The 65,291-nt window shown below is 36.7% G+C and overlaps 1 protein-coding gene across 1 annotated transcript; it reads right to left on the bottom strand.

The window, feature by feature from the left end:
• Nucleotides 1-284: 284 nt before the first annotated feature.
• On the bottom strand, nucleotides 285-55,934 carry LOC123760326 (transcriptional regulator ATRX). Its single transcript, XM_045745919.2, has 34 exons — nucleotides 55,784-55,934; nucleotides 52,662-52,802; nucleotides 51,887-52,021; nucleotides 49,388-49,501; nucleotides 45,117-45,873; nucleotides 43,472-43,663; nucleotides 42,280-42,398; nucleotides 39,705-39,839; nucleotides 37,588-37,757; nucleotides 31,561-34,587; nucleotides 30,833-31,200; nucleotides 30,163-30,281; nucleotides 28,978-29,105; nucleotides 28,035-28,130; nucleotides 27,348-27,450; nucleotides 25,227-25,355; nucleotides 24,047-24,184; nucleotides 22,285-22,401; nucleotides 21,957-22,120; nucleotides 20,641-20,804; nucleotides 18,559-18,696; nucleotides 17,999-18,174; nucleotides 16,303-16,527; nucleotides 14,918-15,083; nucleotides 13,212-13,392; nucleotides 12,209-12,427; nucleotides 10,630-10,807; nucleotides 9,577-9,747; nucleotides 8,186-8,342; nucleotides 7,633-7,766; nucleotides 6,511-6,621; nucleotides 4,955-5,140; nucleotides 3,855-3,989; nucleotides 285-2,547 (listed from the first exon to the last, which is right to left on the bottom strand). The coding sequence occupies exons 2-34, from the start codon at nucleotides 52,785-52,787 to the stop codon at nucleotides 2,512-2,514; spliced, it is 8,514 nt and encodes a 2,837-aa protein (XP_045601875.2). The 5' UTR covers nucleotides 52,788-52,802; nucleotides 55,784-55,934; the 3' UTR covers nucleotides 285-2,511.
• Nucleotides 55,935-65,291: the final 9,357 nt, after the last annotated feature.

Below are 65,291 nucleotides of genomic sequence, written 5' to 3' on the forward strand. Positions count from 1 at the left end.
CTAGGTAAGCAACCGAGGAATTCTTGCTTGGAAAAAATGGGGCTACACTGTTCAAAGTTCAACTCCTAAGCATTTCATGTTTCAGTTCAATATGATGTGGTACTCAATATACTGAACAGGAACTCTTCAGAAGAAATATTAAACAAAATACTGTACACGTGACAAAACCATAATTAGGTACAGTACTTACATGGAATTAAGCCCTTTACAAACAATTGCAAAAATTTTCAACGATACACAGGAAAGAATTTTTTTTAAAGGAATGAACAAATAAATGTATACTCTACTAAAGAAGTCCATTTATTACTGTCAATATCATTACAGTGTACATCAATATACCAACAGGAATGCTACAAATTCCACAACAGGCTGTCCTTGATAGGAAAATAAATAGCCACTCTACACCATATCCAATTTTGATACATCTATTGATTTCTAATCTTCTAAGCATGCAGTTATTGTTCTACAAGTATTAAATGATACTGGGTTTATGATACGCAATTATGTTTCAGAACCCTCTTGTATAAGCTCTTGTAATTAAACCCATTAATGCAGTGGTCCTCAACCAATTTTGGACTCAGCCATATTTTTTGAATACTCAAGAGACCTGTGACCCTTGCCACACTTTCGTAATTAAAAAAAAAAAAGTATTTGAATATTCTTTTAACCCAACAGTTGAGAACCACCGCATTAATAAACGGACTACTGTACTTTGTTGGGGAAATATTTAAATTTCATGGACTTTTAATTTCACGACTGGTATTGTATTTGTACTTTACCACATTCAATGATTCTAAATTATAAGGTGTTTTTTGTGAAGTCAAAAACACTAAAAACCAATAAAAATATAACCCCAACATTAAAAAAAAAATAAAGCTTAAAATACATCACTAGTAAGATGCTAATGGAAGATATACCGAGAGGAATTCCTAACCTCTGTCGTGTTCAGAATATATGTCTTTCAATCCATGAGACTTGTAGTTCAATCTGAAAGATAAACCTTTAAATCTGCCAGACAAACTTGAAAACATGGGTTAATAAGTGGGAAAAATATCAGAGCTTAAGGAGAGTTAAGAACATAGACTGGTCTGGTTATTATGAAGGTACACATTTATTATTAATTATATAGAAGAACTTTCATTCAAGTTTCGATACATTTCGTAACACAATTACCTGGTAATTTTGAATAAACTAAACAAGAAAATTATTTTGCATTTCAGTTAGCAAAATATAAAAATTGTAGTTGCAAACTTATTAATTTTGAAAATTAAAATATTAAGCTCTATATATTTCAAATTTTTTTTTATTTATGAATAATATTTAAGGCAATAAATTATTTCTAATTATACAATACCTTCATACAGTTCATATTTCAACAGCATACCTGCTTATGCTGGATATTATCCATATGGAAATATCATTAATAAATTATAAAAGAACTATAAAAATATTACAGGTTTATTATATCATCTTACCAGAGAATTATACTTGCTGTGAAATTACAAAACTATTAAAGCAGTTTCTTTTTCATGGTCGTCTAAACTTAGATATATTAATTTGATACATAGAGGCATTTATACCATATCCACTGAGGCCTTGCCCAAGAGCAAATGGATAACCGATTTTTGTAGATATCATGTGTATATGACCAGAAAAAACTTTTATTTACAGTAATGATGTATTTTTGTCTTCATAAAAAGATGAATTGGTTGTAGAAGTGAGAAGAAGTGTTAGGTTCACTGGAACCTTAGGACTGAACTTTGTATGATAAGTGGTAGCCATCCACACACTGTGAATGCGCGAGTCTCATCATGTGTGATAAGGTACTGTACTGTTAAGTACTGTTAAGCCCGTGGACACAAGGGGGCGAATGGATATGGCATCAGTAAATTTGTTATAAACGCCTGTATATATAATAACATAAAAAGTATACCATGATTTGACAGCAAGCCACAAAAATTACATTCTCTTATTAAAGTTTACTCCCCAAGGAGAAACTTTACAAAACTTTATAAAATCATAATTTGAAGTGTAGTTTACAAAATAAATGTAGAACTACTGTGCTTAATAAATGCATACATACTGTACTTACATGGTATGGTATGCTATCATTCATGATCATCAACCATTAAGCTTTACTAAGTGCTAAAGCATCATTAGCAATGCTCAATATATTTGCCGAGGAATTCTTGAAGTTGGTCAAGGCTCTTAAATAAATGTAACACTTGCCACATGTTTGCACTAATCAACAAGATTATAAGGAAAGTATGACAATCACCTCAGTAAGCATATATAACATGTCGGCCAGAGAAACATACATATATTGGACAAATTTAAGGCTGAAAATAAAAAATATAAAGCCTCTTGGTTAATATTGAAAATACAGTAATCAAATCTTCTAATGCACTGCATGAAAAATCACCACCGACGATCTGAGATTCCCAAAAACCAACAGTTCTTTGTACACACTCAGGAACATAATGATATTGTGCTAAACTAGAAATATGCATCTCAGTCAAGCATAATGACATCATTTGATCCCGGTTTCTGAAAAGAGAGAAAAAAAAGAATTAAACACCAACTCATGAAAGATGGAAATAATGAAGTTTAGGTTAAAAATAAAATAAAATTATCAGAGTAATGATAGGGGATAAAATCTAAGACAAGGACTAGGGAAAAGAAATACTGTATGGTAAACAAAGTTTGGGCACCACCCTGGAACCAATGAATAAAACAAAAGAGCAATGCAGATGGGAGATTTATTTTCATGCACTAAATTAAAAGTAAAGAACAAAAGATATATTGCATAAATACCACTAACTGTACACTATATAAAAAATAAAAAAATAAAATAGAACTACTGTGCTGAGGGGAATGGTGCCCAACTACTTAGACGGTCGGGGATTGAACGCTGACCTGCATGAAGCGAGACCGTCGCTCTACTGTCCAGCCCAATAAATGCATACTCTATGAATGAGTATATAAATGAACGTATATACGTATCTGAATGAATATACGTACCTATTGACACGTATGAGGCAGCTCTTATTTATATCCTCATACGGGGTGAACAGTTTTGAAATGAAATGAGTTTGAGTGAAATGAGAAATGAGCGAGTTTGGGTGGATATAAATAGGAGCTGCCTTGCCTTCTGTAGTTCCTGTATTATTACATTCAAATTATGAGTGGTTGACTTGGAATACTTCATTACAACCATATAGAGATGTTAAAACCATATGGACATAATCAGCATACATATCATGTAATTACAGGTACTGTATAATGGAATTTGATACCATGACAATTATCACATTGATGCAGTAATATTTACGACAATAACTGCATTTGCATATTAATAATCATGAAATTGCAGATTTTTTTGTTGGTCAAGGTAAACACCATTACATGCACATAGAGCTATTATATCCATATTATCATCATTGGTATAAAACCAAAACAATAATAGCTTCAACCAACGTATGATGATGCCTCATGCCCCAAAAAGCAAAAGGACTCTTGACCTCAACAGGTGGGGCAATGAAAACAGCAAGAGTTACCCATTGGATAACTCTTGCTAACTCTTGGATAACTCTTATTTGTTATATACTATAATAAATAAGCATTTGAATAGTTAAAAGTAAAAATAATTGTCAGCATATGAAATTCCACGACTGCATGAATACCGTTTTCTTCACAAGTGTTGTTTCCTTCTCAGTTTCAACGATTGCAAGTCCTTCCGATTAACAAACCATTAATGTGAAAAACATCGACAGGAAATTGTGTAATTTGTTGACTTCAAACATTTAATGCACTTGACCTAAATAAAAAAAATTAAAGCAAAAAACAACTTAAACCTTTTCTGGAGGTTTTTGCTGAGGCGGCACCATAACTGGTCTAATTTGTGATGTTGCAGGCCTCGTCACGTAATTAGCTGTAGCCGAGCTAACTCCTGCACTAGACGGCTGGCCACGAATCAGCCCAGCAGACATCTGGACATGAAAAGGGAGAATTAGAGAATGTATATGTTCATCATAATGAATTATTAATTGTACAAAGTTATATATCCATAATCTCCAGGTGAGGAATTAAACATGTTCTTTCTACAGATTTTAAGCAGATTCAAAAGAGCATGGAGGATGGGGAGGGGATGGTGGAAGAACTGAATGATTTCTATGTGAGAGCTTATGAGAATTTATTTAGGTGAGTTAGTGGTTAGGAGCTTAAATTTGAGTGATAAGGATGAGTGACAACCATAAATGTAAAACATCCTATATGATCTAGGACTTTCCAACAATCACTTTCTTAGTTGTCATATTTGCACTTTAATGAAAAAACTCTTGAAATACACAAGCAATGAGGACAGAGCTTATCAGGAACCAACCAAAGTACTGGAGACAAATCAAAGGAGCAGGGACCAACCGAAAGATCTGAGACAATCCAAAAATAGATCGACCACCTTAAACATTGCTCAAGATGATAACTGCTCTACCTGGGCATATTTTCTTTTTGTCTGCAAATTACCTAATCAATGAGTATGAAAGTAATGTTCATTTTATTTTTACAAGTATATAGACCACACACGTGTGTATAGTATTTACGTTAAAAAATAAATGGGAAACGTTGAAATGTCCATAAACACCAGTATATTCAGCTATAATGCACAATCACATTTTTGTATCTATACTCTAGAACAATCATTTGCAAAAATTTGTAGTTGTAACCCCAAAAATAATTTACAAAACATGGAGAGTTTATACAATTCAGTAGTCGCTGAAAAGGTCCACGAAAGGCCTGGAACGTTTATGTCAGTCGTGCAGCGAGGGGCCAGAATGTTACTGTTAATACAGTCATTCTATTACCTCTTAAACCTTTAAATATTTGTTCTCAAATTAATCTAGAACTAGTAATATGATGAACTACACATATACAGCTACAAAACTATACACACACTCACCAGACTAGCCATAGACACCTGATCTCTTTGTGGAGTGATCTGTGACATGTGGTTAATGACTTGGTTCTCTCTCTGAATATTCTCTTCCAGCATTCTCAACTGCTGCTCAAGCATGGGAAGCATTTCAGGATGGTTCCCAAATGGCAGAAGTTTCCTTTGCTCTGGTGCAATCATTGGGTTCTTCAGCTGGGGATAAACATTTAAACAATTTGCACAATTAATCTCACTGTACCCAGAACACTGGCCTTACAAATATAAGTATGTTAAACAATGAAATTAATGTAACAACAAACTTAGTGACTTAATACTAGCCGAGCACATATTTCCTATGTAATTTATAATTGTATTTTTAAAAAATTTCCAAGTTCGGAAGGTTCAACTACAAAATGTAGGTGGTTCTGGTTACAGGCTAAACAAAAATACTTTGGGGCTGATTATTGGGTTAACTTAAAGCTTAAAAATATTATTCTAATACCTTCTTACCACCTACCGATGTGTTTTCCTAAGATAAATTATCAGAAGGAAGTAACACACCAAATGTATTAATACAACATGATGATTATCAACCATATACAGTATAGTCTGAATAGTTATGAAACGATACAAAACTACACATACAATGAACAGTGTGATGCACTATTGCACAGTATACCACTGTTACAAGTAAATAAAGTAGATATGGTTCAATCTGATGAGTGACTGATCAAGGTTATCTCGAGATGATTTCGGGGCTTTAGTGTCCCCGCGGCCCGGTCTTCGACCAGGCCTCCACCCCCAGGAAGCAGCCAGTGACAGCTGACTAACACCCAGGTACCTATTTTACTGCTAGGTAACAGGGGCATAGGGTGAAAGAAACTCTGCCCACTCTTTCTCGCCAGCGCCCGGGATCGAACCCGGAACCACAGGATCACAAGTCCAGTGTGCTGCCCTCTCGGCCGACTGGCTCCCTAGGTATCATGAAGGCGTATCTCAGAATAAGAAAAGGCAGAATTGTTGCAATTGTTGCAAGGCAGATGATGAAATGATTCTCGGGGCCACTGATGAATACACCAGTCAAAATGAGTTTAAAGAATGTAATTACTAGAAGCTCATGTGAGCTTTAGTTAAAAGAAATCAGTTACCTCTTAGCATTTCATTTTTATCGTTTAGTCAAAAAGTCTTATAATAATGGTGAGTGGCCAACTAATATATAGTCATTTCCTATGAAATCATAAAGCCATCACATTAACTAAATACAAGTAACTGGAAAGAATTTACAAGATAAGTTATATTATTAAAATGGATATGGTTGACGATTTGTGACACTGCATTTTTGGTGAGAACATTCAAATCTCAAAAAAGGTTACAGGTTTCTTCCATTTTAGTTTGTTAGTTTTTCCATCTGATTTTGATTAAATTTTCACACAAAGCAAAACTCAGCAGGCTTAAAATTTGGATTTATATTTTGTAAATACAAACATAAAATGTTGTAAAAATTTGTAAAATTTGTTTGGACCCAGTAAGTTCAACACCTTTCATAATACACAAGACACCATAATAATTTACAATTTACTCACATTGTAAACCATGCCTTGAACTCGTTGATAGTGGTTGAGGTGAATCTTTTGAATCTGTTTAGTTGCCAGCACTACACTCTCACACATCTCTTGTTGAGTTAGGTTGGGGTTCTGTCAAAGAAAACAAAAATTTAACAAATATATCTCAAATTACAGACAATTTTAACTACATGCATCCTGATCACAGCCCATCGAGGTAGGTATCCACGATCTCTTAAGCCAGGCTATCTCACAATACAAAAAAAATGTGAATATTCTAAACATAACTCTCTCTCTCTCCCTCTGTACATGAATATATTTAAATATGGACATAAATGTGGGAAGGAGAGAATGTGGTTGGAGGGGTGGAAAACACCTAGGCTCTGCCCGAGTGTTTTCTTACCACTCTGAATTCATAGCTCATTTTCTTATCTTTTGTGGCTATCATGTGGCATTAATTAGACCTTCTAAATTTTCTTCTTGTGATTACCAGGTGCGAGTTTTATGATATTGGTATATTGGTATATATATATGATATTCCTGTGTTAAGTCTGGTGTTACATCCATTCACAGTCCTGTAATTCTGGTCTCCTTTACCATCTCCCAAACAATTTTTGTTTTTATTTAATCTTGATAGCTGTTTGTCCGCCCATTCCTACAGGCTGTCAAGGTCTTCCTGTCACATTATGCAGTCTGTGTAAGTCTTCACCATATTTAAAGTTATGCATTACATAAAAAATTGACATGTATGATCCTGTCTCTTCCAAAAGATCATTTACATAAATCAAGAACAGCAGTGGTTTAAGTACCGAGCCTCGCAAACACAGCTTACCACTTCCCACAGATTATCACTTTATTATCAGATCTATTATCTGATATTATTATTATCAGATTTATTATCAGATTATCACAGCTTACCACTTCCCACAATTATCTCAAGATAACCTCCCTTTATCCCAACTGATCCTTTATCATTATAACCTTGTTTCCTATTTTTCAGATGCTCTCTAACCCAGTAAAATATCTTTCTAATTATCCCAGTCTGCTTTCCACATTATACTGTGGAAATACTTTCCACCGTCCACATAATCTGTTAGGTAATGTGTGCAAGAACATTTATCCATTTAAACCATGTACATTTACCTGAGCTTTAATAGTGTTAACAACTCCTTCAAAGCTGAATGATGATAGAGAGAGTGATGGCAAACTGCTGGCATTGGCCATCATGGTAGGATTGCCTACCACCGGCATCACACTGTTTCGTTGTTGTTGAACCACTGAAAATAAAGTAATTTAATATTACAGTACAATATTCTTATTTCATGTGATGAGCTGCAATTGTAATATGTAACATTGTAACAATTGTAATATGTGAGAACCCTCACTGGTGGTCATCTGTGATGCCATGGAGGGTTCTGAATGGCTTTCAGTTTGTGTGAAATGACATCTGGCTGCCATTCTGGGCAGAACTGAGCATTTTCCAATGATTCATTAGCTTATATAATGTCCTTGCAAAGATGTTTATAAATTCCTGTGCACCAGTGCCAGTATGTCATCTGGCTTGACTTCAGTACAGTATCTCCAAATCCTAAAGTAAAAAGATATATTATTGGAATGGACACAACTGTTACTGCATATCTTGCAATATGTAGCAAAGTGGCTAAAGCATACATTAACATTATAATTATTTACTTACTAAAGCCTTTCTTCTCATTTTCGTAGTCTTCCCAAGCTGCCGTACGCTCTTCTTCCGTTAGTTCTTCACTTGTTTGGTTTTCCAAGAGCGAGTCCTGTTCATGATAATCTACGATCCAGTTCTTGTGTCGTTTCAGCATTTCAGCTAGAAGTCGATCCTAAAAAGAAGTTAATAAGCTATAAAGCATATTGCCAATATATGGCTGCAGATCAGGGATCCACACCTGCCCGGACATCAGCAAACAAAGGCAGGCTTGTACAGTGGTGTTCAATGTTATGAGGAATAAATGAGGATCAAACAACCTGGAACTGGAAAAAATGTAAAGAATAAAAGTTTGATGTATTAAAATGAGAGACAAATATAAAAAATCTTAAGGAGTATAATACAATAATTTGTATAAAAGCAGAGAAAAAAACTGAGAGAAAAAAAGAACCATACTGTTAATGCACGAAAAGTGGTAGGAGAAAATGAATGAGTTCTTGGTGTCACAGTTCAAGGTGTTTGTGTGAAATTAAGTTTGATAGAGCAAAGGTGGCAATTGTGCTTGCATATATTGTGAGTTGAATAGAAGTGGGTTTTGAGCCCTGAGTGACACAATAGGTGTAAATGTTCCAGGAATAAGTAATGTCTCTAGACCAGGGTTCCAGGAACCTTCTTACAAATTACCCCAAATCTATTTGTCTTAAAATTATATTATCACCAGGTTCCAATAGTTTTGAATATAAAAAATTATTGTCATTTTCTAAAATTCTCACAACTCACTACAGGGTGATTTACAAAGTAGTAGATGAGTAATTCGCAATGAGCTTGTAAAAAGAAGCATGTTAAAACATCTATGTGATATAAAAGCAATACAGAGGAATATCTGGAGGTTTGTCTTATCACACGACAGAACTATGTTATAAGGTAAAATTGACTGGTAAATGGGTGACCAAACCTTACAGGAATCCAAGAGGTGAAATAATCAAAGTTGAGAAGTTAAACAAGAGTTGGTCAATATGTACAAGAGAGACGTTAACAGTAATCTTTGAACAAGAAATTATAAACTAATAAACCTTAATGATATCAGATGTATACTAGGAATGTTTTGTTAATAGTCCCAAACAAGTATGCTGACTTGCAGAAACAACGACAAGAATGGCAGTATACTGCTTGGTGGGACAAAGAAGAGCCATAACAGTTGATGATAAAGGCAAAGAAAACAAAAGTACAGTTATGAATTGATTTTATACAGCAGTTTTGAATACTTTACAAAATTATGTAGTTTACCTTGCCGTGAAAAAAAGAAATATGTAGGAGTGTATGATGACAATTTTCTAATGTGTCAACGTAAAAGTTTTCCCTTGATACATTATAAAATCAGTGAACCGAAACTGGAATAAGGTTCTTACCTCTGGCACATTCGGTATGTCGCGCTTATCAGCATCGGCTGGGGTAAACTCGTACAGCTGCGCCAGTTCATCCATCTTGAAATAACGTTTGATCTGATGTTCATCCACTACTCGTAAAGCTGTTGACATTTTAGTTACTTGTCTGGAGTAGATTTTCTCTTCCATTGTCCCCTTTAATCAAAAGATATACAAAATCTTTTAGAAATTCTACTGCATAATAATCTTATTTTCTTTACGAAAATAATCTTATAAGTAAAATACACACACACACACGTACGTTATATAACAAAGACAGGACACCAAAATTTCCTAGATGGTCCTAACAAATTGGGCTCAGTATAAATTGTTCGGTGGAACATGCAATGTTCGATTAAAGTGAGGAGTGATCATCCAAGTTGTCACCGAGACAAAGAGCTGGGTGGTGGCTGTGTAAGCCCTATTCATGATCCACATAATTAAAGAATAAATTACTGTACAGCACAGTACTTAAAAATTTTTAATCAAATTTAAATACAACATGTTACAAATTATATTATAAAATAATAATAAATTAAAATATATACACAGAACAGCCAAAAGTGAATCTATTATTACAATGCAACATGTTAATAATGTTCATTACCAAAAGGAATTCCAGTTTCAATTTAAATATTAATTAAATACCAAAAACTTAAAATTACTGTATTAAAATATGACAAACTATTATAGAAGTATTACTGGCAGTCTATAATAACTCAAAACTATACACAAAATAAACAAAAAATTTTAAATGCTTCTAAGCCATGAGTCTATACCATGTGTTCAAACCCAAGCACTGGTTGGTTGGCTTGGTCAGAGATGTTATTGTCAATTGTCACATTATCCGCACTGTAATTTGCCTTATTTAATAACAAGATGTCTTACTAGAGCAATCATAAAGCTGAAGATTGTATTAATAAGTGGAAATCCATTTCCTTAGGAGTGAAAATTAATGATAAACGTGAGTGGTGTAAGCTGATTTCTGGCAATTGCCTATATTATAATAATACAACATTTTTAACTTGTACCATTTACCTGTGCCACAAAACGATAAACATAACATGGCTTTTTCTGTCCAAAGCGATATATTCTGAAGATTGACTGGGTGTCGTGGGATGGATTCCAGGAAGAATCAAAGATAATCACTCTGTTAGCAGCAACTAGATTGATGCCGAGACCTCCTGCTCGAGTTGATATGAGGAATAGACGACATCTGAAAAAGAAATTGGACATCAAACTTATAACAATCATTACCACTTTTCACTTCCATGGCATAAAGAGGGACTCTGTCTTCAATAGGGAGAGGACGGGTCCCCTGACTAATAATGAACAGGAATAAAATACACATAAAGCTTTGTTTATTTATTTTAATCCCACTTACTGAAGATATATATTATTTATTAATTTATATATACAAGAATTCTAACATTCTTGTAAAGTCACTAGCACGCATAGCGTTTCGGGCTGCAAAATACACACACACACAAAAGTTTAAAACAAAATTTATAAATATTGAATCAACATTACATAAAACTCAAAGGACTTGCAAGAAATATTTGAAAGACAAATACCAAATAAAACTAAAAAGTACCCCAACCAACATATGACCACAAAACTTACCCCTCCCACCCCCAACTAGCAATGAACGTTAACCGAAGGTCAGGTGCCAGCCAGCCCTTTACTCTCAAGCCTGAACAAACCCCTAAATCCTATAAACATTAAAAAAAGAAAGAGGTCTAGAAAAATAGGAGCAACAGGGGGCATAATATTTATCGCACTAAGACTGGAGTTACGAGGAGAGACTGAAGGGGTTAAACATGCCAAAACTAGAAAATAAAAGACAAAGAGGAGATATGATCACCACTTACAAAATACTAACAGGAATCGACCAAATTCGCAAAGAGGAATTCCTGAAACAACAACTTCACGAACAAGAGGACACAGATTCAAGCTAAGGAAACATAGATGCCGAAATAATATTAGAACGTTTTCTTTTGTAAACAGAGTGGTAGACGGTTGGAACAAGCTAAGTGAGAAGGTAGTGGAGACTAAATACACTTTTGTTCTCTAGAGTATTAATTTGATAACATTTTGAGACCAAATGTTGTTGTTATAACCCAAGAAATAACTGAGAAAAGATGAAATGATTGTAAACATTTTTATTCATTGCCAAGTGAGATCTGCCAAGCACCCAATGTTTACACTCAGGAATACTCAGTGGAGCATAAAAATAAACTTTTGCTAAGCCTGGAGATACTGACTGATCTAATAAATGGGGATCATGCTGAATAAGTGAACTCTGAAAACATTTTCCCAGGTTTACAACAATAAAATTTGTAGCAAGTTCTCTTCACATCTCTGATGTTTTTGTTATAGCAAGTTCCAGATTTTGTTTTTTAAACTGTTCTTTGCATAAATTTAATTGTAGATATACCAGTGGCACAAACCTCAATATTTAAAGTTCAAAATTAACACACTGAAGCATTCGAGATTTTTAATGTTAGGGATACCTAATTATCTGTCAGCAAGCAAAGCAAATCAAATAAAAGTACACTAGCATTTTTAATTGGTTAATGTTTTATGATCAAGGGATCATGTACAATATATTTCTTACCTCTCATTAGTGGGATTGTTAAAGACTTTGCACATATTCTTTCGAGTGTCAGCAGAAGAGGAGCCATCAAGACGCAGGTAATCCCGCTCTTTTTTCCACTGCTTAAATGGTAGAGGTAAGGGATCCTCAGGCTGTGGCAAGTCTAGTGTCCCTTCATCTATCAACTGCAGGAATTCTTCAATCATATCCAAGGCCAATAACGACTGACTGAAAACCAGCCTGGTGAATGGAAAGAAAATATATATTGGTGAATTTAGCTTTAATTTAAACAGTGTCATTATAAGCACATATGTTGTTTAATTTATGGCAATACAGTATGTATGCAAATAAATAAGAAACAGACTAGCAAAAAAGCATAACTAAAATGTCAATTGTAGCACGTGTGGTAAACTAATTCCTATATAACTTTGTGGGAGAATTATAGGATCAAACTGAATTAAAAACATGAGACCAGATTATAGTGTTCATGTACAGATGCAACCAATAAACAGATCCATCACCAAGAGAATGGGCACCACCTGTGGATTAGTGGTCAGTACAGTCAAGTCACAGATGAAAGGTCTTGGGCTCAATTCTTGCAGCAGGATAGAAGTATCTGGCAACATTTCCTGTCACCTGATGCATCTGGTCATCTAGCAGTTTGAGGGTTAACACTTATTTCACACATTGCCCTAGACCATCTTGTCTATTAATTAATAATTTGTTGCGGCTGTCTCTTGTTTTCGCACCAGTGTGGTAAATATAGTCATCATATACTTTTATACACCACTACCAAGGAGTATGATTATCAATTGTGCCAAATTGAAAAAAATCACTTTACAGGAAAGGCAAATTGAGAAAATATAGGAACATAGTGCTTTTATATCATGTAAAGGAATACACACACACACCTACACCCACACAAAAACAAAAAATAAATATAATGACAATTGTCATATATGCCATGTAATGAAGGAAAAACCAGAATAAAGTGATCATGCAAACAAAAAGTACCTAAGCTTACACTTTATCACCAATGGAAGAGCACTCTCGTAGGATATCGAGCAGAAGTATAAGTTTACCACTATGCTCTAGTTTGTCTAAAAAGTCAGCTTCGTCTTCATCTTTGGAAATATTGTCATCAATTACTTTTTTCCACCAATCAACACGCACTTTACCACTCTCAGTTAACCCAGGAATGGGACCTGCAAATGAAATAAATACAAAAAATTTAGAGATAATTCTTGAACATGGTCTCTAGAAGAGCTGATGCACCCACTAGGGTGCTAGTCTACCAACTGAGTTGTCCTCCTACCCAAATCCTCTTGTTACTTGGGCTGACACAAGGGGACAGCTGGGGGTGACTGATAGCGATTGCTTAAATAGTTCATAGTGATTCTTGGCAATTCAGTGTTGTCAAAAAACATTTAGAGGCAGTTTGTCCCCACACCCCTTGAGTGACAAAGTCATCTAGATCCACGGGACATTCAATGTCCCATGGATCTAGTATCAGCAGTATCAGTTTAATGGCAAATAGAAGCTATCAGAAGAGCCCTGCTTAGAAATAATGTGCAATTTTGCTAAACATTTCATACTAAAAGCAAAATAAATAACAATTACCTAAGTTGAAAAAATGATTGGCTTTGAACTTTGAACAATCATTTCAATAGCAAAATCATTCTGATTTGTTATGGTTTATACTATGAAAAGGTACTGATGTATATGACCACACTATGTTATTAATATAATACACCTAATTATACTGGTGAAATTCCTCTACAAATGAATGATATAACAGCATTGCAGTAGCCAACCACCAAACATGATATGCACCCTAACTTTGGCCACCAATAAATTTGTTACTACTGTGTCAGATTTGATTCTGCACTGATCTGGCCTTGTTTAAATCCACAACAGGCACAGAGAAAATATTTGGTTAAGTTTTGGAGACTTTATAATTAAAAATCTATTAATATTCTGTATACACATACAGCATACAAATATATAGTACTATCTACACTCACTAATCCGAATCACATGGGGCCCACCCCCATTCATATTAGCCGAATTTCATATCGGCATTGTCCAAAAATTAACATTGAGCATTGACAATTTTCTGTACAGCAACCCAGTTACTCCTACAGTTTATCCATGCACTCCTGTCATTTACCCTGGCATTTTTATCATTTACCTGCTTACCTCTGCTGTTTACTCAAAATGTTGAGCATGAATTTATTCCAGTTACCTGAAGATTAGAGCTATCAAGAGTACTTACTTGTATACATTGTTGCTGCTTATCAGTTATTTTTTAATCAAAAGTAAATTTTGCCTCTTTTTATGGCACCTTAAAATACAGTACCAGTACCAATAAATGTCATAAGTGACTGAGGGCAAGACTTTAGCTAATTAAAATGTAAAAATGCATAGCAAGGGGAAATGGCTCATCATACATTCACTAGCAATTTAAATTATTATTTAATATATTTTAGACTCAATATTTAGAACTAAGGAAGTCTATTTGGGTAAGTGAAAATTATAATACAGAAGTGATATAAATTGTAATCTTCATTTTAAAGTGTAAATTTACTTTTAAAGTTAGAATATGACTGCTTGTAAAATCAAGACTAGTCACAGATAGCATTAGTCCCATATTTTATCGTAACATTCCGTAGATAATATTTATAAAATATAATGCCTTAACAAGTGGCCCTACATGAACTAACATATTACCAGGTTTTTCAAACTCCTCTACTTTTAATTCTTCCTCCTCAGACTCCTCATTCTTCTTCTTCTCTTTCTTCTTCTTTTTCTTTCTTGATCTTTCATCTTCTGAAGAATCAGAGGTGGTCGTGTCATCACAAATGAAATCATCCAATTCTTCTTCTTCATCATTAAACTGAAAGGAAACAAATACCTGTATAGTAAAATTGAGCAAAAACCAAAGACAGTTACATGAACAAAATTTGGTTGGTAAAAAAAAGTATGGCAGAGAAAATTTGGAGTGTTATTATGGTTCCCAAGTGGGAGAGATAACGATGTAGAAAGTGAAGAGGCACTACAGCAGCATCTTAAATAAACCAACAATAACTGGTATATGGTCCAGTTCCAAATCTAATGTTTGTTCATGGCATTATGTGGACCATGACTGTCTCGGTCTCGGGTTTTGTCCTGCATTATTCTTGAAAAGTATATTTATTACCTAGTGTTACAATCAACTTCTATTTGACTAATGAGCAAAAGGAACAATCTGTACAATGAGATTATTGTTCCCGAGGAGGGAAGGGCATTGTAAGTGAAGAGGGACTTCATTTTCTTCATATCACAACCTGTATGATTTTGTTTATTATATTTTATTTTATAATACTGATTGTGATCTAAATTATATAAATCTTTAACCTTTTCATAGTACAGTAGTGAAAAAAGTAAGCAAGTAGAATTTCTCAGCCAATTTTACTCTACTTTACCTACACCATTGCCTTTCTACACTTAGTCTATAAAATTGGTGCCAGAAATAAAGGAATTAAACAATGAAGACACAGGTGCAATGGACTAGAACAGTATTTCATGAAGAGAAAAAGGAATGAGGTGAAAGGTATCCACAAAGATGAGTACAAGACAAAAGTACTTAAATGCAGAGGAGGGTGGTAAACAAATACTGTAGAGTGAACTGTAAATGAAGGTGAAGGCTATCCTTCTTTTGCACGTTAAGAGCAGATATCTATTAACATTCAACAGCCGAGCAATGACAACAAGTAAATTGAATATATATCATTGTACAGCTATCTTGAGGTTATCTTGAGATGATGTCGGGGCTTTAGTGTCCCCGCGGCCCGGTCCTCGACCAGGCCTCCACCCCCAGGAAGCAGCCCGTGACAGCTGACTAACACCCAGGTACCTATTTTACTGCTAGGTAACAGGGGCATAGGGTGAAAGAAACTCTGCCCATAGTTTCTCGCCGGTGTCTGGGATCGAACCCAGTACCACAGGATCACAAATCCAGCGTGCTGTCCGCTCGGCTGACCGGCTCCCCCAGCTGTATCCTTAATTTTATTAATTTATTTATGCTGTTGGTATTTGAGCTGTGATTAACTTCTTTAACTAGGGATGTAACTTACCAATGCTCTTCTGACAGCCAACTCTAAGACCTTAGGGTGAGTCCAGACTCTGGAGAGACAATTGAAGTCCACAAACAAGCCTGATCCTTGACGTTTGGGACCACCTTGTGCCAGATTATCCAGATAATATTGGTATAGCTTGCATTGGATCTCTGACAGCTGAACTGATATAACAAATTCAAACTTTGGAGGCAGGAATGGCTTCAAGACTGTGTAATCAAAACGCTGAAAAGATAATATTTTGTAAAATGTAATTATTGAACACATCTTTTATAAATAAACTTATTACAAGAAAGTAAATAAGCTTTAAAGGTCAAACACACAGTAAATATTCTGTACATAGCTTTTACACCTTTTCTTACCCCTAAACAAAAAAAAATGCACGAATACACTCCAGCTTAGTTACTTATGCCCCAGATACTGGCTTGGTTCTACATGGTGAGTTTTATTTACTTTACTGATGTACCAATTCTATATCATATCTGAATTTTAAGTTGAGGATAGAAGTGACCTCTGAAACTACTATTTTCAGCACATTACCTGGTTACCTTGTTAGCAGGTATACCATTATATACTACATTCCATTTAGTATATATACTACATTCCATTTAGTTTAAACAAAATTTTTGTACATTTCCTTGACTCTTGAGGTTATCTTGAGATGATTTCGGGGCTTTAGTGTCCCCGCGGTCCGGCCCTCGACCAGATCTCCACCCCCAGGAAGCAGCCCGTGACAGCTGACTAACACCCCAGGTACCTATTTTACTGCTAGGTAACAGGGGCATAGGGTAAGAAACTCTGCCCATCGTTTCTCGCCGGCGCCCGGGATCGAACCCGGGACTCATTTGTTGCTGTGATTTTTCCATTTAAAAACTATATCCTTGTCCACCTTTTCTATCCCTCTCATCCAAGGCACTTTTCATCACTTCTGTATGTCAATAAAATCCAGGAATTTTTTATCTCGCCTCATCTATGTTGGTATACAGTAGAAAATCAAAATATTGTTATTACTTTATAAGTGGTGATCATATCGCCTCTTTTTCTTCTATCTTCTAGTTTGGTATATTTAACACCTCTGGCCTCTCTTCATAACTCTTATTTTTCAGTTCTGGAAGCCATTTTGTACAGGCCTTTGCACCTTTTCCAGTTTATGTGCTTGAGATATAGGCACCATATGACTGCTGCTTATTTCAATTTTGGTATCACAAAAGTCATGAACAGTTTCTTTAATATTTCACCATCCATGTACAGTATTTAAAAGCAATCCTGAAATTTGTAAGTGTGGTGTAAGCTGACCCCTCACACTGCCCTTTATGTGGTTAACTGGTTAGAGTTTACTGTCTGGAACCAACCCCAGATTTCTTTCTTTGTCAGAGTTCTTTTAATACATTTTCACATAATTTGAAGGTTGTGTGAGGCCCTATTAATCTGTACTTGATGATAAATTGTAACTCCCTTTAGTGTAATATATTACATAACCTCACATCAAGTAATCTGTAATAGTGAACTTTATTCTATACACATTTGTGAGTAGTAAATCACCTGTTTAAATTGTCCTTAATATTTATGGGCCGTGGCATAAAAGCTATACTCAGTGATTCTGAAGTCATTCTTTTAATACATTTTTTGTTTACAAAAGTTAAACTGGTGTAAGGTTATTATTATAATTAACAATGTTTCCTTAATCTCCACTCACCTGTACACACCCTTCTAATAGGTTATGAAGAATGTGAGCTCTTCTCTTCATCCTCCGGACATCTCGAGGCATGGCATCAACACACTGGCCTTGCTCAATAGGATTAACGAAACGATTCATAAATTCTTTTTTCGTGCCAAGAAGATTTGGTTTAACGAACTGGATCATGCAGTGATCTGGAATTATTACAAATACAGGTACATGTATTTCTCAGGCAGAAAATATCAAGAGCAGTTAGTAACAGGACTAATTTTTTTAATGTATAATGGAAATTAATAGACAAAGTAACAATTTATTGTATTGAACAATTTCACTGTATTGTTAGAACAGCAGACATGAGACAAGAAAGAAAGAATTTGGTGAATAAATTAATTACAAGGCGGAAATAAAGTAGAATGGAAAATTGGTGAGAAATATTCAGTACTGTACATATAGTGGGATTAAAGAAGAAGAAGAAGAAATATAAGGCAACAAGACAAATAATATAAATTAACACAAATAGGAGCCTGACTTATATAAGAGCCTGGTTATTAATTAATTGAGTTTAAGACAACACTTACATTCCTTAAGATTATTTTGGAGAGGAGTACCAGTGAGCACAATACGTCTTTTTGTATTAATCTGAGTGATTGCCTTTGAGAGTGCAGTAGCCTCATTTTTCAGTATATGACCTTCATCACAAACCATCAAGTCCGGACCTGTCAATAAGCAGAATAATGAGAAATTTTATACAACACATAATGGTGACCAAATTCCTACCATGGTATATCTCATGAGCCACAATCATATATAATGCTGTTAAATGTTAATAACAAAATCAATTTACTTATTAAATTTCCACAAGGTAGCCACAAAATTCAACATTTTCAGACATTCCAAAGATAATTAATTACATGCAAGAAAATATAGCATTAAATGAAATGAAACACTAATTTCTGAGTGAGCCAGAAATATTCTCAAGAACAGTGAACATAGACACAAATGTCAACAACAGGATCACCAAGACCAGTGCTGCCTTTGGAAGATTCCCTGAGAATGTCTGGGAACGGAGGGATCAACCTTACCACCAAACTGAAGGTCTACCGTGCAGTGGTACTCACCACCCTTCTCAATGCCAGCGTGACCTGGACTGTCTATAGCAGACATGCCAAACACCTCAATCACTTTCACTCGAGTGTCTCCGCAGATTCCCCCGCACCAGGTGGCATGACAAAATCCCGAAAACAGAGGTCCTGGAAAGGGCCAGTATTCCCAGCACCTACGCTCTCCTACAGACAACTCAGGCCACATTGGGAAGGCCATGTTGTCAGAATGCCTGACAGCTGATTGCCAAAACAATTGATGTATGGAGAATTATGTCAGAGCTAGCATTCAATTGGAAGGCAGAAGAAACGATATAAGGACTGCCTCAAGGTCACCCTCAAATACCTGGACATCAACCACAGCACTTGGGAGATGCTTGCTCAGGACCGTCCAACTTGGAGAAGCAAAGCCATCACAGGGGCCTGTGCAGCAGAGAACAGACAGGCTGCAGAGGCCCAGAGGAAACATGCTGTGCACAAAGCTAGAGCAACCTCCACTTCTATAGCAGCACTCACCCACATATGTACCATGTGTGGCACCTTCCAGACCCAGATTGGTCTCATCATCCATCTTCTGACACACAGACACCGACCTTTGACCTGATATATTAACACTTTCTGCGAACTGGGGACAGAAACTGCACCCATAAATAACATCATGGATGTCTGGCACCAACACATGTTGCATCCACAATTATAATATTTGTTAAAATTCCATTTATTGTTCGATTATTATTCTGACAAGCTTTAAAATGCGCGCCTTTAATGACAATTGAGATCAAAACACTGGAAAGGGGATACACATCTTAGTGTGGGTGCACACTCCCGGGAAATGCCAGGCTCACCTTGGGGTGGGCCTGGGAAATGTGCATGCTGGGCAGCGCAAAGTGTTAAAAGTCATGGTCATATTTGACTCAAAGGACCAACATCACCACCTTGACAGAGTCAAGTGAACTTTTTGAATTTGTTAAATCTTGCCCTTTTTTGGTGGAACTGTAATTATTTGTTTAAATTTAGGTTAGTGGCGAAACCTGGACAAAGAGGACATTTTATTGCATGCATTCATTCAATAAAATTTCATGGAAACATTTTTTTACCCCTATTAATACACACGGTTCAAAGCCCTTAAGAATGAGCCACCAATAGTTATTCTAGGCTAGACTGAAGGTTTCCACCGACTTCAAAGAGCCAGGACCAGGATTTATTAAGCATTTACCTTTCCCCTTTCCATTACTTGATCCAAGGTTATTATTGTTATGCACAATCCCATTGTGCTTCAGAGTTCATAATTGTTTAATAAAGCAAACTAAGCCGCCAAGATTGAGGAAAGAAGTACAGTTTTCGTAAGCAGAAATATAAATGTTTCATGTATACTGACCCAGAATGTTATCTTGCAATACCATGTATGTGCCAGACCTTCAGATTTAGCCTAATGAGATAGCTCAGAAATGGTCTAAAGTCTTAGAATGTAGATAAGGAAAGTGTAGAATCCCTCAGTAAAACACACAGTTTTGCCCTACTTGAATGCCTAATTACAAGGTAAATAAAGATGAAACATACCTGGATTTATTAGTGTTTTCTGGAAGATCTCTTTCATCTTGCCTTTATACCGCTTGCATTTGCTATTTGAGAGATTTCGAAACATGTCATAGCCTATAATGCACACGCCTCCTTCCCGCCACCAGTCATCAAGGCGATATGCTCGACCCCATAAATCTTTGGCTCTGGAAAAGTATATACCGTATTAAAAATACAAAAATCAGTTGATACTATTATGTGAAAAACCTTCCACATAGTGATGCTATATTTTTCAGCACTTTCATTACCATTTACTTTCATGCCTGGGACAATTACTGTTTACCTTTATACCTGGGAATACTATGAAGCATTTAATTTTATAATACAAAAATAATTGTATTATATGAGATGTTTTAAGAGAATAAATGAAAAAATAGAGCATAGTGAGTTATGAAAAGACCTTTTCTGGGTGGTCCATAATAACTACCCCTAGTTTATGGTATTGAAGTATAAAGGCTCCTGTGACTTACTCCCCCCACTGGAAGCACTATTCCATACATCTGACCTCTGTAAAGGATCAGGGAGCATGTGAAAAAGATCAGCCCACTATTGAGAAAAACTGCTCTACCCTGGACACTGCCCAGTGATGTGGAGAATATTCCAGTTAACAAATGACACTCCCCAGAAATCTTAAGACATGTCCCTGGTGATCCTGGGATGTACCCAGTGATAAGGGGAATTAATTCAGTGATTTAGAGCATAATTCCTCGGTACCTGGGAAATTTGCCAACACCCCAGTGGACTGTCAAGACATCCAGAGGAGCACAGTAGTTACTGCACTTTCAGCTGCCGACTATGTTGGCACTTTATTTCGAGAGAGAGTAATTAATGGCCACGTGGAAGGTACCAATTACATCTTTAGAGAGGAATTATTGGCCACATAGAAGTTGAAGGTATGACAGTGAGTGAAACTCTTAATTGCTCCTTTTAGGCAGTTTCATCAAGTTTACAGCTTTTTTTTAACATTCCTGCCTTAATCTGTCCCATGACCCCATCCATATACTTATTCATCAACCATCACATAACCCTGCCACACACCTATAATAATAATATCAAACCAGTCACGTATCACACCATTAACTCTTACACATGAATTATTTCATACATAAACACATTTCCCAGTACTGTATTTAAAAAGAGCTCTGCCAACTTCTAAGCCTCCCACTCACCCAAAGTCCTTCCCTATTTACTTAAAGAAAAAAAGCGATAAAATTAACTCGCTTGCAAATCCAGATATCATCAGTAATATTAAAACATGGCAAACCAGACAGACAGAACTAAAGAAGCCCGATACTTACGAAGCAAGCTCAACGACATCAAATGGTAACATCTTCCCCTTGAGCCAATTGGAGAATTCACTGACCCAGTTATAAACAGTGTTGACTGGACAGCACACCATAACTCTCTGAATATGCCTGTTGGTCTTCTTACTTAACAGCAACGTGTGGACAAAGGTGATTACCTAAAGAAACAAATGTTACCAAATAATTATAAATTTCATAAAGTTGTGAAAAATATATACTGAATATATACAAATATATGCATACATAAAATAATCATAAGTATTTGTGTTAATTAAACTAGTATTTAATCCAAGGCAACTCATCAGTATAATGACTAACTTACTTGTAGAGTTTTGCCCAGACCCATACAATGGGCAAGAATGCAGCCACTGCCAGTATTTTCTTTCAGCATTTCTAGACTCTCAATAGTTGCATCCCACATGAACTTTATTCCTTTGAACTGCATGGAAAACCAACATTTAAAATTAAAACAAAAACAGCCAATAAATTAGATCATATAACTACAACATGAACTTTGTTTATTTTATTTCAACCACTTTCCACTCCAATTTGAGGAAAAATACTTCCTAGTATTTCTTTTCTGGAGGAGCCCCTTGGTCGTTCCTTGAAGTGATCTTGCCATGATTGCTCTTATCTATTAGGTCATGTCGGTTGCAGAAGTTTTATTTGGCCTACCGGGTACCACAACCAGAACCTGGCCCCCTCACAGAGGTGATGAAAGCAGGTGACACTTCACCTTCAACACCACTGTAGTGCTCCAATGGCCATCAATAGCAGTGGGTCCCTGTGCTTCTAAGTGCAGGCAGTCTTTGAACTTTATCCTATGGGGGCCATTTGCTTGTGTTATTGTTCATTTTTCTGTATTTTCTTCACTTGCATATTTCTATCCAGCATCTTGTGTGGAATTTGCTTGTTTTGTGATTCAAGCTACATGTGTTCAGGGTTTAGCACTACCCCTGCACTGATAGTTACTTTAGTGAATTCCAGTGTTCACCCTTTCCAAACCAGGTCACTAGGGTGCAGGCCACCAGGGTGAAGTGACTTACCTCAAGTAATATAAGAGTTTTTGACCTCTTTGTTTAGGCCTGTGGTCAGGGGGGCATTCAATTCACTTGGAGTGTACTGGGGTTTGGGAATTTGTTCATTCTGCATGCTGAATGAATGCTCTACAGGGCATGCTGCATAGCTGCCCTGTGCAGCTCGATAAATTTATTCATACTGCATTCAGTGTCTGTTCTTCTGGCATGTGTCCCCAGTGCTTAGGGGGGGGGGGGGTGTCCTGTTTAGCTAGTTCTCTTCAAGCCCTGAAAATTTCCCTGTGGGTGTAGAGTGTGGCTCATTTTGATTTTGACTCATCTAGTCCATATTCACTATCTTAAGAGTTTGTAGGGTGCTTGTCAGTCCTGTTACTGGCCAGCCGTCATTCTTTGCCACTGCCAAGCTGCCTGTTGGGTCTATGACCCCAAGTCCTGCACCTTAAGCGTGTTTCTAGTCTTGCTTCTCAATCAGTCATGTCACTTCCATTATTTGATATTATGTTTATGGTGCTTAATTAATTTACTCAGGTGTAGTGGTTGTATTATCCCAAACCCATGTCTTTTCCGTCTGCATTCCTTGAGTATGTGTTGAAATACAATTGCTCTTGGAATTACATCTGTTCGGCATTATTGGAAAGCTCAGATGTGTTTCAATAAAAGTGGTTCATTTTAAATCTTGTTAAATTTTTTAGAAAAAATTTACCCAAAAATTTATAATACAGTATTAACACTTTTGTAGCATCTGTTACAATATTTTTTGGAAATTTCAACAAAATCAAATGGAAACCTTTCATGTATTGTTGTTGAAAGAAATGACTAGATATCTGCCTAGTTCTTACAAATAAATCTTAAAATGTTCCTGAAAACATAGGCTTTCTTGTGGTCATGAAAAACACGAATTTACACAATTTTAACAGTTTGTCTAATAAGTTTGTGATCACACTATGGCATCCCTATACATAAACAAAGTTCAACATACACGATCAGTAGCCATTTATTTATTTGTAATACTTTGTAGTTTACACACACTCAAGTAACAATACTAACCTGATGAGGTTTTAAGAACTTAACCAGCTTCTCATGAACAGACACAAGTTCTGCCTTAGTTTCTGGGTCAAAGTCCAAGACTAATTTACCCAACTCCTTTTGATCAGATTCTACATCAATCTCAAATATCTGGTTGTACTGTAAAAGACAAGAAATATTATATCATAATGAATCCCTTAAAAACAAACATTTATATCAGTAACAAATCAGTAAGTAAACATCATGCATACAAAATAGGCAGAATTTTGGGCATCTAAAAATATTTATCAGTCCACCTAACATTAAATTATGGATTAAATTGCCATAAAACACTTTACACTATGAATACAATACGTGCAATTAATTCTTATTTTCAAAGAGGTATGTAAATTATTCCAAGCTTAGCAGTTACCAAACTTGGCCATAAATGAAATCAGGATCTCTCATGATATACTGCATAAATGAAAGCAAAATATGAATAAATAATAGATTTGTTAGCAGTTTTTGTTTGTTTGTTTACACTTCCAGACTTGTAATCATACACATCCTTTATGGTGTGAAAGTAGGACAGACTCATTTAGATTAGATTAGATTAGGATACTTGTTGTTACATTTTGCCAGGAAGTGCAAAGATTTCCTAATTACAATGGAACCCCTTTAACCAGACATCCATCTAGTTACTATAATTGAGAGGAAGAACTGAAAATTTGTCCATATTCATATCCACATTCTGGATCCAAGAATCCAGAAAAAAAAATGGCAGATACATGATTTTGTCCATACTTTTGGATATAATCTTCCCCCTTTCATATAATAAAAATAACTAAAATAATGAGGTTATTTTGTTCTTAACAGCAAGGGTGGAAATTTTGATGATAACCACAGTTTAAAAGATAAAGACTGTACATCTGCATGAGCGAACTTAACTCCTTAATTTTGAGAGAGAAAATAACGGCATTTTGTAGTTACGGTCTATGCATTGGTGCAAAAATAATGCCTCTATTCTTTTAATACCAATGTCTGGAGACCAGCAACCATCCAGAAAAAAGGATGACTTTACACTAGATGAAAGCATACATACGTATGTATCAATACAATGAATCAAGGTTGATAATACCCATCAGTTTACAAAATTAGACAAGAAACAAACAAAAATATTAAATATTAATAAAGGATACAACAAAGTTGTAACATCCTGTACCTGCTTCTGGCGTTCTTTAATACGTTTACGTCGCTCTTCTTCTTCCTGTGTGGCATTCTTGGTGGTCTCCAAAAGGTCTTCATCTCGAATCACACGTCGAATCTTCTTATGCTTGCTAGGAGACTCTTCCTGTTAAAACATATTATCTACCTTAATGGTTTAAGTTTTAAACAATACTTGGTTTACGTATTTTCATTACAGAACCGATTGTTTTATATACAGCAAATGGTTGTAACAACAGTTTCCATGCAGTTTCATTAAAAAAAACTTTGTCTATTCTTATAGCTGTACTTCATGACACACTTTACAATGGAGGATACATACCCATCACTCTAACCTTTGTATACCACTTCTGTATATTTTCTTATCATTCCCAAACAATTTTCTCACCAGGGAATTATTCAGAGAGTTTATTTGACCTGCTTTAGATTAGTGTGCTGGCATGGAAACCCAACCATATGAAGCACAAGATCTTCATGCTCAGATTTTACAATCTGTTTCTATAAATAAAGCCAGAACATTTCTAGATAGGCTAATTGAAATCAACCAAATAATACTAGGAGAGAGGAAGACAAGAGGGTGACATTTCACAACACATACAATAGGAGGGGGATAGTTGAGGTGGACACAGTCTATTCTTTATAAATAAAATGTAACGAGGGAAGGTACAGATAGAAGTCAGATGCAAACAAGTCAAAGACAAGGTATTCACATATAGTGCGGGTTGTAAGCAAGCGGAATAAATTGGAAGCCAAGGTAGTGTAAATCACCTCAATTCACAAGGTATAATAAAGAACTAAAAAACTAAGACTAATCACACCAGGTACCTCATTGCTAAGGAGCAGAATACATGAATTAGATTCTATTCCTTTTAGATGCAAAAGAACATACAAACCATCACTAAAACTTTCTTAACTCATTTCTGTCATCAAACATACATTATTAAGTCAGTACTATTTCTCATTCAAATTTGTACTCTTATAGGTTAAGAGTCATCACCACCGCAACCCTTTTTCCAATTAAACAGAATTGAAAGGAATTAACCATGAGGAAAAGAAGAGCAATACAGACTGAAGATTAGAGATAATAATGAGTAATAAAGAACACCCATTTAAAGAAAAATATCTTAAACAATACATAGCATTACAGAGAACCAATACCGCTGAGGACACCAGCAAATGTGTAGCCTACTGGTTAAAAGCAGCATACTTACAGGCAACCAAAAATGCCACCCAGAAGCATACAAACACAAAGAGGGAGTGGTGCCCCCAGAAGCCTCAAGGAAGATGAGGGGAACCTTTCCCCCTCCACCACCATCACAGAGAACAGAAGACTGTGCGGGAGAGCCCTTCCAAATGTCCTATACTAGGAGAGGAGACAATAGGGAAGAAAGCGATGGGGGAAAGCCAGACAAGTGATGCTGACGAACCTCAACCCCACTGATCAGTGGGGGCAAGAAACAGTGACCTGGAGAAAGAAAATGGAGGATAGCCCTAAAACAGGTAAGAACATCAACAACCCTCCCCAACTCAGTCACAGAGTTGCCTGTCAAAGTGGAGAAAGGACATAGGACACCAGTGCCTTCCTACATCTCCAAAGGTGAGGGAGAAACCAATCAGGGCTACAAAGGAGTCACAGGAAATCATGGACTGAGTGATCACAAAGGCATGAGCTCGGAAACGAAGAGGTAACATCAAAGCAAAACATGTAAACAAAACCAGAATAGACAAATGACCACAGAACCACAACACGATCCAAGGCAGGCCCTGCTTTCAAAACAAGGCAGCAAACAAGGCACTGAAAAAGTTGATTTGCCACCATTTAAAAAGCTCATGCTGAAGATGAGAACTCGACCAGATTCTAAGACCAGCAATATAACCTATCGCACACAAGAAAGTTAAAACCAGACCGGCACCTCATCAGATTAAGAAATACTGTGAATCACCAAGAAAACCTATACACTGGAATAACTGGCTCTGAAGAAACAAAGCTTTGACCAGAATGGAAGCAATCACCAAAAGTTCAGGAAAGACAAAGTCTCCTCAATCCACAAGAATAGAAATCTACATTGCAGACTCTATAGTCTAAGTATTTTTCATGTCTGAATTTATATGAGCTTACTTTATTTTTCTCGTCGTCTTCATCATCATCATCTGACGACGATGTCATTTTCTTTATCCGTTTTCGTTTGGCCTTTGGTTTATCAGAGTCTTCTTCGTCTTCACTGCATAGAGGGGAAAAAATCTAAGTTCATTCTTGATGCATGAAATGTATTCATATTCATCTTTCTTTATTCATCATACAGAAAGAAACAAAAATTGAGAGTAATCATCAATAGATCACTGGGTACAATTGAGGCGGTTTGTTCAGTGGAAGATAACTTTGAAAGGGGGAATTAGTAAGCACTGTATTATCTAATTTGCCCGAAACGCTGTGCATGTTGGCTTTAGGCATAGTATGTACTGTACTATATGCAGGCGATGAATCACAATAACGTGGCTGAAGTATGTTGACCAGACCACACACTAGAAGTTGAAGGGATGACGACGTTTCGGTCCGTCCTGGACCATTCTCAATCGACTTGAGAATGGTCCAGGACGGACCGAAACGTCGTCGTCCCTTCAACTTCTAGTGTGTGGTCTGGTCAACAAAATGTACTGTACTAGTTCTATCTAGTAATCCAACATTATGTTTGTAATTCATTTTGAATGTATGTGCTTTTACCTGAATAAACATTATTTTATCTAATCATAGCATTAGATTTTGTGAACAAAAGGAAATTTCCTTTCATTGATCAAATTCACTCGCCTATTATAATCTGAAGAAGAAGCCTTCTTTCTCTTCCTTTTCTTATCATCTTCACTGTCTGAAGAGGATATTTGGAATGATCTCTTCTTCCTGGGCCTAGAAGAAACAGAAAAAAGTATAGTATTAAAGTATAGTATTAATTACTATTCAGATATATAAACCACATAATAATTTAATAATTTATTGTGTCGGGGAACATCTTGCGCGGATCTCCATCATGTCATATGACGTGATGCGCAATTTATAGCAAGTTACTCAACACGTCATATGACATGTTGTGCAGTTTAAGGGTTAAACAAGAATCCAGAGTCCCCTTCGAAATCAGAAACAGCTGGGAGACCATGAGGGCCAAAGAAGTAACTGCAAAGACACTTTTGTCCAGGAAATTGCCAATGACAGTACAGAGGACCAGAGAACTGACTGGGATGAAACCAGAAGCACCTAGAGAGAAAGGTAAGACCAATTCCAACACAGGTGCCAGGAGCCCAAGGAAAATGTATGCTGAGAATGGTCTGCAGAAAAAAAAGTAAGGGCAGATGGTTGCTGAAATACCGGTAAGAGGGGGTGGAAAGACACTTCTGGAGCATTTAACAAAATTCTGCACCACACATTGGCCATTTTTGGAAAAGGGTAGAATCTTATGGAATACAATAAGTCTTCCACTACTTGTTCAAATTTCCAATGCTAGCCACAAGTATGATGAATATACATTTTGTAAAACTGCACTATTCAAAACTAAATTTGCCATAAACAATTATAATATAAATTGTTCTTGGCAGTCCAAGAATTATCAAACAAAACATTTTCATGAAAGTATAAATGGTTAAAGTGATTTTAAATCTGCATAACGCCCTTGACTGTACAGCAATAAAGCACAATCATACCTGCAATAATGTAGAGAACTAACACAACTTAAAATGAAAATTGGTTTAATAGCACTTACGATTCCTCAAAGTCGCTGTCGTTTTCATCATCACTCTCAATTTCAGCCTTTTCATCCTCGGCACCATCCTCATCCTCAGACGATATATTTAAATTCATATACCCTTTTTTGTATACTTTTGGAACATACTGAAAAAAAAATCCAAACTGTCAAATCCATTTGGGTACTCTACAACTGCTGCTCATCATCAGAGCATATATAAAAGATGTCACAGAATATCCAGAAAAAATTCTATATATATATTGTATATATATATATCCTAATAGCCAGGACACGCTACTTGGCCTACTATGCAAGGCCCAATTTGCCTAATAAGCCATGTTTTCTTGATGTTATATATTTTTCTAATCTGTTCTTATGAAATGATAAAGCTTTCCATTACATTATATATGAGTTTCATTTTTTAATTCGAGTTAAATCTAACATAGAAATATGACCAAACCTAACAAACCCTACCTAACCTATCTTAACCTAACTTAAATTAGTACAATTAAGTCAGCAATTCATGTTCTTAATATAATAATATTAATTCAAATAAGCAAATTAGATTTTTTTTGGTTCAATACCAAAAATCACTCTGCCTATTAGGCAAATCAGGCCTTGTTTACTAGGCCGAGTAAATATATTCCTATTTATGGACATGTACATTTATGGACATAAATACAGTATATATAATGGAGACCATTTCCAACTATGGGCAAAACTTCGTTCAACTAATCTTCTTTATTCTCAGGATATCACAAATCTTCCCCTTTGCTGATATTGAGTTAATTTGGTTATAAATTGTGTCCCTAGGAGGCTACATCACCCAATAACCAAACAGACCCTTCTTTCATCACCATATATACTGTACTGAAAGATTCAAGTTTATACACAAGACATTCTCCAAATATTGCACAGACACAAACCCTTCTAGTTATCAATTCTAATGGAAACATAAGGTATTGCTTTAACTAATACCTAATTCTGGTATTAAAATATTAGAATAACAAAATTCTAAGCCAGAATTATGAGTACACTCAGTTCTGAACAGAGTAGCAACAACTGATCAAGACAGAATCGATATGTGTTTGAGTGATTGACTTTAAACATTCCTGCCGAGCCACAACAGTGAGGTCAACTATCCAGTTTAGATATACTGTACTGTACTTCAACACAGCTGTTTAACATGTATCATATGATTACCTCCTCCCCAGATTCCTCTCCACTTCCTTGCTGTTGTTTCTCCTCCTCTTTTTTTCGCTTTTTCTCTTCATATTTCTTTCTCTCCTTTTCTTCTTCCTCTGGATCTTCTTTCAGCGTTTCTGTAGGACAGAGAGAGAGACGGGCATAACTATAAAATACAGTTATTTAATCTCTCAGTACTAAGAAATTCTTGGTACAAAAATGTATCGGCATAAAATAGAACACACAAAAATTTAAATTAAATTTAGATTCTCTCAGAACCTGTGTAAATACTGGTTTGGAAATAGAGTTGTTGATGGTTTGGTTATGTACATAACCAGACCATCACCAGATATATACTCACAAACATCACCAAAACAATCAATATAAATAGACAATATAAAGCGACAACAGAAGACCATCACCAGCCCACTTTTTTCTTAACCGGTATACTGTAAATGGCTAGAAGGCAGGACATAAAGAGCAGATTTCACTCCCCCGTAGTCACTGATAACCGAGCACTGACAGGAAAGCACTTTCACCACTATACTGAAGTCTTAACCATTTCAAGCAAATACGTCAAGCTAACACTACAGTACTTTGTTTTGTTAAAAACTCTCAAACCCAGTAATTTTACTAGATACATAAATAGACAAAATAAACTACACAACATGAAGTAATTTTCACAAACCATCCTGCTCATCCTCCTCGTCCTCTTCATCACTACTCATCAGAATCTGCTTCTTCATTTTCTCATTTAATGAAATGCCACCTTCTTTTTTCTTCTTTTTATTCTTATCACCACCATTTTCGTCCTCGTCCTCCTCCTCTTCGTCCTCGTCCTCATCTTCTTTGTCAATGCTGATATCGAGTAAACCTTCTTTTTTCTTCTTTACAGCCCCTTCCTTCTTTACTTTCTTATTCGATTTATTTTCCTTTTCATCCACATCATCATTTTCACCTTCCTCATCTTCACCTTCCTCCTCCTGCTCGGATTCTGATTTTACAAACTTCTTCTTGCATTTGGGAGCAGGTTTTGAGTACTTTGTCATCTTGAAACTGAAAAGAAAAAATTGTTACAAGAAGTTTTGCAAATAAGCCAAAAGAAAATGGCTCATATGCTGCACAGTAGTCAAAACATTGTAATATATTCTCTCAATCTACAGTTAATAAAAAAAATTAAATAAAAAGAATAGAAGTTAGTAACAGTTGATTGACTGACAGTTGAGAGGCGAGCTAAAAGAGCAGACCTCAACTCCCGCAAGCACAACTAGGTGAACTAGGAACCCAGAAACTGCTTATCCTATGTTGGGGACTTTTGAACCACTCTGTACAGTAAAACGGATACAAATAGTTTAGACCTGAAGAAAAACAGAGAATACAAATAAAAAGAATACAAGAAATAACAACAGTACTTACTTCATTAGCTTTGTAAACTCTTTGTCAGATTCTTCTTCATCAGCATCACAGTCATCGCTGTCAAATGTACGTCTATTACCTAAGTAAAGCTCTGGGAAATCTGTGACATAAACAAAATCCTCTTCCTTAATTTTGTCCTTCACAGATGAACTAAGTTCTGTAAGGTCCACCTGACACTTGTCCTTCAGTTGCTTTTCTTTCAGTTCTTCTCTTTCTTCCTCAGTAAGTGTCTTTCTAAGTGTTTTTAACTGCTTCTTTGCAACTTCATCTTTTTTGAGAGATTTTTTATAGTTCTTCTTTTTGCAGCGAGGTTTTGGTTTGTCTTCAAGATCATCTTCACTTTCGCTCTCTAGAAGTGCAGCTTTTGCTTTCTGGTTGTCATTCTTTGCGTATGGCTTGCCATCTTTTGATTTCTTTTTAATCTTTTTCTTTTTCTTTTCAGATGTGCTCTCCTCTGAATTAGAACTGGTTTCACTAACAATCTTTTTGCATGGTTCATCACTTTCTTTCTTAGCTTGACCCTCACCATTTGTTTCACCTTCCCCTCCAGAATCAGAGGCTAACAATGTAGATAATGCCTTCTCATTTTCCTGATTTTCTTTGCTTTGCTCCTTTCTGCTGGCTTTCTTATGTTTCTCTTTATTTCCTTCTATGTGCGCTTCAGAAGACTTTCCATAATATTGTTCGCTTTCACTTTGTTCTTCTTCTTCATCATCTTTTTCTTTACTGTGTTTGCTTAATTTTTTTTTATTCTTAGTTTTAACTGTATCCAGATCCTTACCTTCATCCTCTTCCTTCTCCACCTTTTCACCTTCCTCCTCCTCGTCTCCATCTTCCTTCTCCTCATCTCCATCTTCCTTCTCCTCGTCTCCATCTTCCTTCTCCTCTTCTCCATTTTCCTTCTCCTCTTCTCCATCCTCCTCCCTTTCAGATTCTTTCTTTGATTTCTTTGCTTTCCTCTTTTTCTTTTTAACAGGCTCTCTGTCTGCCTCTCGTCTTCTCATTTCTTCATCGGTGTCTTCTTCTACTGAACTTTCTGAACTATCTTCAACAAGTCCTAGGAGAACATCTTCGTCCTCGTCCTCATCATTGGTTTTTCTTTTGTTTCGTTTTCTGGTTGATTTTCTGCATTCTTGAGAATCTTCATCTTTATTTTCTGTGCCTCTTCTTTGATGTCTTCTCAGTCTTTCCATTTTCTTATCTTCTTCTTTCTTTGGCTTATTTCTTTTCCTCAGGACCCTCTCATCTTCCTTATGTTTATTACCTCTTTTCTTTTCACCCCTTTCTTCGTGTCGTCGCCTTTTTTTGGAATGTTTACCTTCCTTATCTTCTGTATTTTTCTTTTCCTTAGTTTTCTTAACCCTGTCATCATCTTCCTCATCATCACTTCCCTGTTTTTCTTCCATTTTTTCATCATCTTCATTTAGATCATCCTTTGTCGTTTTTGTATCATCTTGGTTATCTTCATCATCATCTTCATTTGGTACTTCCTTAACTCTTTTACTTTTACCATCTTCTTCTTTTAATTCTTTTATATCTCCTTTCCAATTATCAATGTCATCATCCTTAAGATTTTTCACATTTTTCTCATCCTTTTCTTCCTTCTCCTCTTCCTCATCTTGTTTTTGAACTTTAATCTTTTTCTTTGCATCATTTTCATCAGCTTTGCTATCTTTCATTTTAACATCTTTTTCCACTTTCCCAGACTTTTCTTCCTCACTTTCTTCACTATCCTTTTTCTCAGATTGACTAACACTGCTCTTCAACTTTTCATCATCATTATCATCATTGTCAATTTCACTTTCAGACTTATCAATTGTGCTGGCCTTGTCCTTCTTGGATTTTGTTGAAGATTTTTTCTTAAGTTCTGCTTCAGAAAAAATACTATCCTCATCATTGGATTCTGCTTTTAACTTCCTCAGCCTCCTTGAAGTTCTGGATTTTTTAGAATCTCCTTCACTCTCGTTATGTTCTTCTGCACTAGATTTAGCGTCATCTTTGAGATCATCGTCATCCATATTCCCTTCGCTGTACCTCTGGGCATTCTTTCGTTTCTGGCGGGTCTCTGGTTGTTTATCTTTCAATTTCTCCCTCTCTCTGGTGGACCTTGTGGATCTTGTACTTCTTCTCGTAGGTTCTTTTTTGAGTCTATCAAATGCATCTTCATTTTCTTCATCACTTACGTCATGTTCTGGAGCACCAACATCATTACTCCCATCACTTAACATTTCACCTATATTGTTTTCAAGATCTGGAAGTGAATGACCATCATCAGAGCTCAATGCAGCCTTACTGGAATCTTGGCAATCATCAACTTCCATTGGTGAATCCTCTACTTTGTTAGATTTTGCATCTTTTGCGCTGGAACATTTGCCTTTATCCATTTTGCCTTCTACTTTACTTTTATCCTCAACATTACCTGCACCATCACTATCTTCACTCTCAGTAGACTTTTTCTGGGTCTTCTTATTCTTATGAATTTCTTTCTTCTTATCTTCACACAATTTTGAGTTACTAATTATTTCGTCACTCTCTTGGCATGTATTTAAATCTTTACCAGATGTACTTTGTGCATTACAGTCCTCAGCTTCTACATCAGGCTTTTCTGTCAACTCTTTACTTCCTGAAGACACACTTTCTGTAAATTGTTTAACATTATTTTCCAACTCACATTCCATTATTTCAAAGTTATTCCGAACAGCATGTAACTGTTTCATAATGCGCTTCCCAGCTTTTTCTGTTGCTTCTTGGGAATATTTATTTTCTTTCCATTTGGAGTCAATTGTCTTTACATTTTTCATGCACAAAGACAGCATCTCAGACATATTATCAATGGCTTCCCTGAGCCAACTCTGAATGCCATCTTCTGGTACTTTTTCTTTGCTCTTCTTTGCACTTGTACTTTTTGCATTTCTTGAGCCTTTCTTTACAGTTTTTTTCTCAGGAGACTCCAGCAAAGCTCTTTCTATTCGCTGTTTCTTCAGCACATCAAATTTTTTCTTCATGTTCTTTGTCCTCAGCTCATTCCTGTAAAGATAAAATACCACAAAATAAGTAATGATTTTGTGTGCATATAAATATGGTATTAATTAACACTTTCGCGCCCCGGGCATGCGCGCTGCAAACTTTGACGTCATGCCTCCGGCGGTGCGGGCGAGCGTGCGGCGACACTGAAATGTGTATACTCGTTCCAGTTTTTTCACCTTAATTCTCATGCTACGTTGTTCATTTTAGTATCATTGTGTTCGCAATAGAATTCCCTACGGGTGTATATGTATATAAGGGCCAAAAGCCCGGCGTGACTTCCTACAGCAAAGCCTAAAGTCGGCAAAAGTTACCCGTGAGCGCACAAAATCAGTAAAATGTGTATACTCGTTTCAGTTTTCTCACCTTAATTTTCATGCTACGTCATTAGTTTTGGTATCACTATGTTCGCAATTAAATTCCCTGCAGGTGTATATGCATATATTACCCAAAAGCCCGGCGTGACTCCCCTTAGCAAAGCTTAAATTTACTTGTGAACGAGCACCAATTGGCACACCCGCAACCAAATGTGTATACTCGTTCAGTTTAATAACATAAATTTTTGAGTTACGTCTTTCATTTTGGTATCAAATTGTTCGCAATATAAAGGCGTGTTTTTTAAAACTAGTCCCATAATAATAGAGCAATAAATGTAATTTTAACAAATATTTATAATTTTGGATGCACATCATAAAATTATTTATATCTTTCCAGTGTTCTGAAATCAATTTTCGTGTTACATCTTTCATTTTGGTATCAAATTGTTCGCAATCTAAAGGCACGCATTTTAAAACTAGTCCCATAATAATAGCACAATAAAAAGAATTTTAACAATTATTTTAAAATTTGGACCAAAAACGCATTTACTGTATTATCTTTCCAGTGTACCGACATCAATTTTCTTGTTACATCCTTCATTTTGGTATCAAATTGTGCGCACTCAAAGACGCTCATTTTAAAACCACTCTCAGATTGATCAGATAAAATTTAAATTTTTAACACATATTATGGACGCCCAATGTGGACGCTGCTCGTGTCACCGACTCGGACTCGAGAGAAAAAATTCTAACGCCAGGAGCGTTGCCGGAGAGCAAAAGTGTTAAATATGTGTATGCTCTTTGTGAGTCCTGTTAATTCTCCTGAAAATTTTAGATTTTAGTAATGTCTCCACTAACTATTTTCTCTTTCAATGACATAAGGTTTCCATTTTTTAGTCTCTTCCTAGAGCACACATGGAGGGTTTCGGGACTACTACTACTACTACTCTCCGACACTGGCCTTGGGCTAGGCTCGACTCACCTCTCTGGGAAGGGAGAGAAGATGGGTCACCAATCCTTAACTATTCACCCAGCAGTAACTGAGGACCATGTTGTAAGCCAATTGGCAGATCATAATCCAGGGAAAAGTGTTAGGGTAATGCTATATAAAATTTGTGGGAGTGAGAGACTAATCCTGTTAACTGGAGTTTGAAGTTATCTGCTTATATATACCAACCTGTGTAAAGAAGAAAAAGCATCGAAACATCAGATTAAATTTTACTGATACAACTACAAAGGCCAATACCACTAATAAACATTGCCACACCTTTAGCCCAAAGATACCCAAGGGTTCAGGTGAATCAGCCCTCGAACACTTAACATGCAGAAAAAACAAGCAAAGAAATTTAATCAATTTTTAGGTCTGCAGTTAACTGGTTAAAGTTGCCTCCTTTTGAGGGCCTCGGGTAATGTATGGACATTCCTGGGCAGTCACCTCAAATCGGTGATCTGGGATTGGCCAGATACCTCCTTGCAAGCCTGCTGCTGCTATGTATGCTGTGACAGCATACCTCATATGAGGTTTCCTACTCTATTGTTAAACATCTCTTAAGTTCAAACATACAGTATATAATATTCTATAAAATATAGCTGAATGGCACATGGACAGTTTCATTTGGATGCTATGCAGTTTTGTTGCATGCCAATGGTTAGCCTTTCTGTGTCTGCCATTATACCTGTGGGGGGGTCTTACTTTATTGTTATAAAAATTACTTTCTCCAGGCACTCCATTATTCTAATCCCAAATGGCTTTCTCCAGAATTTTACAAGGAATGAATGTGTGACACTGATCTATAATTTTGTGCCTCCAGTCTTCCTTTTTAGAATATTGGACCCACATTTACCATTTTCTCCGATTTCCAGCTCTCATGTCAGAGTGTTTTATTGAAATTTTTCATTAGCACATGACAAAGTAATTCTTCAGCCTCATTCAGTAACCATGGTGATATTAAGTTTGGTCCTTTTGTAATATATTAATGTGTTAAAGCAATGTTAGTTAACAAGTGCACCCGAGGCACTTTCACTTATGGAACACATCTAGCAGAAGCAATATTTTTTATCAGGTTATCCATTACATTATCTAAACCCTCATTTAATTTAATATCAAATATAAATCATTGCATATACACACACACACAACATGCAAACTGGCAGTCTGAAAATAAGCAATATATACTATATAGACATATAATAGCCAGTACTATACTACAAAGCATAATTTCTCATTAGCCTTATTGACATGCTGTTTAGAGTCTGATAACTGCTTCGTTGTTTCAAGTGTTACCAGAAATTCTAGAACCACCGATAAAGCTCATTGTTTAGACCTAACACTATAGATGTAAACAGAGATTGCTTCACCTGCTTTTCACAGAAGCATATAAGCATTAAACACAGCCATGTAATATAATATGCAAGGGTTCCATAAGACTGAATAAGAACTAACAAGACTGCATGGCTCAAATAGACTACAAGCAGAAATAAAACTATATATAAAAAACTAGCTTAATAAAACTGCATTAATACTTAAAATCTAGACAGCCACAATTTTAAGATTATAATAATGAAAATGGTACCTGTAAACAATTAAGACAAATATATATGGAAATAATCCTAATGACCTACAAACTTCTTAATCACTAAGTACTTAATATTACAAAAGGCTACTAGAGATTATAATACAAATTACCTGGAGAGGTTAGCATCTTGCTCCTCCGAGTTCTTAAGGTTGCTGAGAATGGTACGGTGTAGGGCTCGGAGCTCCATCATGGGAGAGGGATCACATACGTAACATGCCCAGTTTTCTGTTGTTTCTGCATTCTTCAGCTCTGAGCGTCCCATTGTACGCTTTACACATCTCTGAACAGAAAAAAAAAAAAAGATGAAGTGGGAAAAGGGAAGGTGGATGAGGAGAGAAGGGAGGGAGGAAGGAGAAATGATTAAATTTCACTTAACAAATGTGTTCATATTACATATAAACAAATAGTTAAATGCCCACAGAGAAATTTCAATCTATCTTCCAAAAATTATAATACAGATAGCAGCTGCAGGAAGAGTATGTACAAAATATGGAATGTTTTGTACTACTGACTTTGTTAAGACCCCGAGAAAGAAAGCGACTACCAAACCTAACCTTTCCAGTCTAATGGAGTACATGTATGTACTATACTAAATTATGCCTAGCACTGCAAATTTAGGCCTAAGAGACATTATATCACATTGTTCCAGTTTTTGTTATGTCATTTAGTATACCAATAGCAGACTTGTTTTGGGCATAACAGTCCATTTTTTTACATATAATCCATATTTGTATAGATACAGTAGTATCATTTTCAAGGATGGGTTGAATTTCAAACTGTAATAACCAGAGCAATAAGATGTAATCCACAACAGTAAAACCACTTCATTCAGGTGGATCCCCTGATCACCTGGGCTTCGAAATCATAAAAATGTTACCCTAGAACAATCTAATTTTATTATTATGATGGTTATGGTGGATTTATTGCTGTAGATATATTTTTGCCTTATTTTGTTACTTCATCATAGGTTGTAGCACAACAATTGGCACCACTGCCATTCCTATTATTAATGTTGACATTACAGTCTGGATTCAACAGTATGCAGCACTAAGTTTCATGATAACTTATGAGCCAGATAGGTAAACATCACAACAGACACTGAAATAGAGCTCAGATGCTGTACTGTATTGATGCAAAATTGTTAGAGTCAAAGTGGAAGGGGGAAGCCAAGATGATGGAAATCTGAGTAGGGAAGGCATATCCAGGCCATCGACTGGAACCAGTAAACATGCCCTTAGAAAAGCGGAGGAGAGTCCAGCTCATTCTGGGATGGGGGAATAAGAAAATACATCCACTCTGAGCAACATCCCTCCCTGCCAAGGAAAAGATTCAAACTCCAAAGAAGGTCAAAAGGCAGCCAAGGTCACTGCTTTCAGTGATTATAGTTCAATTTCAGTATGCATTGCTTCATTTCTCAGAGGCTGTCTACTGCCTGTAGAATTACTACATATAATGGTGAGTACATAAAGGAATAGTGAGAGGTTGTCTTTGGCAAGCAAGCAGCCAAGCTAAAACCAGGAAAGATGCTCCTTATATTGCACTCCACCCCCCACTCCCCACACCCCTCTCCTATTACAGGCTTTGCAAAGGGGTTGTCTGGTAATATTACCACTAAAGAGCAGTATTACCAGACAATCCCAGAGCTACTCAAAGAAGTACAGTTTGCCACTAAGATAGTTTAACTACAAATGAGGGAACTGGATGATCTAATTCGACCATAGCTGGAGAAACACACACAGCACACATGGTCACAATATGCAAGATTTTCCAGGGTATTATTTATATGTGGACAAAGACAGGCTGTTTAAAAGATACAAGACCACGACAGAGAGACAAATGGAAGATGAACACCGAAATGTGCCAGAGATAAAATAAAATATTTCTTCAGTGTAAGTGTAAGTGTAAGATTTGAGTAGAATCCCCCAAGAGTAGTAGTGGAGATTTTCTCCATATACAGAATCTGGTGTTAAAAAAAAAAAAAAAAAAAAAAAAAAAAAAAAAAAAAAAAAAAAAAAAAAAAAAAAAAAAAAGCATGGGATTTGAAAAACAATACCTTGCTTTTCTGTATCAAAGTTGAAGAAATATAATTTATTTTTAATACTATGACTACAAAATCAATGACATTTTTGTCTAAATTAAGGAAGGGCATGTTAGTATTCTCTGTACAATAACAAGTATTGTCCTGTAATTTGTGTGGTCAACTACAACAAAAAATCAAATTGTTTACCTTACAAAAGCCATTGAAGCAGTTTTCTTGTTCGCAGCACAAGAGATCACCTCCTTCTGCACATAATCGGCAGTATTCATCATACCCTTCTTCATCCTTACAATATTTGCCTTTTCCATAGTATTTCCGGCATCTCTGTATGATAAAAACATTACTGTAGCAAAATACCCTTAAAACAACAAAATACAGAACTGTATTGTAAATAGGGGGTTAAAAAGATATTTAACGTACTATACAAAATAAATTAATTGTAAAGTTCATAACAGACTGACTCGTAACAGACAGGAAAAGACAAAAGGTCTCGCAAACAATAATTGGAGTTTCATTTCAATTATAACATTATCAAAGCAGTTTTGAAGTTTTGAACAGCAAGAGACAAAAATGGTTATAACAAAAGCAGAGGCCGAAATGTTTTGGTTGTAAAAGGAAGATTGAGAAGCATATACCTTGTCCAGCATATCTAAACAAAATAAATAATGTAACAGTTACAAGTTGACTTATCAGTTCTTCTATTTTCTTTACTCTTCCTACAATCTGGACCGGGATGGGGTTATGGGAGTTCTTCTACTCCCCAAGCCCAGCCCGAAGCCAGGCTTGTCTTGTGAGAACTTGGTCTACCAGGCTGTTGCTTGGAGCGGCCTGCAGGCCCACATATCCACCACAGCACAGTTGGTTTGGCCACCTATGTTTCCCCTTTTATCTATCAGCTTCTTTTTTAACAGTTTCCTCAACTGTAACTTTGTTTCCTCCTCCTCTCTATGACTTGTCTTCAGTTCCTCCATTTCCTTCATTATTTCCTCACATTATTTTCTTATAGTGAATTATTCAAGTCCACTGTGCCTTTTCACAGTTCTCTTGTTTTCAAGTCCTTCCCTTGTATAACCTCAATGTTTTTTACTTTGTTCAATCAACCTGCCTCCAATCAATACTTCTAGCATTGTGATTTCTTTGTGTAACTTCTAGTATTTGTCTCCCGTAAGTTGTCTTGAACGAGTCCTTATTTATTTTCAAATGCAGTTCTAATGTTTGCCCACTTCCCATATACTGCCAATTTATAAGTGCATCTGATGTGTGTGCGTGAGGGAATAATGTCCACTTTTAAGTCTTTTTTCTTTATCCAATTCATGCAATTCCTTTTCCTTTATGGTGTAGATTCCTGGTCACCTGCCTTCCTTTCCAGCCTTCATAACACTTAAACTTGTTGAGGTTGAACTCTAACAGCAATTTGTTTGCCCACTCAGCATTTATGTCAATATCATCCTGTAATTTTCTGCTATCATCATTTTTTTCAATTTCCTATTAGCGTTGCACCATCTGCAAACACTGACATACATGAGCAAACTCCTTCAGGTAGGTCCTAGGGCTCACTTCCTTGAATTGGTTCATTCTCTTCAATTCCTCTACTTCAGCAATGATGTTTGCTCATATTTATAACTCCTTAATTTCATTTTAAAGTTCCCTATAGTTATTTTGAGTTCCAAATATCCCCTTTCACTCCCTGGGTTAAGCCCTGGTTCTTTTCTCTCTGACTATGACGCTTCCTCTCCAGTCTATTCTTCAGCCATCCCCACTTCCCAGCTCGTGCATTATGTACTTGTTCTAGATTTATGTATTATATATACATAGGTCTCATCTAGCCACTGAGTCTCTAAGCACAACCCAAGATATGGAAAAACTCAAGAAAACTACATTATGGGGAGGACTCGTAGGCATCAGAACATAACTGTTCAGAGACAACATTCACTAAACAGCATGCCAGGAATGATAACCCTAAAACCCCAGTTGAAGCAATCTAATAAACATGAGACATGCAAGGTAAATAGCAAATATTATTGCGATGAACATAATAAAGCACAAAACCCATCAATGAAACATAAAATAACTGAAAATCCAGTCGTTAAGAAAAATAAATAGTCTTGATAGTTGCCAGTCAGATAGCAAGGCGAGAGTGTAAAGGACTAGTGCTGCCATCTTTCATTGGGAGGAGGAAGCAGCTGAGGTAGTATTTTGGTTGCTTGAGGCAGTTTTTAATTTTGATATATGTTCATATCAGATATATATGAACATATTCTTTTGTGAGTTTTTGTAGCCCTTTTCAGCCTTATGGGCAGGCTTTCCCCCTCAGTGTGTGTAGTGTCTTACGACACCCTCAGTCCCCCTTCCCCCACCTGACATGAAAAAGGTTGAGAATCCTGGTCAGATAGAGAAGCCACTGAGGGAATCACCCCAGTGTCACTTAAGGTCATACACCACCACTATAACAAGCATTTTTCTTTTTAAAACTGCCCACCAGGGGGTTACACTGCCAAAATTATAATAAAAACCTCCCCTTGACCATCACTAAGTGCTGTAAGTTTTCAGTAAATATGCAATAGCATTCTCAAGATAGCTTGCAGAAGCCACTAAAAAATTATCTAGAGAAAATGTTACAAGTATATATTCCTACCAGAAATACCTGCATATTTACATTGCAAATATAACCTTATGTGTGTGTTCCTTGCCTTATACGTAAAATATTTGCAAATGAATGATAGTGCACACCTTATGTAGAAAATCTAAGGAAGAGATTACCTACCTTACATATAAACACTTTAAGTACCGGATGAGTGTGGACCAAGGACCTTAACTGGTGATTCACTTGCTCATTGCAAGAGGTGCACCGGATTACCGACCCACTGAGACGCTTAACAAGTTCTGTGTAACAAAAAGTAATTTTATCATATGAGAAAGTTAATGTTCTGTGCAGTATATGCTTTAATCAAAAACAGAAAAATCTTATACAACACTTTAATGCAAGTTTGAAGGCAATTAAACTGTATCAGAAGCAGCTACATTTGATTAACCAACCTTCATCCAACAATTAAAAAATACAAATAGTCTGGTGTTGTTTATAACATTGAGGAATGTTTTGGTGTCAAAATAATAAATAAACTTGACATTTTCTCTTCCTAACACCTCAGTTTCAATCTTGATTAGATATGTGGTTGTGTCAGGATAGTTGAATCCCCCCCCCCCACCAACCCTCAGGCACGAAAAACATTATGTATAAAAGAACATAATACATTATTTCTTCACTAGATATTTTAAACAAAACATCACAGAATATTGGTAATATTGGTAATACAGTAACAAGTGAATATGGATACTCAAATGTTCAGATGTTTCTCCACATATGATCTTGGAATGATGTTTAGGCGAGTATGGTGGTGTTGAGGGTTCAGCCCGAGAAGTTGAAGGTAAGGTTAGGTTGGGTTGGGTGGGTTAAGATTGGTTTGGTTTAGTTAAGTTTGGTTAAATTTGGTTAGGTTAACATACACCAGTACAAGCTTGTTTCATCGGCATTATAAATTTGCTCAGAAGATAAAAAAATAGCCTTGCACAACCTCTTCAAAATTTGAACACATATTCCTGCACCATCTGCATCAGCAGATTGCCTTTCACCTCATAATTTTACACATCTAATACGATAACAAACCTTAAAGCTCCTTAGCCATCCATCAACCATCCTTTTTGCTTCCGTGGATAAACACAAAAACAAGACTGGATCGTCAGACTAGGTGTAGCAGTCGCACCACAGCAACATGGCGACCAGCTGCCAAACTACATAGGCCTCTCATGGGTGGAGGTGCCTGGGGTCGGACTCTCAAACAAATAGATGGAATAATCGAAAGACTGAGGTTCAACAGAACAATCGGGGAGTGTTCTGTATTTCCATTAGGCACAAAAATTTAATTGAACACACAAAATGATGCTGCATCACTACTCACCATCATAATTTTTTTGATAATATTTGTCTTCCTCCTTCGAGTAGTTAATAATTTCATCCTCCTCTTGTCTGGTCTTCATAATTTTATTTTCCTCCTGTGATTTTTGTTTTGCTTCTCCATCTTTGTCATCATCATCATCTGATGCTTCACTTCCTGCCTCATTGTCATCACTTGACTGGGAACTGTCTTCATCTAATAAATAATGATAAAGAAATTTGTGAAGGTTAAAAAATGAAAACACAAAGGATATTTATTTTTTCATGTTGGCTTGGTTTTCATTCAGACACTAAGAAAAGTGAGGATAAAAAAAGAGAGAGCAAACACATGGTCACAAAATATTGGAGGACAGTCAGGCACAAGTGAAAAACAAAAAACTAAAATGGGGTAGTCATTGAAATTACGAAGTGAAGTTTAGACGAATAAATTAGGCTGCAGTGTGATGCCATTTTGAAAATAATAGGTTATCTTGAGATGATTTCGGAGCTTAGCGTCCCTGTGGCCCGGTCCTTGACCAGACCTTTTTGTTACACACCCCCAGGAAGCAACCCGTAGCAGCTGTCTAACTCCCAGGTACCTATTTACTGCTAGGTAACTGGAGCATAAGAGTAAAAGGAACTTTTTGCCCATTTGTCTCCGCCTCAACTGGGGATCGAACCTGGAACCTCAGGACTACAAATTTGAAGCGCTGTCCACTCAGCTGTCAGGCGCCCTGATTATTAACAACTAATAATATTAATAATAATTAACAACAATAATGATAGGAATCCAAGCAGAAAATAAAAACCTAATACAGTACTGTAATTATCCTCTTACATAACCCACTGATGCAACAGTTTTAAAGTTAAGCAAGGAAATTGCAAATACCATGAACTGCCTAGAAAACCTAGAAAGCAAGCACCAAATATTGTCCTTCAAGGAGAATTTAGCCTTTCAAATTTTAGGTGGAAAGTGATACATAATATTATACTGTACTAGAAAAAAATTCAGGTAGTAGTCTCGATCAATTAGCATACAACAGAGCAGTTATATGTTCTGCGACTGACAAGACTAATGAGACTGACAAGTTTGAGCTGAACCAACAGTTGAGCCAACTAGGAGTAATACACTACCTGATATTCACAAATAATGAATAAATCAAGAGTACTGTATTACAATCTCAAATAAAAAACATTCAAACTACAATCTCATTTAAATAACAATAAAGAAACTTCCATGTGTCCCCAACACATGTCTTTAGAGATTCTTTACAGCCAACATACAATCAGTGATGCACTTAACTACTGGAACTGCAGGAAAGTCCTAAAATTTAACTTCCTGGAAAGGAGATGAAACATCTCGTAAGATGATTGACCTTTCTGTGGACATGCCAGGTAGGACTGAACCTTTCTTCAGTCCTTCCCTAGCACCAGGATGAAATGGAAGGGACATTTAAGAGAACACTCAGCACTGGAAAAGAACGTAAACCTGTCATGAATGTGTTCAACGGGAGCCAGTAAGCTTGCTTTACGGAGCATTCGAGTGGAAGAGTTCGGAAAACAAATGACTGATTAGGCTACTAACCCGGAGGCTTGATCAGAAACCAAGTTTTGTCACAAAGTAGAGGTGGTTAGGGAGAGCATAGGAAAATACAATATGCTAATCTTACCGCTTTCACTGGAGTTAGATGTCTCCTCTTCATTTTCATTAGCTGTATCATTTGATGAATCTGCTTCCTTTTCTTTATCATCATTATCTTTATCTTCAACTACAGTTTTTTCACTTCTTGATGAATCATTAAGATTTTTGTCATTACCATTACTCAGTTTTTCAAATGCTACTACACGTATTTGTTTTTCAGCAATTGGCTTATTATTTGAATTCTTGTTTTGTAATTGTAAGTCACCTTCTTTTTCATTAACCAAATTTGTGTCAACACTTTCCTTCTTTACCAAGTTCTCCTCAACCACGATCCCATTTTGTATACTGGAATTTCCTGTTTCTTTTTCAGAGGTGGATAAATTGGTATCACTATTTGAAACCTTGTCAGTGCTGTCTTTAGGCTCCTCCTTAATTGTAACACTAGACTTATTAGCATCCTTAGTGACTTGACCATCTGATATTTTCTCACTCAAACTATGTTCAGGTTCAATCTTAATTTCAGCTATAGGCTCAGCGTCTTTAAAAGGATCAACCTCTGGTGGTTGTTCTCCATTCACTTCAACTTGTGAACCGTTCTGACCACTAGAAACTTCCCCTTTAGACTTTCCATTTTCCACCGGTAATGTGGTATCATTGTTATCTACACTGACATCATTGCCACCTCCACCCTCTACATTTATTCCCAGAGCATTTAAAACGTCTTCTTGTGTAAGCTTATTTATCCGAAAGAGGGGTGGTGGCGTCTCTTCTGATTTAGCTGAAATCTGTTAAAAAAAAAATAATTATTAATACATAATAATCATTAAAAAAATAAGTTCACCTAAAATTTAAAGCATTTAAAGTTTAAGCTTAGACATTGGAATTTGTGTATTTTTATGAACAGTACTGTTAAACACCATCACACAATTGAACTATTCATGGTTTATATAAAGCTTAAGCCTACACAATAAGCATAAATTTGTAACCCAGGGGTAGGGAAATCTTTTTGTCAAATGCAGGCTATATTTTACTTAGCAAGCGAAGATTTCATAAATTCATATTTTGTATTATGCATGGTATACATTCAAATACATAAAAAAAAACAATCTGTCAATGAATAAAACAGATCGTGTTTAATTAATTTAATGTAGGAGTGCTATGGTGGCCATATTTACTTATATTTAAAATAAATAATTAGATACGGAACACTTTTAGTATGACAAAGGAATTTATTTCATTCATTCTGCAAATAGTCTGGGGTAATTGGTTTTTGATTTGGAGATCTGACTAATTAAAGCATTGCAAGTTTTCAACCGAGTTGTAGTATAATCGTATTTATGATTATACAAAGTTTTACTAGTACAGTATTTCACATAAACTTTGAGTCACATTCACAGGCTGCACCGAGTGCTGTATTATAAAAGACTGACGGTTCTCCATAATTCATTGGTAAATAGCATCTTCTAAATCATTATGCTCAGGAACTCAATGTTTTTACAATACCTCTCTTTCCACTGCTGACATCTACTTTATTCACAAACTATGTGACAGAGGACTAAAACTGTCTTGATCACCTTCATGACAGTTTATTTCAGATTTTATTTCAGATTGAAAGTGTTCTGCACTTTACATAATAAAAATGTAGTATAGTACATATTAGAGCAGCAGGAATTTAATAAGGAATATATTTTACATTGTAATATACAGTGGAACCTCAGTTGATGAATGCCCCCCTTTACGAATTTTTCAGTTTACGAGCTCAGTTTCTTCATAAAATTCGACATGGTATATGCGTTTTGCCTCGCTTGGCGAGTTTGTTGATACACGTATGGGTCGATGAGCATGTGGTTCCTGGTGGCACAGGAAAGGCGTGCTTCAGTTTATCAGTGTCTTCACCTAGTGATGTTCGCACTTTAATTTTTTGTAAAGAATTTCATTGTTTTCTGCTTTTTTGGTTTCTGAACATAAAAGTTCATATTATATGGCACACCATGGGTCCCAAGAAAGTCAGTGGTACAGTTCAACCTAAGAAAATAAATTGTGAGGATAACAATAGAGGATAAACAAGAAATGTGATGTCTCACTACAGACAAGTGTTAAGACGTAGGGAAAAACAAGTTTCTATGGAAAGATTCTTAGCGAGTTAAATAAGCAGTGAGCCACAACCAGGTCATAGTGATATGCAGGCAAAACATAGGAGAGAGAATACCCCAGAAAAGTCATCACTGCCTGATGTTATAATGGAAGGGGGACTCCCCTTCTAAACACTAACACCTCTCCTCCTCCCACCTCCTTACCATTTTCCATTTGCCAACAAAGAGTCCTCATTAAAGGTAAGATATACTTGTACATACTGTAGTACAAAATTTAAGTACAGTAGTATGTATAAAATATATTTTTAAGTTAATATTTTTTCGGGGTGTGGAACGGATTAATTTAATTTACGTTATTTCTTACGGGAAAATTCGTTTCGGTTTACAAACTGTCTCTGGGAACGGATTAAATTCGCAAACAAAGGTACCACTGCATAGATAAAATGTGCCTATTAGATGCATTACTAACCTAACCTAAGCCTAAAATTACTGTAGAACACTTGTAAGTACAGTACTTGATGAAACCAGTTTTGACTGCCACACACTGAGGCTTCACTTGCTAAACATCTTTGTCCTTAACCCCTAAAGTGCAGCTATGATCAGAGATGCCTATTTGCCTGCGGGCAAGAAAATACAAATCTGTTCTTATAAAATAATACATTTGCATGCAAAATGAAAGACAATTTTAAAAAGAAAAACACAAATATCTAAGGATTTTTATTTGTTGTAAAAATCAGGACGACACTACTGAAGGGGTCATTTGGGTCACAGATTGTGAAGAAGCAATATTGTTGACAACCCAAGTGAATGAGCAAGCGGTGGTGATTGTGTTTGTGTTTTTGCTGTTTCACTTTAGTTTAAATAATGTGGAATTACTCAATTTATATGCACAATTAAAATAAAGTATGGTACATATAGTACACACTGTGGAAGTGTGTGTACTGTATGTTGGCCTACAATGTAACATGTATACTGTACCTATATTGCATGTAAATCTATTCCTGAAATAGCTCAAAGGAAATGACTTGCAACCACTCATTATGCTGCTATTCCATCTGATTTAATCCAGAAATAGGTTTAAAAACCGGAGGGAAAGACTAATTTGTGATGACAATAACTGCACTACTTGTGGTACAAAACAATCTCATAAAAATAAATAACAAATGATAGCAGAATTTGTTCATTGGTCTAAGTTAACTCTTTACATCAAATTAGACAGAGTATTATAACCATATTTAACATAATTTGAATAAAAAAATTGCTATAATTAAAATTAGCATATATGCACTGCATAATCCTGAATTAATGAATGATGATAACTGCACTTTAAGGATTAAATCATTTGTATCTCTACAGCTCAATCATAAATGATCTGATTGAACGCCTAAACTGTGGACCTCAAACTACAAAGGTGCTGCCTATCCCATCCTTGAGCAGGTTTGTCATCTCATTTTATTTGCTTCACCTTCTCTATTCCCGTAGCTACAGTACTTCCTCTTCTCCCTGTTCCTTTACTATAATTCTAAAAATCTTCCTTTTCCCTGCTCCTCTGTAACTTTCTCTCCTTTGCCCACTTCTCTCCTCACCTTCTCAATTTCTCACAGCAGCATCTTTGTATTCTTCTCACTGCTCATACTCTCAAGGCATTCTTTAAGTTCTGTTATCTACCTATGCTACTCGTTAATATTTTTTGATGCATTTGTCTTTCTTTTGTTCAGGCCTTTATTTGTTCTCCCTTTTCTAACTGATAATTTTCCTCAATGTTTACTTCTTACCTATTGTGTAACTGCCCTTTAAATATACTGTGCAGTACAGTAGCTTCTGACTGCACCCTATTTTGCCAATTCATAAATTTCTATTTTGCTGTTTGAAAATTTCCATCCTGACCTAGCCATCCCTATTTTATCACATGTTCCATTTGGAATACCCCAATCTCTCTCTCCTATTCTTTCTACCCATCCTCTCCTCAGATCCCATATAGGGTGTCATTTATCACCACCTCCATTTTCCTTTTCTCTCTCATATATGTACTATATATATCCTTTATGTCTATGGCAGTTAATATATTATTCCTTATTGTATACTATGGTTTAAGCCTTTGCACCAGATATGCTTACCTCACCTGGCAACTAGTAAGAGGAAAGATGCTCCCCCAGTTTGTGCATAGTGAGTGTGCTTTCGTGATGCCTTCTGAAAACGTGCTTACCTTTTGCTTCAACATTGCTGAGCTGTGGAAACCCATTTTTTTCTTTGAGAGGCAGAATCGCCTCATGAAATTGTCAAGCCATTCTACGGTGGGTTTAAATTCTTTGTCAGACACCTGAAATGGAAAGTTTACCTCTTCACTGTACATGTATTTGTCCTTTATTATAGAATTATTAGAAATACACATATAATATTCATCAAGCACAGCTAATTAGATTACTGTATTTAGATTATGATTATTTAGATTTTTATATTATTTTTCTAGAATTCTTATAACCAGTGTCATGAACCCCATGCTACAGTTTGCCTTGGGTGTATTTTGGCAACTGGTGAGGTGGTGCTCATTCATTATTATTAGTGGTGTCAAAAGTTTGGCATTTGGTAATTAGTTCAACTTATTCTTAAGAAGGTTGGAATGCATTAGGACCGTATGCCCTAACCTCAGTCTGGCAAGCACACATTTATGTCCTCAATGCAGTTGGTTGACAAAGAACCAGGGGGGACAAGGTGTTTGATTTTGGCAATATTATTGTTAGCATTTCTGATACAAATACATTGTTTCATACTGTTTTTTACATGTATATACAGTATTCTTGTATTGACCTCTTTGATATTTGGGTATGGGAGTTGGATAGTGTATGCAGTGACAAGTTCCATGACTATTTTTGCTTTTGATCAGCCTCTTTTCTTCAGTGCCATGAATTCCTATAATTACAGGAATTCAAGCAAAAATGTGATTTTCTAGTATCCAGAGGCCATCCAAAGAACTACTCTTGTATCTGCTAGATTAATGAATGTGTAAGAAAGGTTTATGTTGGCAATGGTATTCTGGGAATCTGGATACAGTACCTGTATAGTATAAGACAAATTTAGAGTTGGGGAGTTGTAAATTATTTTTCAGCTTCAACAGTAGCTGTTGTTTCTGCCTTGTAAACAGAATCTACTTAAGGTAGGTTTTGCACTGTATAGTAGTGCTTGATTGGATATCTGGCAAGATATCCAGTTTCATCATGGGTTTTGGGGTTATATGTATACAGTTAATTGCAACTGGTATAAATTGTTTCATGTGCATGAAACATTTGCCACATGTTGTCAGTTGGGGCATTATTTTCAGGGTTCATTATTTTCTTTTGAAAAGGGAGTAAACATTAATTTATAGGACTTTTGATGAGCGGATTTACTTTCTCTTATAAATTCTCGCCTAAAAGTTGCATCCACAGAGACCACTGAGATATCTAAAGTCCATTAATTTTTTATATTTTTTATATTCACTTTGAAGACTATTTTGTTGGTTGACTACTAAATTGGCTTCCAGCTTTGGCTTTCATCCCCTTCCCTATCTCTATGAATTCAGAGATTCTGGGTCCAGTGTTTTCCATCTGCCCTGCACAGGCATTGCGACTTGGTTGGTCTCAGGCATGGTTAAGGGAGGGGCAGGCCCCCATTGTTTAAGGGGCCTGTTTCTTCTGGAGGAAGTCATGGGTTAGTAAGGAAGGTGATCATGATGATTCTGACTCCAAAATTGTGAATGAAAGCTAGTATTTTCAGTGCTGTTATGGTGGGAAACCTACAGTATTCTAGCTTTGCTTTGCATAAAGCATTACTGGTATATGTTTTTAGTATGGGTTTCCGTAGTGAGAGTTGTCCAGAACTACAGTATACTAACATTTTTGGTGGAAATTTCAAGATCTGAAAAGCACAGTGTCACTTGTTAAGTTTGTTGTCAAAGATGACTACAAACTTTATTTTGTTCATTTATTATTATTATTATTACTGTATTATTATTATTATTATTATTATTATTATTTATTAGGTCAACAATCCAAAGCCATAATTATTTGATCTCGATATGAGTGAAAGTTAAATGAGACTTCTTTCTTATTTGAACCTTCCTTTCTTCCTTTATTTTTTACGTCCATTCCTATTAACACATGCTTGCTGAAAAAATCTTTTGTCATCTTGCAATTAATTTGTATTGCTACTTCTCACAAGTTTGTGGTAACTGCTTCATTTGTGTAACTTCCAAAACCAGCATTCTTCTACTGTAATTATATTAAGTACCCTTCAAGGAAAATAGTTATTATTTGAAAGCAGTTTAAATATCTACGGATAACTCTGTAGACATTTAAAGTCCATGCAGTCCCCACACTACATGGACTTTAAATGCATGCAGTGTGGGGACTGCATGACTAATTGGCCATGCAGCCTCCACACCCTTCAAGGTTAGGCATGCCACAAAGGAACTTGAGAAACAAATATTCATCAATAGATTGTAAACACAAAATATCTGCAGCCACCCACTGTCACATTCCACTTACATATTTATCTGAATGTCAGAATACATGCTACCAACCATTGACTGTATTATGTACCAGAACAAAATAAGCTTAATTAATTAAAGATATTTCAATTCATATGGATGCTTGCAAGTCAAAGGAGAAGACAAGACACTTAATTAGTTCAAATAGTTGTCAATTAACAAGAAAACTGTTCTACTTACTGACATGGCTATGCCTAGAGCCATTTTTCTAACATCATCTCTAAGCCTATGTTTACCAATTTCGCACAGCTTGTCATACAGCAGTCCTTCTACTATGGGATGTTTACTGTACTTCAGCCCAGCATCTCGGTACACCTGCACACCATAATATGTAAATTAGCTAATGATATATTAAACAAATATTCTAATAACAAATGACATACAACTACAATCAGCTACATTTAAATAAGAATAAGATTAGGAAAATGATAGATATTTTCTGATAGACTATCAAAGAAGGTATCTCCTCAAAAACTACAGCATATGTTACAATTCAAGAAATACTGAACTGTATTATGAAATCCCGTCCCCCTAAAAATTTACCAAACCATTTCAAATTTCTGGATACAGTATCTGGAATTACCTACTCACAGAAAGAGCACAAGAACACATTAATTCAGATAAAAGTAGTCACAGAAATTCACAAAAATTTGCTGTCGCTCATCATTCAGCATCCCAAGAGTCAAGTCCCATAATTTAGATTCTGTCCAGCTTGAAAAATGGTTAAATCTAATTAAATCCAGTTAATAAAGACCAAATTAGTGAGCATTCAATATGCCATAATGACTTGGGAACATTGTACAAGATGTGTCTTAGGAAAAAATTAGGAAATATATAATGTACATATGAACAAAACTGCATACGAATGAGCAGCATTTCAAACACTCAAGATTCTCTGCACAGAGTATAGAGTAACTTATGAAAGTATTTATATAAATAATAAGCACATCCTCACCTGGCCAGTCATGATAACTGCCACTTGTTGGCTCTTGCCGTCTGGATCCTCCTCCATCCTACTGGTATCCACTGTTGGATATAACTTGATATATTCTTCAGATGTAAAAAACCATTTACTAGACATGACTGTTCATCATTTCTGGAAAAAGGACAATCAAATGTTTTCTGATATCATAAAAGAACAATCATAAATGTATTCTGATATCATAAAACATCTAAATTTTACATGATAAAATTGATGCTCTTCCCCCCCCCCCCTTCCCTCACAGAGATTTATTTTGAAGAGAAAATCTTCATTAGAAATTAGAACCCTAAAAATTTCAGAGGTACAGTATTTCATGTCTAGAAAATTTACATGTGAAACAATTGCTACCTATCTGCACTGAGGAAAAAATAAAATATAAATATGTAATTAAACTCCCATTTTTGGTCGGCCTACAGTAATTCAATTAGCTTATACACTGAGCAGCCCACCCATCCATCACCTACCCGAAACCAAAGCCAAAACCTGGTTTACTGTACAAGACAAAAGGAAAGCCCGGGAATTGGAGATAAACCCAATGAGTTTACCAAACCCAAAACCATCGGAGAGAATAGCTTGCAACAAAACAAGTAACTGTTTACATGAAAAACAAGGCAAACAGTTGTTGACTACTATTGTTTCACAGCCCAGGTCACCCCCCGCTGATTTATTACTTGAGACATCCATTACAAATCTTAAATATCTATTTGAAACAACAAATCTGCCAAGGCCCAAATGGTATGACACATCAGTACAGTATAACAACTGCAAGGAATATGAGGAAAGACTAATCAAACACTGACTCTTCCTCTTGGGTGATCTGTGCACGAGAAACTATTTAACATCCAACTCCCACACACTAGGTCCCAGTAGTACAGTACAATACAGTTTGGGTTCCTGTAGTAGAGTCGGGTTCGTTCTCCTGGAATATACCTGGAGAGGGTTTCGGGAATTCTTCTACTCCCCGAGCCCGGCTCTCGACTTGTGATAACTTGGTCCAACAGACTGTTGTTTAAAGCAGCCCATAAGCCCACATATCCACTACAGCCTGATTGGTCTGGCACTTCTTGCAACAACCTGTCCAAGTGCCTCTTGAATACATCTACATTACCTTCGTTCCGGCAATATTTCTAATGCTTGCTCGGAGGGCATCGAACAGCTGTGGACCTCTGATATTCAGACAGTGCTCACTGATTGTGCCTACAGCACCTCTACTCCTCACTGGCTCTATTCTGCATTTCCTGGTTGATACCTGGTTGATGGGGTTCCGAGAGTTCTTCTACTCCCTAAGCCCGGCCCGAGGCCAGGCTAGACTTGTGTCGCCGTTCCTTCTGTACCTTTCGCTCCATTATGTTGTTATTCTACTTTGAAAATTTGGGACCTGGCCTTTAACCTTTCTCGTCTTCTTTCCAGTAAGTACATTTTAAGAGCTTTTAGACAGTCCCAGTAATTTAGATGTTTTATCGTTTCTATGTTGATACCTTCTATACCTGGTTGATACCTGCTTGATGGGGTTCTGGGAGTTCTTCTACTCCCCAAGCCCGGCCCAAAACCAGGCTTGACTTGCGAGAGCTTGGTCCACTAGCCTGTTGCTTGGAGTGGCCCGCAGGCCCACATATCCACTGCAGCCCGGTTGGTCTGGCATTCCTTAGAGAAGATTATCTAGTTTTCTCTTGAAAATGTTCACGGTTGTTCCAGCAATATTTTTTATACTCGCTAGGAGGATGTTGAACAACCGTGGACCTCTGATGTTTACAGTGTTCACTGATTGTGCCTATGGCACCTTTGCTCTTCAATGGTTCTATTCTGCATTTTCTTCCATATTTTTCCCTCCACTACATTGTTATTTTACTGCGTAGATTTGGGACTTGGCCCTCCAGTATCTTCCACGTGTATATTATTTGATATCTCTCCCATCTTCTTTCTAGTGAGTACATTTGGAGAGCTTTGAGAGGATTCCAATAATACATGTTCTCTACGATGCACAATTGAGAATTTCGGGTTCAAATCCCAGGTGTGATCAAAATGGAAGGTCACATTTCCTTTCACCTAGCAGTAAGTAGGTGCTCAGGATTATGGGGTTGCATCCTAGGTGGAGCTAGTAATTCAACCTTGGGGGAGAAGGATCTCATTATAAGCCTAATGTGTATGAATACACTCTGGCTTCCTGTCCCCTGACACAATGAATTATTATTATTATTACTACATATTGCCATGGTATGCACACTTCTTTTTCATTACAACATTAGTTCAGTCTAATGCACAATATATATCAAACGTACATCTTTGCTTTATATTCGACACTCTTGCACTATTATATTTTGTTTGTTTAGGTTTACAATGTAAAGCCAGTTGACATAAGACTTGACAACACTAAATCCCTCTTCAACATATATATATATATAATTTTCTGCCTCTAAATAACAGAGCATTGATCAAAGCAGTTATTTGAAGGATTAACAGAGCAGTGATCAAAGCAGTTATTTGAAGGATTAACAGAGCAGTGATCAAAGCAGTTATTTGAAGGATTAACACTCCTATTTTCCATCTATTCAACAAGTACTTAAATGCAATGTTTGAGGCCTAGACATAACACTGTACACTACTTGTCAAAATAACAAACTTGAGTATTGCATTACCAGTAGCATACCTGGCGTGTTCCGGGGTTACTGCATTACACTCTCCACAAGCTTAAGAAACGGACTGACCGCTACTGAAAAAAAAAACATTCTCTTTCCCGCAGAAGTTCAGGAAACTAACCAAGCGGAGCCAAAATAGTGTATAGAGGCATTCATGGTCAGTATGGATGACTGCCGCTATCTCGAGTCCTGGAACCCATCTCCAGCCTCACTATCACTCACTTTCCCCCACACGACACATCACTCCCACCACCATATTCCTCACACATAATATCCCGGGAAAATTATGACTCCAGGTCGAGCCATAAATCTCGACACACACAATGGCTTCCAATCAGCATGCACACATGTCCTTATGGCTCGGAACAACGATCGATCTGAAGAGAGCAAAACCTTGGTAATACACGGCTCTCAGCCCATCACCCGGTGGTACTGGCGCCTTATTATACTCTATAGTACCTGCTGGTGGACCATGCGCGGCGCAGGGAGCGGTAGCATGAAGGTGGAAGAGTATATGGAGAGTTGTGTAGGAGCGCAGACTAAGATTGTTTACACTGTGGCAACGACATGGCGGGGACGGCATCCACTCGCCCTGGTCACACGCACTCACAACCACACACACGTACATCAAAAACCTCCCCTTGTTTATTATAATAAATGTGTAAGTATCCTTCGAGACAATTTCCTACAGAATATACATCATTCTTATATACAAAGATTTACTTCCTCCATGACCGCAGTGCACATGGCGGAAAGGTTTCCCATTTTCAATGATAGTTTGCCAAAAACTCGATGCGCATCCACAGTTTTGCACATTTTGCCATGCCTAGAACCTGTACTTGAGGTCGATCTCAAACTCATTGTTGATGTGACGACTTATATTGAATTTTGTAACTAGCTCATCTAGATTGTAACTTGCTTAGCTAAATGAATTGTGAGGTTCAGTCCCTGAGCCCATTATGTGCCTCTGTAACCCTTTTCACTACCGCCCACAAGATGGGTATGGGGTGCATAATAAATGAACTAAACTAAAAAAACTTCTGGTCTCATGCAATGTTACTTCTGGGTGCAGATTTTGAACCGGGCCTCCTAATATTTTTCAAGTGTAAATTATTGCATCTCTCCCACCTGTGTTCTAGTGAATACGGATTTCAAATTTGTAGGCGGTCCAAATAACTGAGATGTTTTATTGAATGGATTCTAGCGTAAATGACCTTTAGCCAAGCACCAAGCATTGGTTCCTGGAGATAAACACATAATGGAGAAAATGAGATAAATTAAAGCACTTATACAATGAAAATTACTTAAAAGTCAATACATGGTTAAATGACACAACATGGGGAGGATTTACGGGGCGCAAATCCTAAACTGTAGCCTCTGTTTAACTCAACAGTAAAATGTGTACTTGGTTGTAACAACGATTCTTCAACGGCGGGGATCGTATTCCAGGGACCTGCCCGAAACGCTACGCGTACTAGTGGCTGTACAAGAATGTAACAACTCTTGTATATATCTCAAAAAAAAAAAAAAAATGGGGAGCCTAGCATGTGTATCCTTCTCAGAATATCTTGTACCTTGTGATAATGCCGTCCCTAGTTCTCTCTTAGCATTGTTTGAGCTACCTTAGCCTGGTTTCATAATTTCCATCCATGTTTCTTCCACCAGTCTGCTAACAAATCTCTGGGCTTTCTCAACATTTTCCTTCACAAGGCAAATGTTCAATCATACTCTTGTATTAGACAACAAGACCTGTTCGTGCATAGTGCTTTGAAGGTTCCTTATAAAGGCTTGTAAAGGCCATCCAAATACTTGACTGATTTGTAAATGGTATATAGAGTATTATTCTATTTGTGCATACTTAAAGACCTCATGTGATGTGTATTACGAGAGCCTCCTCCAATTCCTGTATCTGACACCCTCTAATGCCAACCCGTCCTCTTAAAAATAACGTCACTTTTCGCTCGTATGCGCGCTATGGCCAAATTTGGACGTAATTTGAAATGAAATCGACTCACAAAAGTGATGTACTGTTCCGTTTTCTGTTTGAGTCGTCCGGCTTACCCGGTAAGGTTAGAAGAGGAAACTTTCAATTAACGTTTTTCATAACGTTTTGAAACTTTATGAAAATTTCCTGCCCACCTAACCTATCAGAGGACCCTTAACTTACTGTTGTTGAAAAAAAAAAAATCCCAAATTTATTTTAATTTTTTTTCATTTTCAAATTACGTCCACTTTCGGCCATACGGGCAAACGGCCAAAAGTGACGTTATTTTTAAGAGGACAAGTCCCTGGGACATTGTCCATTGATTGTCATTGTCCTCTGGGACAATGGAGGACAATACTGGGCGTCCTTCAGGACTTATTATTCTCCGCTCCCCAATTCTACAGCTAGAATTAGCTGTAGAATTTCATTGCTACAGCTCTGTACTGTAGGAGCCTAGAGACTTCAAATCTCTTATTTTGGGAGCTTGCCTTTTCAATTAAATCGCTCCAACATTAGGGACAGTAAGGACCCTTAGAGCTAAGTTTTACAGGATTTAATTCACTGTATCGGGAGACAGGAAGCCGTATCATACACGTTAAGGTTTTATCGAAGTCCCCCCCCCCAAAGTCGAATTACTGACCCCGCCCAGGATGCAACCTCAAAATGACTAACTCCTGAGTACCTTTACACACAGAAATCACAATAACGTGATGCATCAAATGAACAAATCCACAAGGGCCGTTACGAGGATTCAGATTCAGATTCAGATTCAGATGTTTATTCAGGTAAGGTATATACATACAAGTGATGTTACATTAATGGATTGATATATAGATAGAGCTAGTACATACAATGCCTAAAGCCACTATTACGCAATGCGTTTCGGGCAAGAAAAACATTAATATCTAGAACTTAATACTAATTGAGCATAAAGAATAAAAGATGTTGAGAACAAATACAAATAAAGATAAAAAAAAAGGGGGAACATGACTGAAAAAGCAGCACAAATACAATAGGTTGACAAACAGTGTTGATTACAAAAAAGAAAAAAAAAAGAAAATAACAGACATGGGTTGACAATAGAGGAGTGAGGTAGATTACAGGGAATTTATTAGGTAGTGTTTAGTTTTTATCTTAAACTGGTTGAGAGAGGGACAGTCTTTAACATGGTTGGGAAGGTCATTCCACATTCTGGGCCCCTTGATTTGCAGAGCATTTCTAGTTTGATTAAGACGTACTCTAGGAATATCAAAACTGTATTTATTTCTGGTGTGGTGCTCATGGGTTCTGTTACAACCTTCTATGAAGCTTTTAAGATCAGGATTGGCATTATAGTTTAGCGTTTTATATATGTATAATACACATGAGAGAATGTGCAGTGACTTAATATCTAACATATTAAGAGATTTGAGTAGGGGTACCGAGTGATGTCTGGGGCCAGAGTTGGATATTGTTCTAATAGCGGCTTTGTGTTGGGTAATTAGAGGACGTAAGTGATTTTGGGTAGTAGAACCCCAAGCACAAATACCATAGTTGAGATAAGGATAGATAAGGGAGTAATAGAGAGTCACCAGAGCAGGGCGTGGTACATAATATCTGATCTTAGAAAGAATGCCCACAGTTTTTGAAACTTTTTTTGATATATTTAGAATGTGTCCCTGGAAATTCAGCTTGTTGTCAATGAGAATGCCAAGGAATTTGCCATCTAATTTGTTACAAATTTGGGTATTGTTTATTTTGAGATTTATAAGACTAGAGGATTTATTGCCAAACAGAATATAGAAGGTTTTGTCAATGTTAAGGGTGAGTTTGTTGGCAGTTAGCCAATGATGGACTTTATTTAGCTCAGTATTTACTGTGGCATTTAGAGCAAGAGGGTCAGGACTGGAGTAAATGAAGGTTGTGTCGTCAGCAAATAGAATTGGTTTGAGGTGTTGGGAGGCATTTGGAAGGTCATTAATGTAGATGAGAAAGAGGAGAGGGCCAAGTATGCTGCCCTGAGGAACACCAATGTTGATGGGTAGGGTGGGAGAAATTGTATTATTCACAGAAACATATTGGAGCCTGTCAGTAAGGTAGGACTCGAGGTATTGTAGGGAGTGCCCTCTGACTCCATAATGATGTAATTTAAGAAGAAGGTTATGGTGGTTGACAGTATCAAAAGCTTTACGCAGGTCCACAAATAACCCAACAGGGAGCTCCTTTTTATCAAGGGCTGTATGAATCGAGTTAAGCATACTAATGAGTGCATCGTTAGTGCTTTTTTTGGGTCTGAAGCCATATTGGCAAGGGCTAAGTATATTGAGTTTGGCTAGATATGAGTAAAGCTGCTTGTATATAAGTTTTTCAAAAATTTTTGACAAGTTTGGCAGGATTGATATAGGTCTGTAGTTGTTAACATCTGTGGGATCACCACATTTGTGGACAGGCGTTACTCTCGCTTTTTTTAGAATATCTGGAAAGGTTTGGAGTTCAAGTGACTTGTTGAAGAGCAAAGCAATAGCAGGGGCTAAAGATCTGGAGGCTTTTTTGTATATTAAAGTTGGTATCTCCTCAAGGGCACTAGACTTGGTTTTAAGGGAAAGGATTATCTCATTGACGTCAGTGGAATTAATAGGCTTTAGGTACAGAGACTGTGGATAGTTACCTGTAAGATAGTCCTTAATGTCAGTACTGGAAGATGGAATATCATTTGCAAGGGATGAACCAATGGAAGAGAAGAACCTATTGAACTCAATAGCAGAATCAGAGGCTGAAAGCTGACCATCGTTATTAGACAGGAGAGTCGGTTTGTTATTTAAAGATTTCTTTGATCCCAATATTTGTGAAATTGTGCTCCAAGTTTGTTTAATGTTGCTCTTTATTTGAGTAAATTTATCTTCGTAGTAATTAGTTTTGGCTCGTCTAATTATCTTAGTTAGCAATAATGAGTAATTCTTTGAGAATTCTTTGGAGACAATTCCTAACCTATACTTCTTCTCAAGGTCGTGTTTTTTGTTAATGGATTTCAGTATTCCCTTTGTAAGCCAAGGATTGTTAAGCCTTTTGCTTGTGACTTGTTTTGTAAGCCTAGGACAGTGGGTGTTATAAAGGCTAAGAGTTGTTTGTAGAAAAGATTGCACTGCTAGGTTGATGTCCCCTATGTTACCTAACTCGGACTCCCAGTTGACATTATCAGCAGCAGTTATAAAATTGTTTATAGCAGTTTCATTGTGCAGCCTAAAGCTTAACTCCCTTGTTTCTAGAGGTGGTTTGCTAATGTTAGTTAAGAGAAATGTGGGGTAGTGGTCTGTAGTGCTATCGGTGATTATACCTGAAGTAAGCGGAGAGGTTATGTTGGTCCAGATGTGATCTAGAGTCGTGGCAGTGCTATCAGTGATTCTAGTAGGTCTAGTGATTAAGGGTATGAGGAGGCAGGAATTCATACAGTTGAGGAAGCTAACAGCAGTAGGGTGTTCTGGCTCGCAGAGGTCAATATTAAAGTCCCCTGCGATAATTAGGTGGTTTTTGTTCAGTCTGTTATCAAGTATTAGATTTCTAAGGTTTGAGTTGAATACAGACACATCAGTGTTGGGAATTCTATAGACTGCACCCACAGACAGGACAGACTCAGCACCCTTGACTCTGAAGCTGGCGAAGATATACTCCCCATAGCAGTCTCTAGTTCTAATTTCTTTTAAGCATGTTAGTTCTTGGTGGTAGTAAAGAGCAGTGCCACCACCTCTCTGAAGTTGACGACAGTTGTGAATTGCTGAGTAGTTAGGCATGTTAAAGAGTTGAGTAGTATCCTCTTTCAACCATGTTTCAGTAAGTATAATAAAAGAGAATTTGTTGCCAATAGTTTCAATCAAGGCACTAACATCATCGAAGTGTTTACCTAGGGATCTAACGTTCAAATTGATTACAGAGATATTGTGGTTATGAGTTAATACATTGTTTACATCAAGTTCAAAGTTCAAGTTCAAGTATGTTTATTGAGACAAGAAAAAAATACATCTCAAAGGGATAGAGTAGCTTAGGCTATTTCTACCCCCCTCTACTTCAAGTCCCTCAAGGGGCGCACAAATTCAGTGAGTACAGATACACAAATCACAATACAACATTTAACATTGCATATTAATATAGTAAGTGTTACAATCATTGGGGCAAAATTCTTGTAGTTCCTAAGTATTCTGTCTATCATATCATTATCACACATCCAAACAATTTGAAGTGGTACACTACTTATTTCCTTATTTCTATGGTTATCCATAATTTGACACTTTAATACATAATGGTCTTCCAAGTTCAAGTAGGTTTATTGAGACAAGTTAAAAAAAAAAAAAAAAAAAAAAAAAAAAAAAAAAAAAAAAAAAAAATCAAAGATTAGCTTAGGCTATTTCTACCCCTTCCCATACTTCAAGTCCCTCAAGGGGCGCACAAATTCAGTGAGTACAAATACAAGAATCCCATGTAACATATCAGGTTAATATAGTACTATCTAAGAGTATAATAGTGTACATCCACCGCACTAGATTTTAACCCATTAACGCTCCAAGATAATATTCTCACTCTACTTTCATCCATGATTTAATAAAACTACCTTTGCCCTGTCTGTCACATTCCATGAGATACGAGATTTTCTCAGACAGACTCTCCCAACACTGTAACATTTCTGCTTTCTCCTCATTTGCACAACAGCTACTAGCATCAAAGGTGATCTTATTCATATCTAATTTCTTTCTTATTTCTCTATACCGTTTTACTTTAACCTTTGTTTCGACATTTGTCACTACAGAAGGTTGAACGCTAACACTACTAGAAAGTTCATTTTCCTGACTATCCTCTATCATCAATACGTCATGTTCTTCCTTACTTTCTTCAACGCACATTTCACGTCCTGTTTCACTTTCCACTACACGTCCTATTTCACTTTCCATTTCACGTCCTGTTTGACTTTCCATTTCACGTCCTGTTTCACTTTCCATTTCACGTCCTGTTTCACTTTCCATTTCACGTCCTGTTTGGCTTTTCATTTCACGTCCTGTTTGGCTTTCCATTTCACGTCCTGTTTGGCTTTCCATTTCACGTCCTGTTTGGCTTTCCATTTCACGTCCTGTTTCACTTTCCATTTCACGTCCTGTTTCACTTTCCGTTTCACGTCCTGTTTCACTTTCCATTTCACGTCCTGTTTCACTTTCCACTTCACGTCCTGTTTCACCACCATCTTCACCCCGTCTACCCCCCATAGTTAATTTTTCTAATGCCTCAATCCTCTTTTCTAGTTTTTTTAGATATTCCAATATTTGAGTACCAACCTCAGAGTTCACTATATTGACCTGAACCTTGTTTCCACAAGGTTTAATTTTTTCAGCTGCATTTCCTACTTTCCCTAGGCTCGCCTTAATTGTCTCTGTTCCTTTCTCCCACACATTGTTCATAGGCGCTGTCATTGGCTTCCAACTGTTTCCTCCATGTTCCTGCTGCACAATCTTTCCTTCCTTCGAGGATACATCTATCCTGCTTGTAGCACCCGTCATGTGCTGCAAAATATCTGCAATTTAGATCATTAAAGTGATTATTGTCATAGATAGTGGATAAGAGGTTAAGTTCAGGGTCTATACTTGACTGCATAAAAGAAGCTGATTGTAGAATCAGAAAAAAGTAGAAAAAAGCTATAAAATAGGGAAAAATATATACACAATACTGTACAAAACAAACACAAAAGGGGCTTACAGGGGTACAATGGAGTAAGGGAGTATGGCTAGGCTAGGCAACCTAGGCAATTAATGAGATTAAAGAAAAAACATGTAAACATGGACTATACAAAACACAAGATATGGAAATACAAAACAAAAAATATAAGCAAGACTAAGCAATACAAAAAAAAGAACAAAAAAACAAATTGAGCAAAAATGAGGTAGATTGCTTACGAGTACTCACAGGTACACTGTAAGTAACAATTTGCAATTTGAGATGCAGGCAAAGCCAGGGGTACAATGGAGTAAGGGAGCATGGCAAGGCTAGGCAACCTAGGTAAAAAATGAAATCAAAGAAAAGTTGAATAATAAACATAGGCAAATTTGAGCTAATGATTAATAACTATAGATAGTTCAGTAATGACTGTATAATTAAAAAGACCTGAAGAACTACTTTAATAACTCAATTAAATAATTTCGGTAAATGACTAGGTAAGAGTAAGTTAAAAATTAAGTCAGAAAATGAACCAAGGAGACTTAGGATACCTAGCCCCACTAGTTGACAGGGGGTTAATTAAGTTAATTCATTGGGAGTGATAAGGTGAGACAAACCACATTGGGAGAGGAAAGTGTTGAGGTTTTCTTCTCTAGTAATAGTAAACATTTTGCCCTCTGCGGTTTTTCTCACCTTTATCAGACCATCTCTAACGAAGCACTGATGAATAGCATCTGGGTTTTGTTGCCGGATTTGACGCAGGCGGTAGAGGATTTGCTGTCTGTTCCTGGTCAAGCACTCGTTGATGTATAATCCCTTCCGTAGGGATGCAGCTGTCCGGACTAGATTGGATTTCGTGAACTGGGAAGACAGCTTCAGGCGAATTTTCCGTTGATTTAGACCTGATGGATTCTTTTTGCCTACTCTGTAGGCAGCAATAACGTCAGTTTTGTTTTGTATCTGGGTTTTATCGATTCGAATCCTCGTCACGGCCCTTGTGGATTTGTTCCTGAGTACCTACTTGCTGCTAGGTGAAAGGAAATATGCCCAACCATTTCTGTCCCGCCCGAGATTCGAACCCGGAAATCTCGATTGTGCGGGATTACCGGGACCCTTTAACACGTTACCTCCTTCCACTCCTAACATTATCTCAAGAACGGGTTTGTTGTCCTTTGGTTCATTTTAAATATTTCCTACATTCCTGGGGCAGAGACAAAAACTTGAATACTCAATAGTGAAAGGTTTTGTATATTAAGAGTTAAATATCTCTCATCCATTCATTATATCACACTGCAGGTTATATTAAACATTATGTATAATACCCACAGAAATAACAATAGCGTGATGCATCAAATGAACAAATTCACAAGGGCCGTGATGAGGGTTCAAATTTACGTCCGGGATGATCCCAGATCATCCAGGACGTAGGTTCGAACCCTCATCACGGCCCTTGTGGATTTGTTAACATGATGAATCATGCTTTTGGGATTTCTGTGTATTGAAATAAGGACGAAGAGGTAGAACATTTGGTTGACAGAGCCTGGGTGCACGGAGGGGATTGTGTAAAACCCCGGACTGTGCTTCGGAGAAGCTGCGGGAGCCTTGTAATGGCAGTAGCACTCCAGGTTGCAATTTTTTTAACCCTGTCGAGGCGCAGTCGACTAAGGCGCGTCTGGAATCATCCCGGACGTAGGTTCGAACTCTCATCTCAACGTCTGTTAGTCTGCTTATTTTGTTACTTGCCCCATACAAATGTTTTACTTCACATATTTCATTGTGATAAACAATGGACCTGCTAGTTCTAATTTGCACTGTTCTACTGTCTTCAGATTCATCCAGGAGTTCTCGACTAATGACACTTTTAAGGGACCTATTTGATAACTCAAGATTCCGATTAATACTGTCTTACTGCAACCTTAGTAAGGGTGTTGTCACAGCTCGAATAAGACTTGGCTAAAAGTATCTCTGACAGCTGACAGAATAGGGATCTAGATGAAGTAAAGTGTTAAGTGTGTGGACAAAGACAGGGACACACTCGAACACTATATCTTGGATTGTAGCAAACTCGAGCCATTTAGAGATAAATCTAAACTCACGTTGTATGATATGGCAACCAATCTTATTACTAAGGATAAAATACCTGAAATCCTTGCACTATATCCACATTTCGCTCCCAATAGATAAACGCCATATGAGATTAAGAAACAAGTAGTGTATTGTGAAGACTAGTAATAAACAGCAACTTCCCTATGACTTTGTAATATCTTCATTGCTCAAACAATTATGTATTAGCAATAAGAACACCAGAAA

The sequence above is a fragment of the Procambarus clarkii genome, chromosome 39 (genome assembly GCF_040958095.1).
Source record: "Procambarus clarkii isolate CNS0578487 chromosome 39, FALCON_Pclarkii_2.0, whole genome shotgun sequence".
NCBI classification, from domain to species: domain Eukaryota; kingdom Metazoa; phylum Arthropoda; class Malacostraca; order Decapoda; family Cambaridae; genus Procambarus; species Procambarus clarkii.

Bases quoted from the DNA above. Each gene is read 5' to 3' on its own strand.
- LOC123760326 (XM_045745919.2), bottom strand. From the start codon at position 52,787: ATGTCTAGTAAATGGTTTTTTACATCTGAAGAATATATCAAGTTATAT. The intron at 42,399-43,471 runs GTGAGTAGTGAT...TTTGTTACACAG, and splicing joins TTATCAAAAAAATTATGATG to AACTTGTTAAGCGTCTCAGT. The intron at 18,175-18,558 runs GTAAGTGTTGTC...TAATAATTCCAG, and splicing joins CCAAAATAATCTTAAGGAAT to ATCACTGCATGATCCAGTTC.